Below are 72,089 nucleotides of genomic sequence, written 5' to 3' on the forward strand. Positions count from 1 at the left end.
GGCAGCTCGCAGCATCCTACCCTTCAGCGGCAGCCGACAGGGGCAGCACCAAAAAGTATCCAGCAGGTAGGGGCCAGACAAAAAAGGTTGGTGGGCTGTATCAAAGATAGGCGGGCTGCACCAAAACGGTTGGCGGGCTGTATCCGGCCCACGGGCCGCATGTTTGACACCCCTGCTCTAGTCGGCTGTCCCTGGGCTACTTCCTCCCACCAAATCCCTGGGTACCTGCATCCAATCGGCTCCCTCTGGTTCGTTGGGGTAGACGGCGAGCAGGCATCTGGCGAGTCCCTCACCGTTGACCGGTGGCAGGTCCAGAAACTCCTCTGGGTCTTCCGCGGAGGGCAGGTCCTCCACGTCACAGGGTCCCAGGGGGTCCTCTGGTATATGAGACTCAGTCTGCTCCTGTGGGTCCCCGTCATCAGGCAGCTCCTCCAAATCAGGGCTGGCCTCAGGGGGTTTCTCCCACTCAGTGGTCTCCGGTATCCTCTCCCAGCTACTGGGGCCCGGCAGCTCGGGCAGGTTTTGGAGGCCCCAGTAGGTGAGGCGGTTGTCCCAAACAGCTGCAGGGCTTGGATCAGGCTTAGACTGCAGCTTCTGGGAAGACACAGCAGCCTGACTAGGTTGGCCTTTTATACTTCCCTCCCCGGTCCTTGTTCTGCCCCTCTGCTTCCAGGTGGCTTGGCCTGCAGGGCCTGGTTCTGTCCAGTAGGGACGTTGTGACCCTTCCTCGGGCCCAGGCTCTGAGGAAGGCCACAGCACCTTGTTATAGGACCTTTATTTCCTTTAATCTGTAACACCTTCAACTCCAAGAGCTTCCTGTAAAAGGAGTATTTCTAACTGCATTCTACAAAACTAAGAAACTGAGCTTTTAGTTGCAAAACATTGGCTAATCCTCACTAATATAATTAAATACATGTGAAAATAGTATACTCCACAGAAGGAAATGTGGCATGAAACAATGTTTATTAAAAAGGACTGTACAGACATGCTGAACATTTAGCACATTACTCCAACTGGGCACAGGAGTATAATATTTAGAACACAGAAACCATTGGAAGTCAAGGCTTGCACTAATGAATATAACTAATGAGGGAAAGGCAGAAGGCTCTCAAATAAGGATGAACAGTTTCTTTTGTATTTTACATATTAAGGATGTTGGTTAGCCCTTACCTGAGCCCTGCTGGAGCAGTCTGATCTTAGAAGCAAAACAGCTGGGACTATACTTTAAAAAAATGGCCTCTAATTTTGTAATTTGCAGTTGAGGGCAGGTTCACTTAATTGCAAATATGCCTGATGGACATCTTAAGTTAACTCACTGAGTGCACATATTAAAATGTGGATTGCCAAAATTATTCATAGGTGCAAAATCAGAGGCCACCGTTGAGCCATAGAGGCTTTTACTTTACCAGACAATACAGAAACTATGTAATAAGAACTATGGTGCAGATAGCTTGCTCATATGCCTAAAAGAGCAAGAAGTCAATCGGGTCATTTCAGAAAAATTCTGGGCAAAGGGAGGAGGTGATAAAGTTGTGTCATCATACAGAAAATTATATGTGATTTTATTATAATCCTGAAAAGTCTGGGCGGGCTTCAAAAAATGGAAGACATAATGGAGCATTCAGACCCATGAAAAGTCTCGGGGGCGGGGAGGGGGGAGAGCTGCCCCTCTTGCCCCATAGCAAATAATGCCCCTGAAATCAATAATATTAATTTTTAGTCTTTTAACAAGAAAAACAATGAGTGGAAAAGAAAGGGCCCAGTGCTATCATGTCAGAAGTCATTCAATAATCTTCCTTCAATCTGCAATAGGGATAAAAGGGGAACACTGTTTTTCCTATGAAAGAACCCCTCTCCCTTAAATACATAAACAGCTTTTGACTCCTTGGCGTAATAGTTTGACTTACTACTAACAATGAACATTATTCATATGGCACACTTTGTAAAAAAATACAAATCCAACAAACCACGCTATTAATATGGCACAACTTTGTAAAGAATATGAGAACGGGCATGTAAATACTAATACATGATTGGTATAAACTAGGTATGTTACATGCACATATTATAAAAATGTGTTTTTCCTTTAAAAAAAAAAAAAAAGTTACCTTGTTGAACACGAAGGTGCAAGAGACTAGTTAAAAAAGAAAAAAAGTCCAAAGCACTGATTTAGAAAATGGTGCCTCTTCAAGCACTCTTCAGTTCAGTCAGAGCTCTGCTCTAGAAATCCACAAGGGAGGAAGTAACTCTGGAATGTAACAATGAGGTGAGAGTGGTCAGGACGAAGCCTGTCCTATCCCTTCAGCGAGCCGCAGGACAGGATGTCACAAGGACTTTACAAATCTACTTTTCTGAGCAAGCTACTTCACTGCAGAACCTTTTGCCCAGTGTCCATTGTCACGCCCTTTTGAAGTTATGTATATATGCTGTTAATGGGATGATGCTCCCTCTCATGTATTCAGGTTTAGGGACCGTATGCTGCCGTCTAACTATACACATTTTCCATTAATCCCAACAGGAGTTGCACTATAGAGGGAAGGTAGCATATGGTCTTTCAACTTTTAAAAGTAGAATACAGCATTTATTTTTATTTTTACTCAACAGGAGTCAGGACATAAAAGACTGTCAGTCAATGTCACCACTGCCATCTACTGAATGGAATGTCAGATCTGAGCAAATAAGAGTCTGATAAGATTACCTTTGAGTGCTTATATCTCACAGAGGCTCTTAGTTGTAATACTAAAACTAACAGAAAATTGCACATTTATACTGAGTGGTAGAGGCCTATTTTTTCAGAAGCAGAAGGTCCTGAGTGCTCTCTATGCTGCCAATAGATGTTTAAACGGCTTTGAAACTATTACAGCACTACAAAATGAACTAAACATACAATACATTCTCACTTCAATAAAACCCTGTTGGGACAACTGGGCATATAATTTTTTGCCTCCTTTGGAATTAACCATGAAAAGTAGGTTAAGTTATTTTTAATACAGAATGGTATAAATAAGTGCAAGAAAACCAGACAGAAAAACTGAATTAATCCAAACAAAAAGACCTACTGATATAACTCTAGGACAGTATTGAGAAATAAACAAGAAAATGTGGGTCTGGAAATTAATGAACTAAAACTGGTGCATCAGAAACTAGGCCTAACTGATGGACAAAATAATGAGGGGAAGAGCTATTCCACCCACCGTTCCCTTTTTGAGTCCTTAAAGAAAGAGACTTTGTGGGGAAAATACAGAAGAACAGAGAGAGACAACTGAAGCAAGCTTCACCATCATGGCTGCCAATCCCACCATCTCCTGGGACCCTAAGCCTTTGTTTTCCTAATCCTGAGAAATGTCCTGACCAGACTGGGCCAGAGAGAGGGGCCCAGGTGACATCACCACTTTACTTCTACTGGCTCCAGCTGAATCCCAAACATGACCTGGGATGAAATGGGATTGGACTTTAACAGGAGCAACAGCTCTAGCCCAGCTCAACTAACTTCTTCTCTTTTCCCCAATAAGATAATTATTACCATCTTTGATACCATCTGAGAGACTGTACAACAAGGGGCTTTTCCTTCTAAAATCCCTTTCCAGCTAAAGGAATCACGTTTGTTGTTAAAGCTTTGCTTGATACTGCACATTTCAAATGCTCTCACTGTTTTTCTTTCTTTTCTGTATCTTTAATAAAAGGTTAAAAGGATTTTAACAGTGTGTTTGCCATTCTGCTAAGCAGGCTGAGGTCTCTGTATACCAAACTCTGACCTTTGTTTACCACTGTTTAATGTTGGACAGAGAATGGGTTATGTTAACACCTTTGACACATTTATTCCACCTAAATTAATAGAACTACACTCTCACCCTGTGGCAAGCAGGAGGAGACTTGGGACAATTCATGTGCCTCGGCCAGCAAAAGTTTTTTATGTGGACTTGTATGGTCCCAAGCAACAGGTAAAGTCGCCTCACCAGAGGCTGGGGTGTGGCTAATTAATTCTATGTTTTTTTTAACTAACAAACAAAAATCCTTAATGCAACCACTCCAGCACAAATATTGATGAAGGATTGGGACAAGGGACAGGAGAAGATAAAAAATTTAGGGGAGAGGCTCCCTCCTTCATAATCCCAAGTGTTACCTAAAAGAATATTTAGTACTTTAGAAGTATTCTTAATATTCAAAGCTCTTTAATTTGTACAATCCCGCTGTGAGACAAGTCAGTACTATCAGCCCCACTGAAGAGAGTCCAAAGCAGTTAGTGATGTGCTCAAGGCAACAGGAGTAAGTAGTAGAACTGGGATTAGAAACCAGGAGATTCTGCGTTCCTGTTCTCAGGCCCCTTGCTCTTCCTCACCCATCCTTGGAGAAGCTACGGTTACTCTGGCTGACATAAGGAAAGGCGCTCACCCATATATCGGTGGATTCTGAAGGATACTCCAGCCAGAGCTGTGTTGGCACATGTGCAGAGCAAGAATTCAAAGTCAGCTCTGGAGTACAGCTGGTTGGTGGAAAATGGCTTTTTTTCTCTGTGGAAAATTTTGACTTTTTGTTGAAAATCAAGACATTTTGGTGGAAAGTGCACACGTCTGCTGAAAACTTCATTTTGTCAAAAACCCAGTTTCAACATAAAATTTTCAACCAATCCTACTGAAGAGTACACAAGTGTAAATCCTTATGACTTCAATAGGTGTTGTACCTGCCTGCTCTAAAGCTGATTTTGACCCATGGCGGAGAGGCGGTATAGAATGGCTATCATTGCAGTCAATGACCACTAAAGTTCAGGGATATTTTATGTTTTTTCCTGAAGAACTAGGATTAGCTCTTTGGCTACAGAGCACAGAAAGTCCACACATACTGTTGAGGCCTTACTTAGCTCTTAAATGAGTTGAAGTTAGTCTTACAATTGCTGAAAATGGCCAAATTAAGATGCTAAAACATAATGAATCTGTCTGCTACTCAGCGATTCATATGGATGCAATGGCTTGATCTCCTTCCCAAATTTTAAGACAGTTCTGTAGGGACCATACAATCAAACCCCATAAAAACTGAACCTTGGTATGCCAAAACTCACTCTCATCCTCCATGAATCCATGTATTGCATTGCATCCACTGATCTTCCATGTGTCCATATCCTTGTTTTTCCTGATCATTTCAGATATACCCCCAAACCCTTGGGTACACTGAGTTTTACTCTATATCTAGCCCATGTAATTTTGCTGGTTAGAACAACGCATGGGTCTTTAACATAGCAAATGGCTATTTGGCTACTTCTGTGCCTTAAGTGGGTTTCAGTTAGGAGAAAATTAGAGTAATCTTTTACCAACCTCTCTCTCTCAAAAATATCCCAACGTCCTGTAGTAACACTTGATCATTAAGAATATTCTGGTTTTACGAATAATGCCTATTTTTTTAGCAAAAGATACTATATGGCAAACAGCGTAGTTAGAGAAAAAGACAGACATTTTGGCATGTACAGTAGACGTACCTTAGGTCTATGGTAATTAACTATGAAAATGTATTCTCAAATGGATCTTCTTAGGAGGGATCATCTTTCCTTCTCTGCAGTCGGATCTATGAAGTGCCCATTTGCATTCAGACTACTAACATTAGAAGTTCCACTTGGTTTCTGAGTCAGAAAGATGGAATGACTAAAATGTTAAAGTGTAGCACCATCAACACTTCTCCTAAAACCAAAACGTGAGGATGGATGGAAATTAAGACAGAACAGAAACATTGTGCTTACGTCATATTAAACAGAAAACAATGGGTAAGTCATACTTAAGTCTGCACTTCAATAAACTGGTCACATTTACAGTTCTACTGGAAAGGGATTAAGATGGGTCATATGTTTTTTCCATGGATTTTCTAAGTTTCACTCATCCTGTTTCCTCTTGGGTTTTTTGGGATTCCGAGACCGGCTCTTTGCTTTGCAGAGTGGACATATCGGTGCATTCCGATGAATTTGCTGGTGACATGATAAACAGGCCTGAAATCCAATGTTACACCTTATTAATTTATTTGTATTGAAGTAGTACCTAGGAATCTCAGTCCCAGGATCCTGTTAGCAACATATTTCTCTGTGAGGTAATAAATCCATCAAGTGTTGTTGAGACACACTGCTTATTGAGCATCTTGCCTGCTCTAATAAGTTAACTTATTATAAAGGAAAAATAAGTAAGGCCCCACATACTCAATGGCAACCTGGAACTAAATTCTGCAACAAGGTCCCTGGATTCTACAGCAACTTCAGGTCACTTGAAAGCTAGAGGATTTATCTAATTAAATTTTGAAATGAATAAAACTGCCAGTGCAGCCCCCCTGTATAATTTATTTTGATATGAAATTCAAATTTATTTTATACTTTCCCCTCACATTTTCCAGATTTTTGTGCTGATAATGCCTGACTGCATCAGAGAAATGTTAGGAGACCAGCTGGGATTTCATAGATTTTTAAGTCAGAAGGGATCTCTAGATCTTCCAGTTTGACTCCCCACTCTCCCATTACAACAGGCTATAGAATTCTACTCATTTATCCATGTATTGAGCTTAAGAACTTGTGTTTGACTATCACTAGACCATATCTTTCAGGATATGCCTACAGTGGAACTGGAGGTGTAACTTCCAGTTTGGGCAGACATGCCCATGCTAGTTCCGATTGAGCTAGTGTCCTAAAAGGAAGCTATGTAGCCACGGCTACATGGGCAGTGGGACAGGCTGGTTACCCAAAATACATACATAGGGTTTCAGACAGGTTTGTACTTGGAGTGGCTAGCCCATCCCAGCACCCATATAGCTGTGGCCTCATGTCTAGTTTTAAACATGCTAGTTCAATCAGGTGCACCTCCACCTCCAGTGTAATCATACCCTCGGAAAGACATCCAGTCTTGAGAGGGAGACTTCACCACTTAGTAGTTACTTCTATTGGTTAATCATCCTCTCTGTTAAAAAGGTGTGATTTATGTCTAATATGAATTTAGCTTTAACTTCCAGTCATTGGTTCTTATCATGCTGTTCTTACTAGATTAAAGAACCCCTTAATACCTAATATTCTCCTTGTCACAATAATATTTCTCAAACTCAGGAAGTATCTGCCCTATGACTGACGAATCCCTACAGAAGGAGTCATACAAGATACAGAGCCTGATTCTGATCTCCCACTGACTGTTGCAGCTGTATTAACTTCAGTGGAATTGCCCTTCGTTTACACTAGTGCAGGCAAAATCAGAAATGGGCACATCATTATATTTAATGCTAATTCCTTTATGAACATGCTGTGTTCCAATCACCCAAGTCTGTGCATTTGACACCCAAGAGACAATAACACACCTTCATTGGGGGTGGCTGTTGTCTGAAAGTTGCTGTCTGTCTGGTGTCTTGTTTCCTAGCCACTTGCAGCTGTTGGGCAGCAGCTGCAGCTGCAGCCAGAGATTCTGGAATGGGAGGTTCCTGTGGTTCTGTCTGCCATTCAGCTTTCTGCTTTTCAAAGTAACTATATAAAAACAAACCAAAATTATAATCAACTGCTGGCCTGTCATTTATTTATTCAACAAGCATTGATTTGTAATGACTCTTCTGGGCTAAAACGTAATGGGCCAAATTTGACTCTGGTTTTGTTCCTCTAGAATCAAATGACTTGCACCAAGACTCATTTGGACCATTTTTTTAAAAATGGGATAGTGACAATAGTTAAAATATGACCACATGTGGCCATAACCACAAGCCCACTGACACTTAATCAATAACTTAGGATCATCAGAACAGAGATGCAGAAGACTTGTCAGGTCACGAATTCTATCCACTCTCAATAGCAGTATCTAGGTTTTGGTAGATTTTTTTTAAGTTAATGGGCCAGATTCAATCATGTAAATATCTGAAGTTAGTGGAATAATTTTAGGAAAGTTAATATACTATGTTTCAGGTTCTTGTTTTTGTTCAAGGTTTTATCTGCAACAAGAAGCCCTAAAAATGTTTTGTTTTTTCTAAATGTAAACTGAGATTCTGGAACACAATTCTGGAGCAAGGGATGAACTGCATAGTTATTAATTAAATATGTTCCAGGGGATAAGAGTTGATTTTATATATTTCAGGCCACAGGAGGATCATCTTATTTATAGTGGATCAAAAAGAAATCTTCACGTTCCTCACCCAATAAGCTTACATGAGCCAAAGCAGAGAATTTGTCCCCTTCTCCCAGAGGCGTAGCCAGAACTGATTTTTTGGCAGGACCTGTGGTTGACACGGGTGGGCACAAGCCTTGTGTCACAAGTGAAAGAGAGGCTGATAAAAACGTGGGATGAATTGCTTAATATCTGATTGAGAGGGCCTGCTTTCAAAATGGGTAGGCCATAGCCCACTCATAGCTATGCCACTGCTTCCCTCGAACCGTATGGGGTTGGCCTCTGTTGGATATAGGGATAAATGGGTCATTCTCTGTAGCAGCATCATTAATCTCCTCCTTGGTGTTCAAACAGAACAGCATGTACTTTATGTTTCTTCCATAGATGCAAACATCTGGATTCAGTCACAGCTTCCCAGATTCTGATTTTTTTTTAAAATAGCTGTTGCACAAATTAGAATTCTTACCAGGACTCACTCAAGGTACCCATGTAGTAGAAGATATAGTGTGGGTGATAGTTTTGGGTTCCTCTCCTACCTTGCCTTATACCCATACTTGCTATGCAAATGGAAGAAATATCCTTTGGAAAAAGTTATCATGTAATGTAAAATTAGAGATAGGGTTGAACCAAAACCTTAGATCCAAACACCCCTGAATTTTGCAGGTCAGAGCTGGAGTTTGCAGTTTTGGCTGATCTAATTGTAACTGCGATCTCTGCCTCATATTCAAAAGGAACCTTTTTGGAGGCTTGTAAAAGGCTGGCTAATTTCTGTCACACATACATGTATCTTCCACTTTCAATTAATTTTGTTTTTCATTATTGCCTCTGAGTTCCTACCTTCCAGCTGGGACCAGAAGCAAAAATGACAAAATGCCAACAGAATCACAACTGGTTACAAGGCCAAATAGTGTTTGATCTGGAGACATACTCAAGGGAGAGTTTCTCTTCCTCCTCACACAGATCTGGCAGCCTCTGCAAGCCCAGAGTCATCCGCAAGGCATCTACATGCTCCTTTAGGGGCTTGTACTCTTCATGCAGGCGTCGAGTGGACTCCAAGAGCTTGTTGAGGTCATTCTCAGACTGCTTGATGGTGTTCTCCATCTGAAACAGGAGCAGACATTTTTTGCTTAACAGACTGCTCCATTCACAGCTCTCTGATTCACCAGCCAGAGGTGGCAGAGTGCAAAGATGATGTTGTCCTTTAGAGAGTGGAGCTTTTCACATTCAGATTGGAAGAGAACAAGCAGACAATGAAATAGCTGAACAAGGAATTAACATTCTGGGGGATGAAATATGGGCAGGGAAGAAGCAGCTGGAAGCAATTAGGCAGGACAATGTTTTTATGTTAAAACATGCGGGAGAGGTAATGCCATGCAAGGATTCAGCCTGCACCTTCTTTTTGCTCTGCACAGCAGCCCAGGAAGAGCAGGAGGCAGGCAGGCTAAAGCTGGATCCCTGAATGGGGGCACTTTGGAAAGATTCTCAAGGAGGGTTTAAAAATAACTTTAAAAAAAACCTCCACTGGGTCAGGACCAACTTGTTTTGCATTTCAAGCCTTCCCAAACACCATACATTCAAAAGTTTTACTCTGATGTTGGGTTCATGTTCCATTTGGGAAAGAGAGTGAGAAAAGCAATAGAGAGAAAGATAATCTCATGGAAACATCAAGTGAAAGTGGGACAGTGTGAAAGAGAAGCGGGAAGTAGAGAGGGTGAGAAAATTCTAATGACAAATGAAGGTGATGTATGTGTCATATATTCAAGGCATACACTTTTGCCTACCCAGTTTGGGAGCTTTTCCATCCCTAATACAGAGCCCAGGTTTCCCCTTAGCTCAACAACATTTAAAAAATATTTACTCACTCTTAAGAGAAGGAAAAAGTGTGGGTTTAAAATTGCAGGTGAATGGAGTTCAAAGAGGGTTGCAAATTCAGAGTGGTTTTGCAAACCCAGCAGTTCACAAATCCTCAGCACTTCCCAGTGCATCCCTCTAGTAATTAATCTCCCTATTTTGTATTAATACCTTCACGCTGCTGCTTATTCTATTTATTATTTGTACTGCAGTAGTGCTTAGTGGCCTCAGTTAGAAATCAAGGCCTTCTGGTGCATGGCACTATACAAATGTAACAAAGCATTCCACTATTCCTGGTTCCCTAAAATCAAAAAACAACTCAAATCCCAGACAGCTGCCAAAGCCTCCTAGGATCTAGGTGTTAAATTAGGCAGCACTAAGAGAGTTAGTTGCTAGGAAGAGTCAGAATAATGTTACTATGGTTGCTGGTACCATTGCAGCAGCAATGGGCTTCGTTGTCCATTTCCTTTGACCTAAATCCATCCCCTGTCTATTATTGAAAACCATGTTGCCTGATACAAACAAGCACTAACAGTGACTAAAGTTAACTCATTTGATACCATCTGCATGGTCCTACTATGCTGTCAGGAAAGCCCCCAGTTACCTATCACTAATCCGCTAACTGTATGTCCTTGTAGGACAATTCATATGGGACTATGTATAAGGAACATCCTGCTCACAATCTTACTGATACATACCACATTTATGTCAGCATGGATCAGCCGCAGCTCCTCCACATGGGCCATCTTCTCCTGCAGCAGAAGGTCCATCTCCTGCTTGTATTCCTTCAGGTGCCTCTCCTCTGATTCCAGGGCTTCGAACTCTGCCTTTAAGCGTGCTTTGATTTTTTCCATCTGCAAAGTCTTATTCCTACAACCCAACGGAAATTGTAAAAATAATGGGACAACTGTTTGCTTAGAGGCATCACTATAAACACAAACAAATGTGTACACATCAATAGCACAAGGGGCTGGCAAAAGTTGATAAGGTCAGAACTAAAGTATATCTTTGAAAGACTGGGATGGTCTGTGCAGAATCCTGGGATCAGGGAACTTCTGAGTCCCTGGTCTTGCCTCCACTACAACTTTTTAATTGTACTGGACAATCGAGTTAGATTACATGAAACATACCATGATTTAGCTGTTAGCAGCATAGACCAGGAGAGTTGTGTTCAACGTTGTATCAATCATGATTAAACCTGGATCTCAAGAGAGGAAATTCTAGAGATGTTCATTCTCACTGGGCTTTAAAGCGGGTTCTGAGAAATGGAGGATGAGGTCTTGTCTCCACTAAAAAGGCATTTTGACGGTAGTTACATTGGTGATAAAAAAGCACTGTAATTACAGTGCTCGCGCCCGTCCATAGAGCACTCATTGTGCCGCCAAAGTACGTCCACACACTTGGTGCTCTGGTATCGACAGTGAGAGCAATGCATTGTGGGCAGCTATCCCGCTGTGCAACTCGCTACCTTCTGCCGCTAGGAATTGTGGGAAGGGGGAGAGGAGCATGGAGCAGCATGGGTGCTGGCTCAATGTCCCATGATGCATTGACTTTCTTCCCATCATTCATTGCATTCCCAGCTGTGTTTCATGCTACTTTTCAATGGCCCCCCCATTTCCTGCGTGCCTGCCATCTCTATCTGAAAGGATCATGGATCCTACACTGATCTCCACTGTTGCTGTCAGCGTTCTGAACACATTGCAGCTGGTCATGCAGTATATCATGAGTTCTGAATTGGAACAGGAATCCGAGGAGCCTGACCTGCTGAGTGACATGCAAACAAACAGCACCGCATTAGTGTTGTATTCATGGAGCATTTGCACATGGTGAACTGCTGCTTTTGGGCATGAGACAAGCACTGAGTGGTGGGATCGCATCATTATGCAGGTCTGGAATGACAAGCAGTGGATGCCAAACTTTCAAATGCACAAAGCCACCTTCGTGGATCTCTGCATGGAGCTCACTCCCACCCTGTGGTGCAAAGACACTAGAAAGAGAGTTGCCCTCTTGGTGGAGAAGCATGTGGCAGTCACCATGTGGAAACCGGCAACTCCAGACTGCTACCGGTCAGTTGCTAATCAGTTTGGAGTTGGCAAGTCCATAGTTGGATCTGTGTTATCGTTAAGTGTGGAGGTCCATTAATCACATTCTGTTGCGAAGGATTGTGACTCTGGGCAATGTGTGTGAAATAGTGGATGGCTTCATGGTGATGGGATTGCCTAACTGTGGCAGGGCAATAGATCACACGCATATTCCAATTTTGGCCCCAAACCATCTCATGACGGAGTACATCAATAGAAAGGGATATTTCTCTATGGTACTCCAGGCGCTTTTGGATCACCATAGGCATTTCGCTGACATCAACGTGGATTGGACAGGAAAGTTGCATGATGCTTGTATCTTTAGGAACACTGGCCTGTACAGGAAGCTACAAGTGGGGACTTTCTTTCCAGACCAAATGATTCAAATGGGAAATGTTGAGATGCCCATAGTGGTCCTGGGAGACCCAGCCTACCCACTAATGCCATGGCTCATGAAGCCTTACATAGGCAACGTGGATAGCAGCAAGGAGCATTTCAATCAAAGGCTGAGTAGGTGCCAAATGACTGTTAAATGTGCATTTGGTAGGTTAAAGGCACGCTGGAGGTGCCTTTATAGCAGGCTGGAGCTAAATGAGGACAATATTCCCGTGGTTATAGATGCCTGCTGTGTGTTCCATAATTCATGTGAAGCTAGGGGCAAAAAGTTTGCCCTGGGGGGACTGCAGAGACGGATCACCTTGCATCTGCATATTAGTAGCCAAATGCTAGGGGTATTAGAGGGGCACAATGGGGGGCCATACAGATCAGGGAGGCATTGAGGGCCCATTTTGAGAATGGCAGCCTATAAGGCATTTTTGTGAACAGCACTGTGCCATTCTATGCCTGCTATCCAGCTTCAGCTGTGTGGCAGTGGCAGGTGAAAGTACCATACACAGAAAGAGAGTGCTTATTGTTCTCAGAGCTTGCTTTTATTAAATGCACAACATTGTACAACACAAAAAACACACAGGCCTGAAGGGGAGAAAGTGGGGGGGACAGTGTGAGCTATGACAGCTGGGTGTAACTCCAGCTGTCATTCTCATAGCTGTCTGGGGGTGGAGTGTAAGGGGTGCCAAGATGGGCCAGGATTTTAGTAAGAATGTAGGGGGTGAGGGGGGGAGTTTGGGGAGTTCAAGGAAAGCAGTTCTGTTATTGCTGCTGGGAGGGGAGGGGGGGCGGGGAGCATACATGAACTGTGTCTGCAATGAAGCTATTGTCTTTAGCAGCTCTGTCTGTTCCTCCATGGCCTTGATCATGTGCTTATGGCTGGCCATGACCCGCTTCTGGTTCTCCTTCCTTTCCTGTCTCTTCATCTTCTGACTTTTGGACATTTATGATCTCCATGCCTTTTTCCTCTTTTGGCTGCTTCAGAGGACTGGAGGAGTTCCTGGAACATATCCTCCTTGCTTCTCCGGGGTTGCTTCCTTATCAGCCGGAAGCACTCCACAGACATAGGGGCTTTAGCTGCGAAGGTCACATCTCTGGAAGCACAAGAAACAATGAACAAAGGCATTATTGTGGGTGCCCTAAACACTATAGATGCATTACTGTTAAACACACCTCTTTCTCACTGTCCCTGGGGCAGAGCACAGCTCCTGAACAGACTGGGAATGGTGAGTTTGGCAGGACAGAGGTGGGGTGGATCATTCAACTGGGTCAAGATTCTCGGTGGGTTGGAGAATAATGCTGGTACACGGGGAAAATTTCAAATTGTGCCACCATTCTCCACAGTCGGGGCCATAAAAGCCGATATCTTGCTCCTGAGAGTTAACAAGGTGCTAGGGTGCATCTTCTCCATGCAAGCAGCTTCAAACCGGGTCCCCATGCTGCCTGCCTGTGTGCTGCTTTGGTCTTCGTACAAGTGATTGCCGATTGGTGCAGGAAAGTGTCTTACAGCGGGGGAAGGAACAGAGCTGCTTTGCCAAGGAACCTGAGGCAGAGAATTGGAGAGTACCTTCAGGAAAATGTTAGAGATCTCACCGGAAGATACCCGTGAAATCTGTGTGTGCATTATCGTGCTTCTCAGCCAGACTGCCTAGCTATTCAAGGGAATGGGAAAGCACATGGAAACACAGCTACTCTGGTGCATTTCTATCCCTTCAACTACCTCAGTTTTAGCCAAGCTAAGGACCTCCATGTTTCCTGTACACAAGTAGCATCAGCTTCCAAACACTTACCAGAGCTCCCCTCTCCTGCATCCTGAATGCCTGAGCTGTAGGGCAGGGGCTGGCTGCAACCTTCTGGGGCTGAGAAGAGACTCCCAAACCTCACCAAGTGAACTGATCCCCAGCTCCAGGTTGTCCTCCACCTCCACTTCCTCATCGATGACTTCTTTGTCAGGGTTGATTCCGGTGGCCCCGGGGCCGCGGAGGTGTCCTTGGGCATAAGCAGCAGCTCTTTGGCTCTGAACCAGAGTGATAGTTTGCCTCCCTGGCCTTTGGTAGCTCTGCCGCAGCAACTGGATTTTCGCTCGGCACTGCAGCATGTCCCACTCATAGCCCTTTTCTGCCATTGCACAAGAAATCTTGCCAAAGGTATCTAAGTTCCTTCAGCTATAGTAGAGCTGGGACTGCATGGCTGACTCTCCCCAAATGCTGATCAGGTCCAGCAGCTCTGGTGTGCTCCAAGTGGGAGAATGTTTGGTGTGTGGAGCCACCATGGTCAGCTGGGAAGATGAGCTCTTCATGCCAACCAAGCACAAAAGTGAAATTTTGAAACTTCCCAGGACTTTAAAGGGGGAGGAGCAGGTGGCTGCGGGACAGCAGAGTTCAAACTGATGGCCAGGGTGGTCAGGATGGGCATTGTGGGCCACTGCCTGGAGACGTTTTACTGCAACATAACCAAGCGCAGTGTCTACACTGATGCTTTCTCGCTAAATGTTTGGTGCAAAAAACTCTACACCTCTCCTCGAGGTGGTTTTATTTTGTTGAAAAAACAGGGTGGTTTTGTCAGCGGGGGGAAAGGGGAGGAAGGTGATTTCAGTGTGTGCTCCAGCACTGTTTTGTCAAAAAAAAAAAAAAAGCTTACTTTTTTTCGACAAAGCACTCTCGTGTAGATCAGGCCTAAGATGCAAATGCCAACTATATCAACAGTAGACTGATGTACAGAGCAAAAGTATGCATTTTAGTGTAAAGGATACTCCAGCATAGTAAAAGTTCTGATGGCATTTCAGAGCATCTAAAATACCACCTGCTGTCTACAGCCGTTTTCTGCTGACCTTCAGCCCTTTTAGCGCTATTTGTAACTACAGTTCCCATTGCTCTGCATTCCAGTTTTTATTTCTTCTTTTTACCACCCCATATTTCTACGCATAAAAGCTATGGAGAATGGATCAATGTCTTTACCTCCAAAGCTGGGAGAGAGGGACTGGCAATTTAAAAATGTAGCAGAGCTATGCTCACTGTGATTGAATCAGCATTGCTTCATGACCATTTCTGTTTTAAAACAGTTGCCCAGACAATCAAGAACCTGTTCTAATTCCCAACCCAGTTTACCCAGGCCATGATTCAGTTGTATTCCAATCTTTACTTTCCAAAGACTAGTCACTGAGTTTGCCCAAAGCTCCAGTGTCCCATGTTTCACTTTTTAACAGCTGCTAAATAAAGCAAGAATCTAGCACTCTTATTTAATGATATACTCTCCATTTCTCCTCTATCTCAGGTTTGGCATTAGTTACATTACATTAGATGTTAACATAGTGGATTCCCCACAGATGTGTAAGTGGGAAGAAGCAGGGTAAGAGTGTAGTTTATTGTATTTAAATAGCAGTTCCTGCTCCCATTCAAGTGAAAACTCCCATTAACATCAAGGGAGCAAGATCGACCCCAGAATGTACTTTCTAGATTGCAAGAAGCTATGTATTACATTAATAACAAAAGACTCAGTCCTGGAGGGTGATTTGTGCCCTTAACTCCCACTGGGCCCAAGCCCTCTCTTGCTGTAATGCCGCATCAGGCCCATTGCATTCAATGGGAGCTGAAGATCCTGAGCACTCTGCAGGGCTGGGCTGTAAACTTTTTTCTGGGGAGACATGACCTGCTATATTCTCAACCCCTGAGAGACACTTGCTTGCTTTACTATCTTGAGGTGTTTCCCTTCCCCACCCCCATGGGCTTTCCCTGTGGGAATGAGGGAGGGTGATCTGGACCAAAAATCTCTTTAGGATTCTTATTTGATAGAAGGAGCTCATCAACAGAGAATATGCTTTTTTAACTCCCTCCTCACACTGCCTATCAGCATAGTCTAGAGCACTGGTTCTCAAACTGAGGGTCACAACCCCTGAGGGGGTTGCAACGTGGGTATGTAGGGGTCATGAGCTGTCAGCCTCGAGCCCGGCCAAAAGCAGTGAGAAAAGGTCAATTCATTTTAAGCAATAGGGTTTAAATTTAGCATTTAACATAGTGTTAAATATAAAAATGTGTTTTTAACTTCTGGGGGGGGGTCGCACTCAGAGGCTTGCTGTGTGAAAGGGGTCACCATTACAAGATGTTTGAAAACCACTGGTCTAGAGAGTCTTCTGCTTCTCTACAGGACTGCAGCCAGGGTGAAAGTGACTTCCCTCCCTCTATTTTGTCTCAATCATAATAAGGCCCCACCCACCTTGATACTGATGATACAGCATCAACTGTTACCTTCCCTACCCAGGGAAGGGGAGGTTTAAACCTGCTTTAGGAAAATGATGCAAAGTCCCTGTCATCTTCTATTCTGTATGGCCAAGACTCCCAAGGGATTGACATGAAGCTGTACTATTCATAGCTGCCTTGCATCCAGAGCTGTACTGAGTACTCCTCTGAAAATTGTTTTAAGGATGATCTTAGAGATGCTGCTCCTGCATTCATCAGAAACTGTGCCCACCAGCTCTGCTATGGTGAAGACTTTGGAGTTGCTTCCATTTGCCCTCCTCTCACATTACTTGTGTCCAATTCCAAGATCAAATGCAATACATGCCTAAACCTCTGGTACTTCTGATCCTTCCCTTGTTGCATTTTCAAGGTAGCCTATAGCTTCAAACAGGGGGAAAATGAAAACCTGAGGAACTGCCATCACTCTGTTGAGAAATCAAAATCTGATCAAAGAACTTCAAATGAACCAGGATCAACCCCTTGGGTAACAAATTCCAGCTCCTATCATGAGTTTTTACAGGGGTATTTAGGTAATTACAGGAGACCCAAAAAACAGCACCACAGATTATGTTACAGACTAGAAAAATACCCATTGCAGGACTGCCCGCCACTGATAATATCAATAAAAGGAGATTTTTTTTAAAAATCCAGAATGAGATTTTACATGCTTCCTTGGAACAAAACACAACAAAATCCTTCATCACATGAGATATTTTTAAAACAGCATTAAAAATAAAAAAATCTCCCTCCAAGACGAATAAACCTTAACAGGTTTGAATTAATGTTCCTTCTGATCAGCACCATTACACTGAGGAGTGGATAAGCTGGAAGGAGAGGTGTGCACAGTACAAAGCCAGCTACAGAACTGGATCAACTATTCAAAGGTCATCCAGAGACATTTACAAAGATATTCACTTATATGAATATTTTACAGTTATAGGCATGTATATTTCATATGGTATATGCTATGTGTTTTTAAAGAGAATATTATATATTTTATATAGATTCAAACATATTTTTCTAAAAGGAAGCCAACTGTCCCAGTTTTGAAGAGTCAGGATCAGCCCATGAAAGTAAAAATGGCTGGCAAAAACCAGTCAGCAAGAAAGGCATTGTATCAATAAAAGTCATCCCCTAATAAACCTAGAGATCATTCAGTCAAAACAAATGGCTACCTGAATGCATTGATTTCTGCAACTGGAGGCAGTGCTTATCTTAACTTCAGTTCCAAGTCAAAATGTATTAGTTTCTATGAAGGATTTATGGTCACTTAAGAATTTTTTAAAACTATAACAGTGAACTCCGTGGAGTTATTTAGCAATAATAATAAAGTTGTCATATTTTTTACTTCTTCTTTGAGTGATTGCTCATGTCCATTCCACTATAGGTGAGTGCACGCCACCGTGCATGGTTCTCGGAACCTTTTTTCCCTTAGCAGATCCCGTAGGGCCGGCTATGGTGCTCCCTGGAGTCCCACGCGCATGCCGTGGTATACGAGGCAGTGCTGGCCCTATGCCCCCTCAGTTCCTTCTTTCCATCTGTGACGGTTGCTGGAATTAGCCTTGCTCTCTGCAGGTACTATTCCCCTTCTTTGAACTCTTTGTTATTTGAAGTACGTTAGTTAGTTTTAAGTAGTTGTTAAGTAGTGTTAAGTGTAGTTATATAAGAAGTCCCTGAGGGACATAGAGCGGCTGCGCCATGCCCCGGTCGCCTGGATTTAAGCCGTGTGCCTCCTGCGGGAAGGATTTCCCACTCAGCGACCCCCACGATCGGTGCCTTAAGTGCCTAGGGAAGAGCACAGGAAAGATAAATGTAAGATCCACAGGGCTTTTTAAACTGCAGACTCAGAAGGACAGAGATCCGGTTAAAAGTTCTGCTCATGGAGGCAGCGCTCCACCCAGCGTCCGAGCCGTCCCACTCCATCTCGGCACCAACTGTCACCTCGGTGCAGAGTGTGCCACTGGCACCAGGCTCGACTCGGCACTGAGCAACATCTCCGGTACCGAAGAAGAAGAGACAGCGCGCAGAGCGCGGACACTCCCCTGCGCCGTCGGTAAGGGCAGGGTCGAGTGCAGAAGATGCACGGGCCACGGCCCATCGAGTCTTCTCCGGTGCCTGCATCTCCAAGCACGGAGCCACCCGACTCCTGGAAGTGGGAGAGTGCCCCTGCCAACGCCATCGACACCGAAGGCTTTTCAGGCGGCAAGAGCCTTGTTGGCCTTGCCTACGCCACCTCCGCCCCCCCTCCGCCGAGGGAGAAAGGGCCGGTGTCCCGGGGTAAGACCGCATTGGGTTCCCCCCAAAGGGCAGTGGAGATCCCCGGTACGGGGAGGAAGATCTTCCGCCAGACGGCCACTGGGGGTATAGAGAGGACGCTCCCCCAGCAGTCGCTCCAGGTCGGCGTTGTCGAGCTCGCCTGCTTCGACTCTGGATGTGGAGTCTCCCTCTCGGCGCTGATATTGGTCCCCAGCACCAGAGGCAATGCAGGCCAAGAGGCGGCACTGGTCGAAGTCTGCCAGGCGGTGCTCAGATAGCTCCTGCTCCAGATCCCTGGCACCGAGGAGTTCGCCCACACCAAGGCAGCGCAGAACTCGGTCACGGTCAGAGGACTCGGCACCAAGGGATTCGCCTGCATCGAGGTGGCATGGAACCCGGTCGCCATATGAAGACCCTGCACTGCACAGTCCCCGACGCGAAACCCAGTCGCCGGAATCAGGCTCGGCACCGCGGAGTTCGGAGTGGCGCCAGTCTCGATCACCAAGGGGCAAGCGGCACCTCAAGTCCTCGGTACCGAGACTGCGCTCCAGTACCGAGAGCTCTTCGGAGCACTCCTCTATCCGTTGGCACCATTGCGGCAACAGAGGCAGTCCTCGTCATCCTCCACATCAGAGGCATCGAGAGGACGGTCCCCAGCATAGCACGCCACCCGGGACTGAGGATGGCCACAGCACCGCCGGTCTAGTGGCTCAGGGCCCCACAGGGGGGACAGTCGTCAGGACAGCCGGCGCCCCCACAAGGCGTCACAGCAGGTGACACAGTCAGCCCCGGTTTGGTCCCAGGAATAATGGCCGCAACAATAGCCTTATTGGGCCCCATGGGGCATCTAGATGGGACCGGGGCCCCAATCCACCCTGTCAGCGAGGATGCAGTCCGTGCCCCCGGCACAGGAGAAGGCCCACAGACACCGCTCCTCGGATGAGAAGTCAGACCCCATGGAGGGACCCTCTACAGGTGCATCCCTTCGTCAGGCGGGGGAGCACCCGCCAGACGTGCCTTGGCAGTCCACTTCCTCCTCCCTGGATGATGCAGTCTCCGGGGACCACATGGCGACACTAGAGGATTTCAGGGTGCACCAGGAGCTGCTCAAGAGGGCCTCTAACTTGGGGCTGGAGGTCAAGGAGTTAGTGGAGGCCGATGATACCCTCTTCAATGTGCTGGTGGCAGCTGCCTCAGCGAGAGTGGCCCTACCAGTCCACGATAGGGTCCTCAAAATTGTTAAGGCCCTGTGACAAACCCCTTCCTCGGTCGCCCCTACATCAAAGGTGGCTGAGAAAAAGTATTATGTCCCGGCCGAAGGGTTCAAGTATCTGTTCACTCATCCGGCCCTGGGAACCCTGGTGGTAGACGCAGCCAACCAGCAGGACAGGCAAGGTCAGCCTGGTTCCACTCCCAAGAACAAAGACAACAAAAAGTTGGATTTGTTTGGGAGAAAAATTTATTCCACGGTAGTCCTGCAGTTCAGAACCTCCTGGGGAGATATAATTTTAATTTGTGGGACTCCCTCAGAGCCGTGTTGAGGGCAGCTCACTGGTAACTCCTACCCACTTCCAAGGTATTGCTTGTTAGTCACCTATAGTGGAATGGACATGAGCAAGCGCTCGAAGAAGAAAACAAGGTTACTTACCAGTAACTGATGTTCTTCGAGATGTGTTGCTCATGTCCATTCCACAACCCACCCCCCGTCCCCGCTGCCGGAGTTGGCAGAAAGAAGGGACTGAGGGGGCGTAGGGCCGGCAGTGCCTCATATACCGTGGCATGTGCGCAGGGCTCCAGGGGGCACCGGAGCCAGGCCTACGGGGTCTGCTAAGGGGAAAAAAGTTCCGGGAACCGTGCACTGTGGCGTGCACTCACCTATAGTGGAATGGACATGAGCAACACATCTCGAAGAACAACAGTCACTGGTAAGTAACCCTGTTTTTCAGAATGAATAGTGCCATTTTCTCTGTATGAAGCAAACACTGGTAACTGGCAATCTGATAAAAATTAAGAAAAACAATCTGGAGATTATCATACAACTTTCTATAGCTCACAAATTTACAAGAGTTTAGAGAAAAATATTTTATCCACTGAGGGGACAGGATGTGCATGATGTCTTAGTAGTTTTAGCAAATGAATGTATTTTTATTTATTTTATGTTAGGATTTATTACTTTTGGGTAGGAAGATTAAGAGAATTAGAGCAACTGGTATTAATATTTGTTATTCTTACACTGTCAGGACCCAATTTTACAGAGATTTACAAAGGTGCTTAACTTTATGTACTATGAGTAACATGAAGTTTAAAGTGCACTATTATTAATGATGTGCTTTCCAGGAGTATCCAAAATATGCTAGGCATTCTCACTCACACAGAGAACAGTCCCTGCCCAGAAGAGTTTGCAATCTAACATCCCAGTCCTGCATCCAGATCTGTTAGCGCTGACATCTGAATCCATGTGCATTGCCATTGACCTTAATGGGGCTTTGCAAAGGTGCAGGTGTTTGCATTAGTACATTTGAGAGCAAGAGTAGGGTGGGAAAGAAGGATTCATTCAAAATATGTGCACTTTTTAACATACATTATATAATTTTTTGAAGTAAATATATTAATTATACACAACTATTCCTTATATTTGGTCAATTTCTTGTAGCCATCACAAAAGAAGCACATCTTGAGGGATCTGAAGGTGGAGAATATAATAGGCTTATCTGACAAATTTTGTCATCTGCGGTACAACAGTATATTATGTTTATACCAAGGAAATACACTCTCTTTTTTCCACTTTTAAATAGAATGACAGTGTCTGCCCTGGTTAGAAAAGGACAGGCTAAATTCATCCCCTGATTTACACCAGGGCTCTGTTAGGCTCCATTTAATTACAAAATGTATCTATTTCTATTAATAACATCTTTGATTAGTGAAAGGGAGATCATCTTTTCACAGACACTCCTTCCTATTTTTTCTGTTTGTTTATTGTGGAGAATGGAATTTAGTTTCTTTGCTGTTGCTAGACAGTTTCATTGTCTAGTACCAGTGTGCTATCAGAATGCAACAACATTGGAGTTTCAGGGGACTGTTCCAACCCAAGCAAGTAACTTTCAACATTAAAAAACAAAGTACACACAAATTATGAAGACATTTCCATTAATATCAGATGTAAAATATTTATTTTTGAAAACAAAAACCTAAATTTGGAACCTAGCCTACATGATAGAAATGAGGGCAGAATCAATTCTTTTCCATTCTATTTAAGTTAAGTTCTTATACTGCCCTCATCACCATACTGTCTGAGGCTATGTCTACACTACAGCCTATGTTGGCAAAACTTTTGTCACTCAGGGGTGTGAATACTCCACCCTCTGAGCGATGAAAGTTACACCAACATAAGCGTTCATGTGCATGAGGGCTTCTCCCGCCGACATAGCTTCGGAGGTGTTTTTTTTATGTTGGTGGGAGTGCTCTCTCCTGTTGGCATAGAACATCTTCACCACACACCCTGCAGCCGCGCAGCTGTACCAGGACACCTGCACCACTCCAGCGCTGTGCTTATAGTCATATCCTGAGGACATTAAGGTCATGTCTAACATCTATCATAGGTGGTTCATTCTCTCTTTCATTCATCCTCTCCCCAGGGGGAATGCAGGGGCCCAATCCGGCAAAGATTTACATATGTGCTTAGTGTGACCGCTGTAAGAAGTTCCACTAATGGCAGTGGAACTTCTCAGTGATAAAGTCAAGCACATGCATAAGTCTTTGCTGGATTGGGACCTTACATGTGTACTTAAATGTACTGACTGGAGAAATCCCATTGATTTCCAATTAAGTATGTACATAAGTGTTTTTAGGATCAGGCCCTGACATCCCTTGCAACCCCAATAAAGTCCCTTTAATAAATATAAAAGTTGGGCGTAATATAGGCCAGGGTCTCAACCTTCATCTCAAAAAGACACCACAAGTGCGAGAAAACAGGACAAGTTTGCTTTTTTCAGCTAGTGATTTTATTTATGAAGGCCCTTTTAACTCTGCAAGTGGAACAGGGCAGACAGAGAACAAATTAAAATAAACAACAGTTAGAGTATGGTGGAGCCTTTTAAACACATAACATTTGTTTGTTTACTTTAAAATAAATCAGGCATTAAAGTACAAATATCTAGAGCTTGTGATTTATGATTTGGCCTATTTTGGACCAAAATCAATGCGCCTTATTCACCTGACCTGTCCTATTCAGTTAAATGGGACTGGCTATGTAGGTCAATATCGCAATCAGGATTTAGCCCTTTGATGTAAAAGAAGTATTTTTAGATTTCACAGATCTTCATTTAACTTTCTTGGCTCCATAATTTACAACAAGGCCAATAACTACAACAACAAAGTGTGTCAAATAAATAATTACAGTTAAATTAACCTTTGAATCAGAAAAATGAATGTACTTGATGTTCCCAAATACAAATTATTGTAACAACCAAGCAGAAAAAATCGATCAGAGATTTAAATCCAATGTTAACAACAATCAGGTCTCAACAGACCTGTAACAGGATGCTGATCTGTTTTAAAAGATGACAGTCCTGGCAGTTGAGCACAGAAGTTTCAGAGCATCGGTATCACTCTGGAACACGTTCACTGTCCTGTCTCTCATTATACATATTTTGGGACACTTTATACAAAATAATTTTGGGCCTGGTCTTGCAACCATTATTCAGGTGAGCAGTCTTTGCATGAAGAAGGACTTGGCCTTTGTAGCATAATTTGTTTCTACATACTCAGACAGTATTCCAACTAGGAGATTTTTGTTAAAGATGTAATGACTATAAAAACTATAATTGAATCATTGCTTATTCGATAGTTTGATTTCAGTTTCTTTTCTCAATCCATTAATTGGGGTTTAAAATAGACCATGCTACAGTGACCATTTTTATTCTTTGTTTTATTGATTTCCCACTACCCCCCTCCCACCCTCCGCCCCCTGCAGATAACCTGTCTCTTACATTTTTCTGATACAAAAATATAAAATACAACTCATCACGCTGATGAGCATGGTATAAATACATCTATACCTATATATCCCAGTCATGGCTGTTTGTTTCTTCCTCTCAGCTACTTTCAAAATTATTGCACTTTTCTTATAACATGGTCCTTTACTATTAAATGCACAAATTCATGCTAAATGCACGCGGCTCAGGCAGTAACCAGAATATCCTGTTCATAAATGCAAAGGCTCAAACTGAGCATTTAAAGCCAAACAAAACAATCCACCTGGTGCCATGCATTGTTTATGACTGACTCTTCCTGCAACATGTTTGGCGATTCACTGTATGAAGGACACTATCTAAAAATCAATGGTATATTGGATTGCACAAAAGAGTGGAGAGTCCAGCTGCCTGCCTTGCTGGTAAACCTCATAAGGAGAAGGCAATAGTCACCCTAGTGCCATTGTGTCCCTGCTTCATCATCATCATTCTGCCCACAATAACTCCTTCAGAGAACCACAATAAACAACAGGGAGGGAATAGGGGAAAGAACATCCACCAGCCTGACCTCACACGACACCCCTAAGCCCTTCTCCAAATGGGAGAAAGAGAGAGGGAAGTAAACTGGCTAAACAGCTCTCCCTAGATGCGGTTTTCTTTTCTTTCAATCTCTAACCAGAAGAACCCCCCAAATTCCTCTGCAAGGCACAACACTGTTGCAATGCATATCACCCAAAGCATTTACTAAGCAGACACTTTTGCAGGATATGTCATTCCAGCCAATCAATAAATGTTATTTAAAAACGAAAACCAACACTTTCCAACCCCACCTCCCTGATTTCAAAGCAGCTCCTCTGCTCTGGATGTGTATTTGGGTCATGTACATACATGATATTCCATAATTTTCACACACACACACCCCTATCAAACATTTCTTAGATGCAGCCAGACAGAAGAATGATAGGAATGAATGGGACAAAAAAAATCCTACAGTTTATAACAATAAATAATAATAACCCCACAACTGCTTTTAAACAAATCTGCAGTTGTCCATTCATAGCTGCTACCTCACTCCCCCTCCCCATTTTATTACTTACGGCTAATTCTTTAGAAATACATGACAATCACCGCCCTATAATGCATGTTTCACGGGCACTTACCCTCATCAGAAGCTTCTTTCCCTACTTTAACAAAAATGGATTTCCAGCTTTCATCCTAGGGTTTTTGATTGTTGTGTGGTTTTTTATTTTATTTTATTTTAATTTATTTTAATTTAATTTAATTTTAGTAACATAATAGGTTTTTCAAATCGGTGTAACTCATTCACTCCTTCAAGGAGAGGGAAAATAGCTTAATGTAACTGCTGCACAAAAGAAAACATACCTGATCTCTTTGATGCTCTCCAGTTTGCACATGATTTCTTGCTCATCAGCCATGCTTTTCACTCCCAATTTAAACCTCCCGTGATGTGCAAAATGCCAGCCAAAAAAACCAAACCAAAACAAAAATCAACCCATACAATAGACACAATGTAGCCACCCACTCCAGGCATATGGACTCTGAGCCTGTGCGGTATAATCTAATGGGATGGGAACTATGGGAGTTAGAGTCCAATTCCTTATTGCAGCCCAGGCATGTGCAAGAAGAAAGACTACAACACCCACAAGGCAGAGCAGAGCTTTCTTACTCCTCTTCCTGCAGCCACACTTTAAATCAATTTGTCACAGCTAATTATGTCAAAGGTTGTTAGTGTAAGAGAGCCGAGTTCCTTCCCCCTGAGGTTTGTGGGTTGTTGTTCTTTTAACTAAAACGATACAATGTCGTACAAATGACTACTGAAAGTCGGTTGGAACATTTCATGATTTTGATGAAAAGCTACATTAAATCACACAAAAAATGCTCCAACTATTTTGAGAGTCATGCAGTTTCACACGAGGGTGTCCAAAGATATGCAGAGGCACTGGGGTTTCTTTGGGAGTTGGTTTTGGCTCTCAATCAATACAGCTGACAATATAAATGATACAAAACAAGAAATAAAGCACAAATGCAATCTTTGTTCTTAGAAATTAAGATTTAGAGTGATCCTCAGGCATCTTTCATCTGAGGATTTCTAAGAGTTTTACAGACATCAATTCATTAGATTCACAGTCCCATATGGGACTGGTAATTATTTTTGTCTCGCTTCCACACTGTTTTATCTGCTATATAGACAGGTATAAAGACAAGGAGTGAGATTTTCCAAACTGCCTAAATGATTTAGGTTCTTTGGCAAATCTCATCCTTTGTCCTGGAGAATTTATGAAGTAGAGCCCTGATCCTGAAATGACCTTTGCACTAGTGGTCCTTTATGTGAGCATGGAATCTTACTTTGGCTCCAATGGGATTTCCCATTGCTGCAGGGGGTCATTCCATGCAGAGCTCATTATAGGTCCAGGGCCTAGATAGGCAACAGAGGGCCTGATCCTGCAAACACCTAGATGTGAGTGTAACTTCACTCACATGGGTCCTATCAGTGAGACTACTCACACGAGTAAAGTTACTCAGGTGTGTGTTTGCATTATAAACCCAAAGAATGAGGAGGAAAAGTTCAAAGGCCTCCGTTTAAACATAGAGAAACTGAGTCACGGAGAGGTGAAGGGATTTGCCCAAAGTCCCATAGCAATCCAGTGGCACAGGTTAGGATAGAACCAAGAGCTCCTTTCTGCCAGGCCATTCCCCGAATGACAAGCCCAGACTTCCTCTACTCTTTCGTTGTATGATACCTCAGCATTAAAATTGCTTCTCATCACTGACTCCCCATCCAAACATAATTGAGTACAAGCAGGGCTGTCCACAATGCATCCTGTGTAGAATACTGGTTTCAGTGTATGATGCACTATTGAGCATCTTGAAAATCAGTCCTGGTGGATTATGTTTGCGTGTTTTTTGCTTGTTTTTATGGGATGAGTGAGTGCTTATGGCTTGATCTCGTAGACAGAGGGGAAAAGACATAACTATTACCTTTGTTTAATAATTAGTAAGGAAAATAATTTTCTTGGCATCTTCACAAATATTAATTAGAGTCTCACAATATCCTGTGAGGCAGGTGATGTTGTAAGTATTTTCCTCATTTTTAGAAATGAAACTGAACTTCAGACCTAACCCCCCTGGAATGTTGGAGATGTTCAGACTGTATCCAAGCTTTTGCCTGAGTTGCTGTCTTCCTCATACCAGCTAAGCTATTTACATGGCAAGGCAAATTCACCCTTATAGAAGAGATGGTGACATCTACCTCAGCTCTCTTGTGGGTCCCTCACCAGGAAGTGGGTGGTACATTTGACTCACTCTGGGGTTTCCTATGAGCTCTGCCAATAGAAGAGTCTCCAAAGAGCCTATGAATATATGCTCATTGCCCTGGACACACACCTTTTTTGCCTTATTTTGATGCTGAACAGACCGCTAGAGCCCCTTTGTAATTGGGGTTGCAAATATTTGGACTATTATCACCTAGAATTTTTTTACCTTCTACCCAAATTAAATATAGGATGACATGGGACATAGGACAAATCTTTCAAAACCTGTACCCCAAATAAGGCATGAATTTTGAATGGTGAGAATAATTAACCATGGGAACAATTTACCGAGAGTCGTGGTAGAGTCTCCATTGCTGAACTTTTTAAATCAAGCTTGGATGTTTTTTCTAAGAGATCTGCTCTAGGAATTATTTGGGGGATGTTCTCTGGCCTGTGCTATGCAGGCGCTCAGACTAGATGATCACAATGGTCCCTTCTGGCTTTGGAATCGATGACTCCCATGGACACGTTGGACAGGTGGCAACTCTTGTCCCCAACACTCCAGCTTGTCACCTCCTTCAGCCTGAGCGCTACTAATCCCAGAGGCAAGACAAATCAAGTCAGTCATGAAATTTCTCAAGCACACAAGGCTGATATCAAGCCCCCCAAGTTGCAGCTTTTTATTAACATCTTTCTTAAAGGAAGTAACTTGGGGCTTAATCCTGAATTCTTTGTGTATTCTCAACTCCCAGTGAAGTCAGTAGGAGTTTCAGATGAGCAAGGAATGCAAAACAGACCCCCTGATAGTTTTAGAGGTGGATTTTTTAATGGCAAAAACTATTAGTCTTCATCATGCACAAATGGGCTGAATGGTTTTTCCCTTTATTTTGCTTGCTGTCTTCACCTATTACCTCTCGATTGCTCTCTGCAGAAAATTGCTCTTTGCCAAGAGTGATTCACCCACTTCTATTTGCCACTGTTTTCCCCACATGTAGGTTGGCCTTGGCTCTTTGGTTCAGGGACCCATTTTTATATTTGCCATTGAAGGGCCATGCATTCCTACAGTGCCATAGAGCAAACATAAATCTTAGAAATTAAACAGTTATGTGATATTTTAATGATCTAAAAATGGTTGTCAGGTTAAAGACCTTGGATCTGATCTTGCAAACTCTCCACACATGGCAACGCCTGCTGATTTCAAGGGGAGATCCATGTAGTGAACAGAGGGCTTGAAGATCAGGCCCCTTTTATGCCAGTTTTCTACCCAGACTACCCTGACTTTGTAGGCAAGTTATAAACTGAAGCTCTGAATGGGAGTAGATAGAATGGGGCCCTCCAGCTGGAGGGAATAAAAAGCCTGACTTCAGAACTGAACTGCCCTGACATGGGGCCTGGGTCTGCAGAAGAATGGTCCTGGGGAGTGGACTGAACAGCCCTGAGCTAGAAACTCTAAGAAAAACTAAGCCTGGGGAAAAAGCTTGGATTGAACTTCACACGGTCTTATTTTTCATTTGTTGTTAATAAAGTCAAGCCTCAGCAAGGGGGTGAGTTTTGATGCTATATGGGGCAGGCAAAGTGGTTTAGAATAGATAGGAAAACCACCTGCTCTCAGGATATAATGGTGGAAACGTTGACACACTCGTTACACCTAATCTCTGAAGGCTTTGATTTTATTATAATAACAATAAATAATAATAATAGCTAACTCTTATATAGTGCTTTTCATCTTTAGATCTCAAAGTCTTTACAATGGAGGTCAGTATCAGTATCCCCATTTTATAGATGTGAAAATTGAGGCACAGAGCGCTGAAATGGACTTGCCCAAAATCAACTAGCAGGCCAGTGCCAGAGCTGGGAATTGAATTTTTATTAGTAGGCCTGTTTTTTAGAATGCTCAGTGCTCACAACAACTGCAACAAATTAAATGGGAGTAGCGGTACTTCTGAAAATTCAGGCCTAAATTATTATTTATTATTTGTATTGCATTAGCACCTAACAGCCCCAGTCATAAACCAGAACCCCATTGTTCTATGCACTGTAGAAACACAGAACAAAGAGATGGCCCTTGCCTCCAAAGAGTTCGCAGTTGGAGTTCAAGACAGGTGGATACAGGAGACAGACAGGAGAGCACAAGGAAACTATGAGACAGTATTGGTCAGCATGATAAGCAGTGGTCTCAGCATACCCACCAGCTGCCTAACTAAAAGGCAGTCATTTTCAGTTTTTGCCTTCTCACAAAGACAAAAGATGGTTATTGTTAATAATCTAACTGTTATTCATTATCATTAATAATCTACATTTATAGAAAAGAAATGTTAAAAATTCATGTTGCACTTGGAGCTAATGGCTGCCTTCTCCTTCTATCAGCTCAGCCTGACAGTCAATTAAGATATTAATATGGGAAGTTACAATTATTAGCAAATATGATTTTATTTCCGAGTCTGCTATGAATCTTCAAGGTAAAAATTTTGAGGCTTTATCTGTAATATGCAAAGGTAATTTCTGTAAATTCACTCCTTGTGGGCATTGCAGAAGAAGAATTTCTCAAATAAAAAATGAATAGATAGCATTTGTGAATGGTGGAGATGCTCTGGTGATTTTGAGCGCTATTTAAGGACTTTGCCCTATGAAGCTGCCATGACATTTTCTTCCACAATTAGAAAAAAAGGGAGAAGAGGGGAAGAAATTGAATGGTGACAGGCACAACCATCTTCTTTATCACTAGATCTCTTTTAATGTGCTGGAATAGTCAAGGTCTGATCCTGCTTCTACTGAAGTCAATTGGCAAACTCCCATTGGTTTAAATGGTGTAAGATTGGGCTCTTAGTGAGCTGTGTGTTCAAAAAAAGCAGGCTTCTTTGATGCGTGATTTAAATAGATGAACTAATTGATTTGAGAGGGTAGGAGGAAAGTTAGCTGCGGTGGGCCAGCAAGTCGCTTGTTGCTAAGACACTGAGGGAGGGAGAGCAGTTGGGGTGAAGAGATGACAGGAGAAGGGATGATTCCATATAAAATATAAGACATGAGTGATGAGAACCCCACTCTCCCAGCATGAAGGATAATTATCCTGATTTTTATTTTTTATTTTCAATGATGAGCTAAAATTTGGAGGTTGGAAAATTAAAACGCTGACTTGCTAGCTTCATAGTTCACCAGTAATTTCAAAGAGATTTTAAAAGACATTCATAAATTGTGACAAAATATTCCCAGGTTCTAGGAAGAGCAGAGAATCTCCTCATTAGCTACAGCAACAGTCTCCATCTCCATGTTAAAAAAAGACAGGAAAATCTACCTATTTCAAGTGGCGTTCAGGAGCTAATGGACTCTGAATTGACTGTACTGTTTGCCTTCATTGGACACTGCACCTACTGATTCTTTGATGCTGACCCTTCCCTGGACAACATCAGGTATACCTCTAGTGCTCTATAAATAATAACAAAAGGATAAATCCTTAGCTTATGTTCAGGCAAAGCTCCCGCTGAACTTATGTCTTTTAAAACCCACTGATGTTAAAATTAATGCATCCCTTTTATTCTATTCAGATTAATATACTGCACCCATCACCATGATATTGCAACTTCTTCCGAAAATGCAGTAAGTGTCATGACTAGCATATGTCACGTGTGATTCTTTCTTTTTCCCTTCTTCTCCCCAGGGGGAACACCATGTGAGAATTTAAAATTTTGTATTGTATTTTATGTATACCTTTTTATCATATATGTGCTGTGCTCTGTGTTTATATTGGCAAAAGCAAAGTCAAAGAAGTGTGGCTTGCATTTGGAATAGAAAGTGGTGAGGTTTCAGAGTTCTTGGATCCTGCAGGAGTTCATTATCCTATGGATGTCCATTCTACCATCTTGGACAAACCCTTGATAAAGTTCTGTCTTCTGCACAGACAAGTTTTATCCTCAGCTCTATAGAGGCTGAGAGTCTTGTCCTTATTAGGGAGGAATTTAAAGATAACACAGCTGCTTCTCCGAAGGAGTAATTATCAGAAATTGTCAGACGTGACAGGGTCCATATAAAGTTTGTCAACACATCATCTGAAACCACCAAAATCCTCAGCTAAAGAAACAGATTAATTGATTTCACCCACACAATCATTAAAGTTAGAAATAAAAGGACCAACTTGGGCCATCCAGTACATCACCTTGCAGGATTGTTTCCTAGCACACGTTATTTATTTCTGTATCCAGTCCAAGTTGTTGCAAGCGATAAAAGTTACACATTTCTTTAAACGTCACTAAAATCCAATCCATCAGTTTGTTCCAGTTCCCCAAATTCTTGTTCTGCTCCTTCCTTATCTTTGTTTTGGTTACAAGCATTCCAGGTATTGATCCATGAAGGCACTTACCTAACTTGTACTAAGAAACAGAATGAATGTATCTTGATTTTAACAAATGTTTCCTCTCTGCTTATGCAAAATGCTTACTTCAGCAAATTCAGGGAGTTATGGGATACTTAACATAAGTGAACAGAATGATGGTATAGGCTAGTTTAGGCTATATCATTGTTACAGTATTTGTGCTTAATGTTATTGGTGCTTAATGCATACTAATATATGTATATGGTGCAGATAATCAATATTATTAATATGATATATATTTTACACAAGTCAGCAAATATTAGTCAACATTAATTTAATAATAATTTGTACAAGAATTTTCATAATTAATTACATAGCATAAGAAAAGGAGAAACAGAATACGCAAAAGTATTAAATATTAGGGCCTGATCTAAATCACATTGAAGTCAGTAGTTAGACTCCCATTGACTTCAATGGGCTTTGGATCAGGCACTAAATGAATACTAATCCTCTGAAATGTGTACCTAGCTCAGGCCCAGCTTGAGTTCACCAGTCACCACAGGCAATGTCTGTTGTTTTAACCAATTTTCTGCTCACTAGAGTGAAGAGATCTGGAATCAAGTTATGGGTAGAAGTGCCATCTCGCTATGTCCTTTACCTTTACTGCCTCAGGTGTACTGTAATCTTCATTGCTGAAATCCTTTGAACTTTCTCCAAGTTTGATAGCCCAGAGGAATTTTTTTCCAACCATAAAAGAGTCCATTTATTTTTGTACTGCTGCTGCTAAACTTCTGAATTAATATTTTTTCCAACAAACACAGAAACCGATAAAGAAGTGGGATGTAACTAGGTTCTCCATTGCAATCATATGAAGCTAATTGTGTGGGGAAGGCAAAGATGATTCTCGAGGCCAATATCCCCAGTATTCTAATGAAGGTGAAACATCTCAAGATATATGGCAATCTGCACAGGGAAAATCCCTTTCCAAATCTAAATCTATTTATCAGTATAATCATGAGGGAGCATTGTCTAATGAGTAGAACAGGAGCCCAGTAGCTCAGGCACCTGCTTTTATTCACAGCTCCGATACTGGTGTTTGTGTTCCAAACCTATTCACACTCAACGTGAATGGTAGCTTTTTCCACCCTGGCTTAGGGACCTTGGCCAAGTCACTTAACTTCTCTGTGCCTCAGTTTCCTTGCATGTACCTATTTCACAGCAGTGTTATGAGAGGTGTTTGTAAAGCACTTTGCAATTGCTGGTTGAGAGGCAAAGTCTTCAATGGAATGTCTACACTGCAATATAAGCCTGGGCTCAGGCTCAAGACCATGCAGCACTTCTGTCTACACGCAGTTCTGTCTGACTTGAGCCAGTAAGCCCTCTCTGGGCCCAGTCCTAGAACCCACAAGGGAGTGGATTCAAGCCCAAGTCCTACTGGGACTCAGGTCCAAACTCCATGGTTTTGCTTTGTAGATGCAGCTTGGGCCTAGGTTCCCCAGACTTGTATCCTGAGAGTACACCAATGCTATCCCACAATCCCATCGATCGTTGTTCCCTGTCCTTTCTATCCCAAGACTAGCCAATCAACTCCCAGGAAATAGAAGCGACCCCCTTGGTTCATGTACAGCTGCTCAGGGTTTAACCCTGCCATTTTATTCTGACTGCTAAGCTGCAAACAGAGTGAACATTCTTGTGTGCTTGCAATGGCTACCAACAAGTCCTTTGCCACAGGATCACAGCCAGATTTTAGTAAATCTCTAATGTGAGGTAAGCAAAATGTTCAGCTTCAGGAATGACCATGCATATTAGGAAATAGCAAAGAAGCTGGCAGCACTGGGGATTCATTGGATTGGTGACCAGTGCAGGGAATTGATTAAACCGCTCAACAGTGACTATCGTAAAGCCAGGGGTGAGAACCGCACCTCTGTGAACTCCCTGTCATACTGCCTCTTCTACAAGGAGTTTGACCAGGTGCTGGATCCTGTGCCGAGCACTGAACCAACAGCATTTCAAGATGGCCTGATCAGCTGGGATGGCGACCTTCTGACCCCAGAAACAAATATAGGACTAGAGGGGAGCCAGCAGGTGCCAGATCAGGCTAATAAAGTGATTCTGGTGCTCAAACCCATCCCCAAAGAGACTGCCACTGAAGCAGCTGCAGCATATTCTGGGTCCATACTCAGTGGAGTTGTTTGATGACCTCCAGGAGGAGCAGCCTGCCATGGAGTCAGCAGCAGAGGCAGAAATAGTCTTGGAGCTTGGTGAGTTTCTGGCTCCTTATTTATTTATTATTAACATAAGAATGGGAGGGATTTCTGGTTTATGACCCAATGCAAAATTTAATACAAGCCATGGATTGCAATGTGTATCTGCTAATGGCGGAATGCATGCCAGCACCTTGGTGTCACCCCACCACGTGGAATTCAGAATGGATCCCAGGAAGTGCACACAACAGTTAAATAAGCATTTACATTTAAATGTTTACATGATTCTCATGTGTGCCAGGGTGTTAAAAGTAAGGTCTTTATATTGCCTTCCTTTTTAGTATGCCACTCCATACGAATCAGCCACACCAATGAGTAATATAGTATTACTGTATATAGTAAGCTGTTCTGGGTGGAGGAGGGGAAAATGCAGGCCAGGGATGACAAAAATCAAAGTCTGAAATATGGCTAAGGGTTTGTATTCAGTCCATCCAGAAACGTGCCAGGGGTTGGAGGGAGCATGGATGTGTAGTTCTCTGAGAATCTGTATTATCATATGTGTTTACATGTAGTCTATAGGTAGATGTAGTCAGAGCAGTTTGTATTGGAAGGCATAGGATCAGCACTCTTAAGTACAGCATCTAGTCTAGTCCTGTTTACACTATTCACACTAATCCAACTAATCCAATTGTCAATTTTCTCTCCTGAATCTTACCATAGGACACAGGTTGAGATTTTCAAACCTAACTAGGGGATTAAACCACACAATTCTCAGTGAAATTAATGGAAGTTGTGTGGCTGTGGGCTTGTCTTCACTTACCTTGGAGATTCAGCGGCAGTCGACCGGAGTTACGCAAGCTACGCAAAAAACTTGCGTAACTCCCGTCTACTCTGCTTCTATTCTGCGCACTGTCTTCACTGCAGTGCGCCGATGGGAACCATGTTCCCATCAACGCAGCACTACGCCACTTGAGAAGGTGGTCTTAATACGTTGATTTCTGGATCGATTGAGCGGGTCTTCACTGACCGCTCAGTTGATCCAGAGAAGTTGATCTGACAGCAGCGACTTTGCCTCCGTCAGTGAAGACATAGCCTAAATCTTTTAGTTGACTCTGAAAATCTCAATTCTATTATAATATTTAATCCAGTTTTAAACCAAAATTGACAGACAAATTTCAAAAGAAGTTTCAGCATTAAGCAGATTGCAGTGATAAACCCCCATTTATTTAAGTGAGTGCAGATTCTGTTCTATTACAGTTGAGCTAAGAAATGTGTTGTTTCCATTTAATTTTATATGCTCTGACAAATTTTATAGTGAAAATTGCCCAGTTATTTTAAACATTTGTCATCTGGTATATTTTGCTGCTCCTTTTGTCAGAGCATCTCAAAGAGTTTTACTAATAAATAATCAATAAATTAAGCCTCACAACCTCCACTGAGATAGCAGAGGCAGTACTAGCCCATTGGGGTTCCTAAGCAAGAATATTTTGGGTCCACCCTAGCCACTTACCTATCTCCTAAAAATACTAATTGCATTATTTCCACAAACCAAAAAAACATACCAACACAATACATGCTAATACACTTGTTAAAAATTCCAAGTTAAATAAGATGAATGGTATTTTGGGAGTAATACTAAATTGGGACTCCCTTGAGCTGCTAGGCGCACTAAGTAGTTGTTTAGCCTGCTTATGCCTAGAGCCAGAACTGGAGGCAGGTTGAGGTGAATGGTTCAGTGATTTGCCCAAGTGACATGGCAAGTTTGTCATAGCCAGGAATAGACCTTGGATCTCCTGACTCAGACTCATCTGCTGTACTCAGAGGACTTATTGAACCAAATTTATTCATGGTGTACCTCTAATGGAAGAGTGAATCAGGGCCATAAGGCTTTGGTCTCTACTTTGACTTTAAAAGTTGGTGTGCAACACATTTTATTAATATATTAAAATAATTTAGACATTTTAGTTACATTTTCCATATAGGCCCGGGGGCCACAACATAGCTACCTTGCTTTCCTCTTCAGTGGAACAAAGTTGTAAAGTAGCCTTAACAAAGGGAAGATCAATACATGATAGGAGAAGTACAACATGACACACCATAGAATTTCTCTAGTAAATTATTGAAATGTGCTCTTTAGCCACATCAATAAAGTTGAACTCATCTCACTTCACACACTGTTGTAAATACACTTTCATTTCTGATGCTGTTTTGCACATCTGATGGTTCAGTTCCACAAAAAATGACTGTTAGAAGAGCCACAGCAATTCCTATTTTCCTACAGATGGAAAAGGGATTCCTGATGCTGAAAATTGGAAGTAGCATGGTCCAGCAGATAGGGTATTGGATTAGGAGTCAGACCTGGATTCTGTTCCTGACTTTGCCATGTGACCTGCCTTATGAGACATTGGGTGAGTGACTTTACCTCTTTGTAGTGCCATTTACCAATCTGTAAACCTGGGATAATTACTACCTTCCTTTGTAAACCACATTGAGATCTATGAATGTGATTCAATAAATAATAATATCAATATTATCTCACTAGTATGGAGATTACAATAAGTGATGAAATCAAGAGGAAATGAACCCCAGTATTTAGAGCTCTGAAGACCTCTGTCCTATATGAACCCTCCACAAGGAGTAGTAATTCAAAACAAATAAACAAAGTCTTCTGTTTGGATTTCAACCTTCCTCTGCAGTGCTGGAAAGTTTGGGAAGTCAGAAACAGCCTCATGCTGGTGCAGAAGAACCTGAAAGTGAAACTGACCAGTCTGGTGGTGGCCCTGAAGCAGAATGAAAGGCAAAAAATAAACATACAAAAAACAAAAATAGCACCAGTGATGACAAATAAAGTTTTATTTTTTAAAAGAACTGTGTTGAGATGTCTCTAAATCTCTATCTGGCCTCTGGCCTAGGTATATGGATACTTCTCTTGCTTATGTCCTAAGAATTCCTGGGAGTCCTCCTCTTGCTTCTCCCAGTGTGATGAATCCACTGGGTCATAAGTCAGCAGAGGACCACATGAGTCTGTTAAGGAGTGAATCTGTTACTCTTTTCTCTGTGTTGGTCAGCAGGAGGGGGAATGTTTTGGGGAGTTGCAAGGGGTTTGGAGCAGCCTCTTGGCAGAGTGCCAGGAGTTGCAGGATCTCTTCTATGTCTGCATGGAAGAACAATGCAGAAAGGCTCCCAATGAGACATACTGCAGGACTGAACTCCTACAGGGGACAGCAGGAAACGTAGATCCTCAAGTGGAAGAATGAGTATTGCCAAGCCTAAGGTTCAAAAATCCTGGCAGGCCCCGCACAAAAATGAATGTAAAAAAAAAAAGGGTTATTTTTATGTCTTCTGGTGTTTGAACCTTTATGGTACACTTGGATCATATTTTCAATCTCTTCTTCATGACCCCTGGTCTAGAGACTTACTTTTTTAAAGGAAATCTGAGGCCCTCATGAAATAACATAACCACTGGAGCTGTGGCTTTAAGAAAGACACCCAATATCATAAGGCTCATGATAAAATCATAAGAGTTGGCAACACTAAATTGGTCCTGAGCAACCCTAACTGTCTTTTGGATATTTAATTGTAACTATTAATTTTGTGAACCTGAGGTATTTGCAACCTTTTCTGCCAAGCCTAGTAAATCATCCTTTTGTGTAATCTGTGTGTAGGAGTGATTATTGGAACCCATCTGATACTTGAATACAGGGTCTAGCAATTGAAGTGCCTTGAATGCTGCTCTCTGTGAGTCATGGTACTCTTGGCACACTATAATGTACTGTATCAGGAAAAAAATTGGTGCATTACAATGATCCCAAGGGTGACCTCCAGTGTTCCTGACCTTAGCATTTCAGGTCAGCATTAATTCTGCCCTCAATAGCTGCCTTCCAATGTCCTGTATAGGTTGTTGGTAGTTCCAAGGAAACCTATATAGATAATGCAGATGAGAGAGATGTGTCTGATTTGATAGCTCCCATACTGTTGGCCTAAGGCAGGCTAATGGAAATGTGAAAAGTGCAGCAGAAAAAACAAGGACAGCATCCAGTTCTCATGTATGCTGCACAGTGTATGTATGCTTCATGATCATGCATAGCTCGTGCTGCTTGGCACAAGCTGATGCCTGCACTCTAGGGACAGGCTTTAGGGGCACGTACAGCATAATGTGCCATTTGCAGCATGAGCTCCTCTACCTTCAAGACAGAAATTATGTACACCTAATTTTGTGAGGTGCTCATCTAGCAAGGTGATGAGCATAGCAGAGACGCCTAAAAATAAAATAAAAGTGGGACTGGATGTAGCACGCTGCACAAATGTGTGCGCTGCATACCTATGGTGCACATTTTGCACACAAATGATAAATGGATACGGCAACGAACACATTGCTATCACAGAGCGGGCACATGCGTTAAATGCAGCGTTCACGCATGCTGCGTGCACCCTGGACACAGGGACGGGTGCACTGCCGCTGTACGCGTGCAGCCGTCCAGCCTCCAGACCCCAAAGCTCGGCCGCCGGCTCGCAGCGGGCGATAAGCTACGAGCAGCAGCAGCAGCAGCAACAACAACAACCTGCAGCAGCACTAAGAAGTGGCTAGCTAGTGCGGAGGCTTCGGTGAGTGGCGGGAGCGCGCGGGCCTCGCTCGGAGACTCGCGCCGGCAGCAGTGGGCAGAGTGGGCGCGAGCTTAGCGGGGCCGGGCGCGGTTGCTAGGAGACGGCGCTCGGGCAGGCCGGTTGAGGCAAAGGCAGGATGAGGCGGAAGCAGCGGCCCCCGGGTCCACCCCGGCGCTGAGTCCGCGGGCCGAGCGAGCCCGTCTCCCGCAGCCCCCCCCAGCCCCCCGAGCTCCCCAGTCCCCGATGCGGTGGAAGCTGGCGGGAAGCGGCCGCAGTGGGGGCCCGAAGCGGCGTCGTCAGCCCCCGCCATCCATCTGTCGCCTGTTCGGGGCGCGGCTCTGCCACCAGCCCCTGGAGGGAGCCGTGGGCAGCGTGTGCGTCGCGGAGAGCGGGTGAGGCAGCGGCCGGGCCCGGGCCGGGGAGGGCAGGGAGCCGGACGCAGGGGGTCCCCGCGCCTGCCGCAGGCACGGAGCGGGAGAGGCCCCGCCCAAGCAGCCTCGCTGCCTCCTCCCCCGGCTTAGGGAGTCGGTGCGGGGCCCCCCCCTCCGGTAGAGCGGCCTCCAGTAGGCCTAGCAGGTGAGGGCGCCTGCCCTGCGGCTCCCCCCTCAGCAGCACAGGTGGCCTCGTCGGCCTCTTGGCCCGATCCCAGGGCCCCCCCTATCGCACATAGGCCGCCCACGCTTCGGGCGTTGTCATTCCCCCGGCCAGGATGTGCCGTAACCCCGGCTTGTGCTGTTTCTGGGCCCGCAGCTCTGAGTGCGAATGCCAGTTGGGTGAAAGAGGCTGCTGTGTCAGGGCCAGGTCATTGCCGTGGCCAGGTGAATTGGGCACAGGACTGGGAGTCAGGTTCTTCTCTCCCACTCTCCTTGTATGACAGGTGGAAACGGGGGGGTTGCATTTGAATCCGCTAAAGAGCTGTTCTGTGTGCTCAATTTAGAGAGGGGACTCCAGGAAAATGAAAGCTCACATTAATCACCTCCTTTTGTCTAAGCATGTGACACTGAAGGGTACCTGCTGACGGCCATTTATGCTCCCATTAGTTCCTTTTATAAAGTAAAAATGTAGTTAATGAAGTCACTTATTACAATAAAAACTCAAAAAAGGTTTGAGGAGCTAATTTTTTATTTTCATCTTATGGTTTAAAACTGAGTTCTCAATAAAAAAAGTTATGTTGCACATTTGTCCATTTTGCCAGCTGTCAGCTACTTTTGTTGGTTACTGTACTTCACAAAGGCTGTGACGGCTGTGAGTTTCTTTCACAAGTTAGTCAATATACAATTAAGTGCAACCGAAAGGTCATATTGTGTCTTGATTTGGTAAACTGCAATAATTCTAGAGCCAAGTGAATATTTGCTCGTATCTATGACTGATGTATTGATTTGGTCCCAGTATCTTGGAATTGTCTTCAGTGACACGTATGTCCTATTGTTAACAGGAAGCTTTAAGTAGAGGAAAAACGATGAAATACTGCAGTTTTAAAAATTGGTGTGGTTGATGTCAGGGACCATGCAATATTTCTGATCCATGTTCTTACAGTCAACACATTTAGTCTTTAATTTGATTTTATACAGCAAATATCCTGTATTAAGATGGTATATTGTTCCATTGGAAAGGAATTATGAACAGACTATAGGATATGGTACTGGAAAGGTATATTTTGCAGGTGTGATCAGTGCATCCAGTTTATAAAATTAGCCTTGTTTCTAGCTGGAAAATGGGATAATGGATAGGCTGGAATTATTCCCAAATATGGGACTGGTTAGGTGGTCTTTTTCAGAATACTCTTCAAATGAACAGCAAGTGTCAGCACCAGTGAGATCCAGGTCCAAATGACTAGTAAGAAAGTCAGCTCTTACTCCCAACTACTGGGAATGGGGAGAAAGCTTGAATTCCATTAGAGAGCTATGCCTAGTTGCTTCTCAGGGTGTCTACATTTTGAGCTTGGGTTGTGATTTCCAGCTCAAGGAGATGTACTTGTACTAGCTCTGATGGAACAAGCATGCTAAAAATAGTATAGCTTTCATAGTGTGCGTGGTGAGAGTGTTAGCTGCCCAAAGTACCTGCTCAGAGATGCTAGGTTCATTGCACATACTTGAAGTGACTATCCTCTGCCACTGCTTTCACTGTTGTGGCTGTGTTCTATTTTTAGCGCACTGGCTCTTGAGAGCTAGTGTGAGTATGTCTCCTGGAACTGGAAGTCGGACCCTCAGCTCAAAGTGTAGACGTACTCTCAGAGGCTCAGTATTTTGTACCAGCCTCTGGCTAGTATGTGACTGATATTTGAAGCTCGCCTTCCACTCTGCTCTGATTGCAGGAAAGGAGAAACTCTTGAAGCACAGAAATCTATGTCTGCTATTTTGCCCCTTCTCAGCATCTTTTTTCTTTTTGTTTCCTTGAGGGATGTCTTTCCTCTCCTGTGAATTGCTCCATTGCCTGCCTTTGCTGCTGTTCAGCTTTCCCAACTAGCAGCAGAAGGAAATTGATATAATACTCAATAGTAGTAGCAACAAAATTAATTAGTATTCTGCCTTTTACTCTGCTACTGCTTAGAAAAGCCCTGAGCCACAGCAGAGCCACTGATGCTGTCAGGACTCAGAAAGATAGTGCTACATAAGTTTATATTTGGAAGCAGGACTTGAAAAATCTACTCACTTATAGCAAGTAGGAATCTTTCTTGGGCAAGTGCTGCCAATGTCTACAGAATTTAAGCTTTCATTTGGGAGGGGAATTCCAACCTTTGTGATTGTCAAGAAAACTTCCAGAATGTCAGGAGTGTAAATTGTTGTAGTGTCTTTTTGAGCCTAGATGGATAGTGCCATCACTGTTACTCACTTTCCAAGATGATCAGAGAAAAAACTAAGGAGTCTTGACTATGAAAGCTCCTGAGAATGCAGCACTTTTGTAAATGTATTTATGCAGGTGCCCTAGTGTATATTTATTTTTAGGAACCTGTCTGTTTGTTTGTTTTTGTTTGTTTTAGAAACTAACCCTAAATCTAGTAGGGATAGAATATATTTTTCAAGTCCCATTTAGAAGATTTTCTTCTTCAGGACATTGACTCCACAGAGCTTGCCTGGCTAATAAATGCAAATATGACATGACATTTTGTATTTGTGCCTCTTTTTTCCCCAGACCATCCAGACTGCTGTTGTAAACTATGATATATGCTGGCTATATCTTAGACCAGTGGTTCTCAACCAGGGGTATGTGTACTCCTGGGGGTATGCAGAGGTCTTCCAGGGGTACCTCAACTCATCTAGATATTCGCCTAGTTTTACAACAGGCTACATAAAAAGCACTAGTGAAGTCAGTACAAACTAAAATTTCATACAGATGACTTTTTTATACTGCTCTATACTGAAATATAAGTACAATATTATATTCCAATTGATTTATTTTATAATTATATGGTAAAAATGAGAAAGTAATAAATTTTTCAGTAATAGTGTGCTGTGGCACTTTTGTATTTTTATGTCTGATTTAGTAAGCAAGTAGTTTTTAAGTGAGGTGAAGCTTGGGGTACTCAAGACAGATCAGATTGCTGAAAGGGGTATAGTAGTCTGGAAAGGTTGAGAGCTGCTGTCTTAGACGAGGCAGCTGGAAGGGTGAGCGTCCTTCAAACACCTGCAAAAACCAAACCATTCCAATACCATGTCCTATAATTAACAAAGCAAACATAATGCTACATGGAAAATATATATTTTTACATATAAGAGATTTATATAAAAATGCAAAGCCAGATGGTACACAGTCTTCTAAAGATGCAGCTGTTCTGTTCTGAAGGCAAATGGAACACTCAACCAGCCATAGTAATACGGACAGGCAACTTCATTAGCTGCCAGTCTTAGTTAAAACAGAGATTACAGATAGCAAATATATAATAAATACTTTAGCCAATACACTGTCTTTCAGCCTTAAAAATAGTCAACATGGCATTTTGTTTTCTTACATATGCTGGTTTTGACTTGGTTTATGTTGAGCTGTCAGGTGACTATGATCTTTAGGCTTGCACAGCTTGTTATGGATCTGTTCTGGACTCACACTGAGCTCTGTGGTGAGGTACAAAACTGAACCATAGTCTGTATACTGGCTCTCTTTACCGAGTGTCTTGGATATTATTCCCTTAATCTAGCTATGCACATACCGTATTAACTTTAATAGGCGGTAATCCCACATCAACAAGGAAATATTTCCCTTTTATACAGTTGTTTTCTTAATTATGTTCACAATTTGTGTTAGAAGTGTCAGATCTCATTTTGGTATGTGTCAATAAAAAAGGAGCCTCAAATGTGGAATATTAATTTTGAAATGTTTATAGCAGTTTCATGATATTGTGTATAAATTTAGAATATAATTCTTGTGTAGCTGGATCTCAGTTGATCTTGCTGTTTCCCTTCTCAGTTTTCATTTATTTATTTATTTATTTTGGCTAATGCTTTTAAAATAGGTTAAATGATTGAGCTGACCAAAAAACAAACCATAAAGACATTTGAGTATGACTAGTTTTATCAGTGGCTGCTCTGGTTCTTTGGCTGTGTCTATACCACCTGTCCTGGACTATAGCGGCATAGCTTTGGCACTATAGCTATGCTGGCATAATCCCATAGTGGAGACTCATTTTACAGCAAAGTTCTGTAGGAACACCACCTCCCTGTGCGAAGGTAGTGAGATTGACGGAAGCATTCTTCGGTTGATCTAGTTGTGTCTACACTGGGCTTTAGGTCAGCATAGGTTCAGTGCTCAGGGGTGTAGATTTTTCACACTCCATGAGTGCTGTAGCTATGTTGACCTAAGTTTTAAGTGTAGACCAGGCCTTTAACAATAAAAAAATCATAACATCTGACAGAAAAGAAAACAGGAGATGGCAAAGGGTGGATTAATGAAAAGCAAGGGGAGAGTGAAGGATTAATTGTGGGCAGTCTGCTGGAAAGAACCACAAATAGAAAATCTGCAATTTTTTTTCACCTGGATAGATTTAAAGCCAACACAAATATAAAATATTTTGATATTTCTCCTCTTGCTTCCTCATCCAATAAAACAACATACAAGAAATAGGAAGATATTACTTTTCCTACTGTCCAAAAATGATTTTTCCCCTTTTCCAACATAACAAAATACTTTAAGAAAAAAATCTCATTCTATGATTTGTTCGAGTTACAATGCTATATTTCATGATAATGTTCAAAGTACAGGTTTTCCATGGTAACCAGTTGCTGATCAAAGAGATGTTGTCGAGGCTGACAGCCCAAAAGATGAGTGTTTTCAAGCTCAGTGCTCTATAAAACTTAGGAAGATGTAGCTCTATGGAGCTCAATTTCTGATTCTCTCTAGAACTTGGTATCATTACATAACTTTTATAAGTGCATCCCTAATATAGAAAGGATTCCAACCTCCAAATTGAGAGATGTAATGTTAGTATTAGAATTTTCTGGGAAATTACTTTATAGAAAATTCAATCTTACATGAACCAGGCAGAGAGAGAATCTAAATTTTGAGTATACATGACAGTCCTGCTTAGTAGTACTTTTACAAAAAGAATAAAAATGAGTTAAGTCCAATGGAAAATTTAATCTGTCCAAATAGCTGTTTTTTTTACCTATGTGCTAAAATAAATCAATTTACTTATAAATAATTTGACATTATGTCATAACTTCCGACTGAAATATTGTGTTACACACAATTTTCACAATATGCTGAGGTAGGAAAGTACTATATTCCTTTTACAAATGAGGCACAGATAAGGGGAAATGTGTGACCTTGGGCAAATAATTTAGTAAGTTGCAGAGTTGCGAATAGAATTCACATGTCCCTTTCACATTTTTTTTTATAAGTGGTTTATTTTTTTTAAATTTTACCTGTATTTTTTGTTGTTGGAACTTTGGCTAATTACCCAAACTACGTGTGTAAACAAGAACATTCTCCACTTATCTCTTCCTAGCTTTGTGCAGTGATGTCACAATGCTGTATTTATGACCTTGCAAATACTTCCAATGCATCAACAGACTTCTCTGTGCATGCAATGTAGTCACTTCAATATACAGGGCTATATAAAAACTTTGAAGGACCATGTTTCTCTGTTGTTATATCCAAACCCTCACAGCACTTATTGTTAGGAGACCAGACCCACAAGTTCCTCTTTTTCTCTCCCCCCGCCCCCCCCCCTTTGATGCAGTCTTGTCTGTGTCTGGACTTTTTAAAGTTTTGTTTAAAGGACAGATAAAAATAGGAAAAAGCTGTTTGGAAAATGAATTCTCATTATTTCTTCCTGCATTTGAAATAATTAGATATCTTTTTACATTTATTAAATATCTGATTGTTGCTTGACACTTTAATTCTCTGGATGCTGTGGATATATAGTTTTCTTAAGTGAAAAGGTAGTGGACTGACAGCCTTTTGGACTGAAGTTTTCTATCCTCTGAATAGGAAAGCTACAAGGTGTAAGAGTGAAGCTCCTTAAACCTCACTCCGCCAGTGTGTGGTCATGACCTGGAGGTGGGCTGAAGGATGTCTCATTTTCCAGAATGATTTAGATCTCTGCCTCTCTTCTGAGACTGCCAGCAAGAGTAGACAAGTGCTTACCCTGGAAGGACATGTATAACTCTTGTTACAGCCAATAGGATAATTAATGCCAGTTGCAATGGTGGTTTTTGTGATGTAAACATCTGGTTATTAGAAACTGGACTGAGACCAATTCTGGCCAACTGCTAAAGCAATAAATGTTCCATAAGTCAATCAGGTCATTTGTGCATAGATCTCTAAACAGCCATTAGAAGATGATGACTTTCAGAAACTATTCACTGTACTAGATCCTGAAGAGTCTTATTGGGGGAAATAATGAGGCCCTTGAGCAGAGCCATTCGAACACCTGCAACGCAGGCACGGTGCACCAAATTCATTCCTAATGTATCATAATTGAAATGAATTAAATTATACTAGAGGTGAATTTGACCTAATATGAATTTTTATTTTCATGGTATATAATGTTTTAAAGCCAGGTTTTTCCACACTTTTGGAAGCTGAGTCTCTTTTCAGGAAAATGAAATTATTACTACTTATGATTCGTGTTATTGTAGCGCCTAGGAGCTTTGGTCATGGACCAGTACCCCACTGCGCTACACACTATACAAACACAGAATAAAAAGATAGTCTTTGCATCAAAGACTTTTCAATCTCAGTATAAACAAGAGATAATAGATGGAATCCAGATAGAAAGATTGACTGGGAGTACAAGGCAACGAGACAATATGGTCCTATGAGGAAAGATTGCAAAAAAACCTGGGTTTGTTTAGTGTGGAGAAGAGAAGACTGAGGGGGAATATGATAAGTCTTCAAGTATGTAAAAGGTTGTTATAAAGAGGAATGTGATAAATAGTCCTGAGGACGGGACAAGAAGTAATGTGCTAAATTGCAGCAAGGGAAATTTAGGTTAAACATTAGGAAAAACTTCCTAACTGTAAGGGTAGTTAAGCACTGGAACAAATTACCTTGGGAGGTTGTGGAAACTCCCATCACTCCAGGTTTTTAAGAACAGGTTAGGCAAACACCTGTCTGGAATGGTCTAGATAATACTTAGTCCTGCCTCAGTGCAGGGGACTGGACTAGATGACCTATCAAGGTACCTTCCAGTCCTACAGTTCTATGATTCATTTCTATGAGCATGGCAGACTGTGGTCACTGCAAACAAGCAGTCTAGCTGCTCTCAGTCAATCATGCTATTCCTGCAGCCCCACCATATGGTAGTAAAGGTCTTCTGATCTTAAAAACCTAAGAACAGCCATGCTGAGTCAGACCAATGGTCCATCTAGCCCAGTATTCTGTCCTCTGACAGTAGCCAATACGAGGTGCTTCAGAGGGAATTAACAGAACTGGCAATCATTAAGGATAAGATTTTGTCATGGAAGTCACAAATTATCCTTTTCAGCTTCTGGGGACTGCGTGGACCAGAGCTCTCAGTCGCCACAGGCAGCAAGGGTCCTGGAGCTCAGAGGGAGGAGAAAGGGGACAGCAGCTCTCAGCTTCGGTGGGGACCCTCCAGCTCCGAACCACCGTGGGCCGCAGGGGCCCTGCTGCTGTCTGCCAGAGCAAGTGGCATGGATCCCCGGTAGCGTGGGCAGCAGAGTCCCTATGGCTCCACGCTGCCGCAGACAGCAGGGATCCTTGCTGCTCTCTGCCAGGGTGGGTGCTGGGACCTCTGGCTTTGAGCCACCTGTGGCGGCAGAGACCCTAAAGCTCTGAGCTGCAGGCAGTGGGGGAACCTTGGAGTTCTGGGGTCCCTCCACCACCCATGGCAGCTCTGAGTTTCGGGGTTCCCACCACCCCCGTTGGCTGACTGCAGGGATCCTAGCTGCTGTGGGTGGCCCTGCTGCCCCCAGCCATGGCAGGCGGCCGGGGGAACCCCGTTGCTCTTAGCCACCATGGGGAGACCCGACAGCCCTGAGCTGGTGCAGGTGGCAGGCCACGCAGTTCTGAGCCGTGGGCAGCAGGGGGATATCAGAGCTCCAGGTTCCCTCCACCATTCATGGTGGCTCTGAGCTCCAGAGTCCCTCTGCTGCCCGCGTTGGCTCTGAGCTCCAGGATCCCCACCGCCCACGTCAGCTAATGTTGGGGGACCCCGGAGCTCTCAGCTGCTGCATGAGGACCCCATAGCCATCAGCCACTGCGGGTGGCGGGGGAACCCCACTGCCCCATGAGTGGGGGGGGGATCCCGCAGCCCCAAACCACTATGTGGGGACTCCGGAGCCTAGAGCCCCAAGGCAGTGTGGGTGGTGGGCTCCACAGCTCCGAGCCATGGGCAGCAGGGGATGTCACAGCCCCAGGGTCCCTCCACTGCCTATGGCAGCTATGAATTCTGGTGTCCCTGTGCTGCCCTCGATAGCTTTTAGCTCTGGGGTCCCCACCACCCACAGCAGCTGGCTGCTTACTTTGTTTAAGAGCCTTTGGTGAGGGACCTTGTCAAACACTTTCTGAAAATCTAAGTACGCAATATTAATTGGATCAGCCTTGTCCACATGTTTGTTGACCTTAATTTATATATCTCCAATGTCCTTTTGGCTGCTTTGTAGTCCACTGGTTCCCCCTGGGGAGTGGGGAGAGTGAGAGTGGGAGAGGTCATCACATACTTTGGGAAAACTGTCCTAAGTATTTATCTGTCTGGCAGTTTGGAAATGCCAGCACTCTAGAGGTTAAGAGCTATTACCTTAGGACAAAATTCAGTTTTAGTTCCTTTGTGGAGGCAAAGGAGTAGTCAAAGGGACATGGAAGATGTATAAATTAAGATCAGAAGGCCTTTAACATCACGTGGTGAGGCTGCAGGGATAGCATGATTGATTGAGAGCAAGTAGGCAGATTGTTCTGCAGAGACCATAGCTAGCCATGCTGGCCATAGAATCATAGAAATGATTGCAAGGGACCTTGATAAGGCATCTACAAAAGACTGACAATTTCTAAATCTGGCTTTTAGGAATTGGAATACTTTTTGGATTTTTTTGTCCCACAGTGTTTAATGTAACTAACTGAAGTTGAAAATATATTTTTCATTCACCTGGAATTATCAGGCAGTTTTCCAGTTGCATTTTATTACTAAGAAATGTAAAATTTTCCCTATTAAAGGTTTGGTGTGATCTAACAATTTTGACTGTTTTAAAATTGTAAAAAATGAACTTTAGATAAGCTACTTCAGTTCTAAACAAAAGTGTTTTTCAAATGTATTAATCACTCAAGGACTTATCTCTCTATTATAGAAATTACAGCCTAAACACTTGTGATTGTACCAGTTATTTGTACACACTATATTAATTACCATACTTATGCATAGAATCATAGCATGCACCAATACGTAATAATGCTGCTCCATATGCAGTACAAGCCTTACTCTTATTGCCTTGATGAAGCTGCACAAATCTTGAATCATCAATTTTTATACCTATCCATATATAATAATTCCACACCAACACCTACATATATAGAGCCAGCATATAACATTGCTGTAAATAATATATATCTACCTACTACTTCTGTACAAACAGATATTTCAGAACTTTGCCTCTAGCTACTTGCTTTTAACATCTAGGTAGTTAAATTTGACCATCTTCTTGGTGCTCTGCCCGGACCTATCTGAGGAGCTCACTAAACCATCCAATCAGTAGCAATGAAGGGTGTACAAATGGCAGGGACTTAATCAGCACAAGCTTGTGACCTGCACTTGCTGGGAATTCTTTGTTCATGGGGAATAATGGGGTAGACATAGGCATAGGATGGTAGACACATGCTGAGCCAGACTGTGTAGTGCACTTGCAGCTCTAGACATTTGAGGGCATCACAGAACTGTTATTGCTCAGCCTTGGGTAGCCGAATGCTACTTGTCCCTCGGAGTAATTGAATTTTGACAACTCAGGGGTTTCATTTACCTGTATGGTTATAAGTATACTTGTTCATGTATTTTTGTACTTAACTGCTTATTTAACTGTATCTGCCTATAAATTTCTCTTTGAAAAAAGTGTTTAAATCTATTTGTTTTTCATTTAGTCTATTTAATTATTTATGAGGCATGGCACAGATAATTTTAATCACTTTAATCTACGTTTTTTCAGAATTACAGTATCACATCCTCTATGCAAACACATGTGGAGGGACAGTGAGAGACTATATTTAGGATATGCTCAACTAATAGAGTAAATGATTGGTTTTCATACAGAAAACCCCCCACTACAGATGATCTATTTGACACCCTTATATTAATGGCTATTGCTGTCACATTTTATAATAAGAAATGCCATTTTTTAAAAATGGCTAAGATATGCAGGAATAATTGTGGATCCCATTCATTGTGTAGTTTAAAGTCTTAAATGTTATTTTTCATGTTCTTAGGGATATATAAATAAAGGTCTTTTGAGTCTATGTGTGCTGCAAGAATTGAAATCAGTTATAATTAGTGCTTCTCTTTGTGCTGGGAAAAATATTCTCTAGAATTATGGAATGGAACTCCTCTTTGAAATTGATGGTAGATATGCTTGCTAGATTCACTGTGGAAATTGTCCTAATGCAAACTGGCTTATTTCTTTTTGAGGGGGAAGAAAAAGGTTAAGCACTAATTTTTATAAAACGTACTTAGAAAATGATACAGTCCTGATTAATTTTATGAACAAAATTAAGAGAAACTTTGTGGTAGGACGTATCAGAAATTGTGAATTTCAAGGGAAATTTCGGGGGAAAAATTGGGCTTGTGCCTTTTGGCCTGAAATGGTGTTTGTTTGTTTTTTGTTTGGTTGGTTTTTTAAAACATTTTAGTGCTTGTTTTTGACATTAGCAAATTGGGTCCTGTGTATCCTGAATGACTGTATGGCTATAGCTATACTACTTTGTTGATGAAAATTTCCCACTGTTGCTACCAATAATTCAGCCCTGCTATGGTAGACTACAGTTGTAGACTAGGTGCTGATGGTCTCTGATGTTTTACCACTATGCTGTCAGAGCAGGTTTAGATGACAGAGTGGTTAAAAATGCTGAAGGCCTAAGGCACTTTGTCAACACAGGTACCTCTTTTGTTGCCATTGGTAACAGGATGGTGTGCTCTTTTAAGGACCAGAGCCCAACCCAAGTTACTAAGGAGGCACATCTGAGCATGGATCACCACCGGGGGGGGGGAAACCAGGCCACCCCACCCCAAGCCATTCCACTTTCAGGGCCCTGGGCTAGGACTCAGTGGAGCAGGACAGCACAGGTTACTTTACCCCACCCCAGAACTCTGACTCCTGGCCCCAAGAAAGGGCAGGCCAAAGGGTTACCGTCAAAGAAGCTGGTCCAACAGAGACCTCATCCAGAGGGCTCGGGACATACTGAACTGAAAGACTGAGGTCAGAGGCCCAGGCCACTAGGCCTGCTGACTGACCAAAACACCCTGCTACACAGCCATGCAGTTAAACAGTGGACAACAACTTCTTAAGGAGAAAGGTTGAACATGTCACATGAGGAAATCTGTAAATCAGCATCTTGGTCTACATCACACATATTGTGAAGACACTATAAAGTTAACTTAAAGCAGGTGGAGATTGCCCTGGAGAATTGCTCTTGGGAAGGGGGTATTTCTGCTGCTCCAAAGCTGGGAGAGGTGGCTTTGCTTCCTCATGCATCAACTCCACCACCTCCTTCAGTAGAACTTCACTGCCTGGTATAAAGGAAGCAGAAGAGGGGAAAGAAGGGGAATGGGGGTGGTCATGACAGAGCTCTGGTACACCCAATTCTTAACTGGTGGCAGGTCCTTGACAAACCTCAACCTGAGTGGTGGGTAATTAACTCTGTCCTTCTGTGACTCCCTGATTTTCAAACATTCAGCCCCAGTATAAACTAAGGCTACAGTCATCTCCCTTTCAATCCCCTACCAGCCTCTACTGTGCCTGAGATTGAGCCCCCAGTCTTTTACAGATGTAGGAGAGTTCTACAGCAAGTGATGTTTTTTAGTAACTTTCCATGTATCTTGAGGCTTTAAAAAATAAAAATATATGTAATAACACGCACACATTATTTAGTTAATCCTGTATCTCAGGAATGACACTTCTATGAACATTCACTCTGTATGGACTTTTGAACATGCAAAGGGTCTAGAGGAGAAAATGTTTATTCTCATCTGTGAATTTCCCTTTAAGAAGAGAGTTTTAGACTCTTTGTGTCCAGCATTCTGATTCATCCAGGGAGGATTATGTTAGAGGAATTAGATTGGTCAGGTAAGTCTCTATGATTTGATCAAAGACTCCGTTTGAAGGGAATAAATAGCATTGCAAACAAAATTTAATGTATTGAAACTTCGGAAGCTTTTGATTATTAGTTCCATCTTGCAAACCCTACCCAAATTCCAGCGCAGGGTCAGAAGTCTGATCTGCTCTTAAGTTTCCTGGAGAAAAGAAGTACAGATTGCTGGACATAAAGCATCTAAACAAAACTTTGGAATTCCAATTCAGCAAAAAATTTCAAAATTTAACTTTCTGTTCCATTTCAGTTTTTTCTAATTTTGAAATTTCCCATAGATTATGAATTCCAGTTTCCAGGCAGCTCTAGTATTTTTCCTTAGTCTTCAAAGGTCTGAAACATGAATGCCTGAGAAGAGCCAAATCCTTGCCCTGGCACATTGCCTGAACATCTGGGTTCTGCACTGGAAAGTCATTATTAAATATACATATTAGGAGAGTGCCCAAATATTTCAGCCAGGATTAGGGGTTCCATTGTATTGGGCACTGTACAAACATAGGAAAGAGACAATTCCTGTCCTAAAGGGCTTACAGTCAAAAGACTGATTGATGAAAGTAGGGAATGGGGATATAACATACAAGCAAATGATATGGTAAAGAAGTGGCTCAGCTTTGTTGGTTATATAGATTGTAGGATTTTTCTTTTTAGTAATGAGAATTGTAGGATAGTAAGAAAGGGAAAGACGAGAAAGAGGAATAGTCAGTTTCTTGCTTGTCTAGCTATGATCAGCACTCTTGGTTTTGTAGTCATCATAGAAGTGGTGAGTCTTAAGGAGGAGAAGATAGTGACTTTATCAGGTTTTTTTCCTCGTGTGTGAAGGGTAGTGTGTGAGAAAGCATGGAGTGTTTCAGGGAGAAGTTGATTGGTGAGCAGAAAAGGCTGGAAGGAAATACTGGTAGAATGAAGGTAGGGGTCAAGGTCATGACAGGTTACTAGATTAGCTAGTTACAGTGAGGCTAAATTATGAAGGACCTTAAAGATAAAAACAAATTTGTGTTTGATGTGGAGGTGAAGAGGAGAGCCAGTGACGAGACTTAAAGAATGGTTGGCTGTGGTTAAAGTGATGAGCAAGAATTATTTAGCAACAGCATTCTAAATAGGTCTAGGTAGAGCAAGGTTGCTGTAGTCAAAGCTAGAAAAGAGATGGTTGCAACAAGATATGAAATGCTGAGGGCTCAGATGAGAGTTTTGGCTATGCTGGAAAGCTGAATTTTAGAGATATCGTGTAAGAAAAAGTGTCAGAACTTAGAAATAGCCTGAATGTGTGGTCTAGTGATAGCTCAAATGATACCCAGGCTATGAGCCTGACTGGGAGGATGGTGGTGTCCATGGTGATAGAGAATGGAGGAAGAGAGAAGGGCTTGGTTCAAGGGGAAACTCAAGAGCTCGGTTTTAGCCAACTTGTGTTTAAGATGACAACTGGAAACCCATAAAGAAATATCAGAAATACAAGCTGAGATATTAGATTGTATAGGCTTGAGTCAAACGTGGAAAAGAGACTGTTGGGGTTTTGAGTTTAGGATTAGATAAGGGAGAAGTAGAGCTGTTTGACTAAGAGTTCCCGCAGTGCTTGGGGCAAAGAAGGAATCCACCTCACCCCTACAGGCTGCTCTGTGAAAACAGAGAGCCCCTTTAACGTGATCCTTTGGTAATCTCTTCACTGTTGCATGCATATTTCTCTTCATCCTCTCCTGCCTCCCATGATGAGAGAAAGTGGGGAATTCCCACTGAATCTGCATAATGACCGTTAACTGGCCACCATGCTCTGTAATCGCAGAAATGTTCAGTGTTCTGTAGAGCTGGAGTGTGCTACAGCACGGGTTGTGCATCCAGCTGTGTGGGTTCCACAAATTCTGCCCTCAGCACATAGCTGCACTTCTGTGTTTTGACTGCAAGAGTGCCCTGTGCAAGCTTTGCCCCTAAAATGTGTAGTGTTTCATTCCATGTCCCTGGTCTATTAACAAGAGAGAGAAAGAGAGAGAGTGTGTGTGTTAATATTACCCTCAAAATAATTATATGTCAACCACCTCCAAATTCTGTGTAAACTTACAGCATTGGTAGTGAGTAGGATAAATCTTTTGACTGGAGATGAACTGGTTGATTTTTCGAGGACTGAAAATTTATTTTTAGCATATAATTCTGGCTAGATATTTTTCCCAGTAGTGTGTCTCAAGCAATGCCTTCAAAATTGGATTTCTAAAGAAAGTATTTTTTAGCTTGCAGCTCATAAATCCCTAACATTTAAAGAGTATTTTTAAGTGTGTATAGTTTGTGCTTCGTTGTCATTGGTATGCTTCTGTTTCTAATACAACCAGTTTAAGGATGCATGATCATAAAAATAACCCGTTTGAGGAAAATTGTTCTGTTAAATGTTGATATAATACATTTTCAGTAATTCCTTTAAGAGCAACTGACTCACTGTCACGCTCACTGCCTCTATAAAACAATTGTGCTACGTCACATTCTTATTGTTCTGCTGTGGAGGTGGTTGAGAGAGAAGATGAGGCAGAGAGAGAAAAATGGCAAATTCTGTTTTTTCTTCTTTTTTTAAAATACTACATCAAGCTGATTCCCAAAGGAGAAAGATTTTTAATTTCTTTAAATAAAAATTATTACAAACCGCAGGCAGCTTTTTACTATGAAACAGCAATAGACAAGTATTGTGAAGAGCAGTGTGCTTAATGAACATTTTGCCTATGGAGAGAGAAATCCAAGTTCCTCCTTCCCATTATTGTTCCATAGTTTACCTATGCATTAAATGTAGACATTTATAATAGAATTCAGACTCATTCTTTTTATTTAAAATAAATGGGCAGTGATAGAAGCAGGGCACATTAGTAGTCCCTTTGCAAGTTGAATTTGGTGCATGCGTCAGGAATTCACCTTAGAAAAAGGGGAAATTGCAATTTCTTTAAAGACTGCTATAATCTGCCCCATTTTACACAAATTTTATAAGACTTTGGGTTCCTGGCAAATAGCCAGTGTATTTCTCATTTGGACAAAGGTTGAATTTTGACAGCATTCTAAAGGAGACATCTGCGATTGACGGTAGGGAGAGCTGTAGTATTCTGCAAAAGGGTTAATCGGTATCCAAATTACTTGTGCTGTGGTGGTTTTTCTTTATTTACCCTTTTTCTTTTTTTAAAATAAACACTTCTTCTTCGAGTGATTGCTCATGTCCATTCCACTATAGATGAGTGCACGCCACCGTGCACGGTTCCTGGAACTTTATTCCCCTTAGCAGACCCCGTAGGGCCGGATCTGGTGCCCCTTGGAGTCCCATGCACATGCCGTGGTATATGAGGCACTGCCGGCCCTATGCCCCCTCAGTTCCTTCTTCTGCCTGTGACGGTTGCTGGAATTAGCCTTGCTCTCTGCAAGTACAATTCCCCTTCTTTGAACTCTTTGTTATTCAAAGTACTTTAGTTAGTTTTAAGTAGTTGTTAAGTGTAGTTAGATAAGAATTCTCTGAGGGACTTAGAGTGGCCGGGTCATGCCCCAGTCGCCTGGATTTAAGCCATGTGCCTCCTGCGGGAAAGCTTTCCCACTCAGCGACCTTCACGATCAGTGCCTTAAGTGCCTGGGGAAGAGCACAGTAAAGATAAATGTAAGATTTGCAGGGCTTTTAAACCGCGGACTCAGAAGGACCGAGAGATCCGGTTAAAAGTTCTGCTCATGGAGGTAGCGCTCCTCCCAGTGTCCGAGCCATCCCGCTCCACCTCGGCACCAAGCGTCACCTCGGTGCAGAGTGCACCACCAGCACTGAGCAACGTTCCCGGTGCCAAAGAAGAAGAGACAGCGCGTGGAGCGCAGACACTCCCCTGCACCATCTGTACTGGCAGGGTCGAATGCGAAGATGCACCGGCCACGGCGTGTCGAGTCTTCTCCGGTGCCTGCATCTCCGAGCAGGGAGCCTCCCTTCAACTCCTGGAAGTGGGAGAGTGCCCCTGCCGATGCCATCGACACTGGAGGATTTTCAAGCGGCAAGAGCCTTGTTGGCCTTGCCTATGCCACTTCCACCCTCCCCCCCTCCACCAAGGGAGAAGGGGCCGGTGTCCCGGGACAAGCCCGTGTTGGGTCCCCCCGAAGGGCAGTGGAGTTCCCCGGTATGGGGAGGAAGATCTTCCGCCAGATGGCCACCGGAGGTAGAGCGAGGACGCTTCCCCAGCAGTCGCTCTAGGTCGTCGTCGTCAAGCCGGCTTGCTTCGACTCAGGATGCGGAGTCTCCCTCTCGGTGCCAACGTCGGTCCCCGGCACTGAAGACAGTGCAGGCCAAGAGGCGGCACCAGTCGAGGTCCGCTAGGCGGTGCTCAGATAGCTCCTGCTCCAGATCCCCAGCACTGAGGAGTTCGCCTGCACTGAGGTGGCGCAGAACCCGGTTACAGTCGGAGGACTCGGCACCGAAGGGTTCGTTTGCACTGAGGCAGTGCGGAACCCGGTTGTCATACGAGTACCCACACCACGCAGTCCCCGGGGTTCGGCTCAGCGCCACGGAGTCGGAGTGGCGCCAGTCTCGATCACCAAGGGGGAAGCGACGCCGCAAGTCCTCTGTACCGAGATGACGCTCCAGTACCGAGAGCTCTTTGGAGCGCTCCTCTGTCCGTCGGCACCACTCGCGGCGACGTAGGTGGTCCTCATCGTCCTCCACGTTGGAGGCATCGAGAGGACGGTCCCCAGCACGGCATGGCACCCGGGACTGAGGACAGGCACGGCACTGCCGGCCTAGTGGCTCATGGTCCCACAGAGGGGACAGTTATCAGGACAGCCGGCGCCCCCCCCCACAGTGTCACAACAGGTGGCGCAGTCAGCCCCAGTTTGCTCCCAGGGACAATGGCCGCAACAATGGCCTTATCGGGCCCCATTGGGCATCCAGATGGGACCGGAGCCCCAATCCACCCTGTCAGCGGGGGTTCAGTCCGTGCCCTCGGCACAGGAGAAGGCCCATAGACACCGCTCCTCAGACGAGGAGTCAGACCCCATGGAGGGACCCTCTACGGGTGCATCCTTTCGTCAGGCAGGGGAGCACTCGCAGGACGTGCCTCGGCAGTCCTCTTCCTCCTCCCCGGACAAGACAGTCTCCCGGGACCACGTGGCACCACTGGAGGATTTCAGGGTGCACCAGGAGCTGCTCAAGAGGGTGGCCTCTAACTTAGGGCTGGAGGTCAAGAAGCTAGTGGAGGCCGATGATACCCTCTTCAATGTGCTGGCGGCGGCTGCTCCAGCGAGAGTGGCCCTACCAGTCCACAATAGGGTCCTCAAAATTGTTAAGGCCCTGTGGCAAACCCCTTCCTGGGTCGCCCCTACGTCGAAGGTGGCTGAGAAGAAGTATTATGTCCTGGCCGAAGGGTTTGAGTATCTGTTCACTCATCCGGCCCCGGGAACCTTGGTGGTGGACGCAGCCAACCAGTGGGACAGGCAAGGTCAGCCTGGTTCCACTCCCAAGAACAAAGACAACAAAAAGTTGGATTTGTTTGGGAGAAAAATTTATTCCACGGCAGCCCTGCAGTTCAGGATTGCCAACCATCAGGCCCTCCTGGGGAGATGTAATTTTAATTTGTGGGAATCCCTCAGGCGGTTTGCTGAGGCCCTGCCACAGGATCAGGACGCAGACTTCACCATGATACTGGATGAAGGAATCACGGTGGCTAGGGCAGCGCTCCAAACGTCCAGTGATGCTGCTGACTTGGTGGGTAGGGCTATAGCCTCCGCCATTTCCATGAGGAGGTGCTCATGGCTGCAATCCTCAGACCTGTCCCAGGAGGTGCAGCAATCGATCCAGGACCTCCCCTTTTATGGGTCGACCCTGTTCTCCAATCAGACCGATGCGAAGCTGCACGGTCTGAAGGACTCCAGGGCCACGCTTCACTCCCTGGACCTGTACACGCCCCAGGCTTTCGGACGGCAGTCACAGCCCCAGGCGCAGCAGCGACCAGGCCTCCGCCTAGACCCTTTCAACTTTACAGAAATAGTGACAGAAATAGGGGGTTTAGAAGACAAAATCAGCCCCCCAGCTCGTCCTCCGCACCCCAGCCGGGACACCCTAGGGGGTCGGGCAATCGGAGGAGGCAATTTTGATGGTGCGCTCGAGGGTGGTGCCGCTACTGCTCTCCTGGATTCGCCCTGCTCCTTCCTAAACAGATTAAGGCCCTTCTATCCTGAATGGGAAAAGATTACGTCGGACTGCTGGGTCCTTGGGATAGTCTCTGAGGGCTACGCCATACAGTTTACTTCTACCGTCCCCCAATAACCTCCCCCTCCGTCCTTCTTCAGGGACCCCTCTCATGAGCAACTCCTCTTGCAGGAGGTGGACACCCTCCTCAACACAGGAGTGGTGGTTACGGATTCTCAAGGCAGAAAGGGGAAGGGGTTCTATTCGAGGTACTTCCTCATCCCCAAGGCAAAGGGGGGTCTGAGACCCATATTAGACCTGCGTCGTCTAAACAAATATGTCAAATGACTCAGGTTTTGCATGGTTTCCCTAGCCTTCATAATCCCTTTCCTGAATCCAGGAGACTGGTATGCCGCCCTCGACCTCAAGGATGCATACTTTCATGTGTCCATCCTTCCCAGCCACAGGCACTTCCTTCGCTTCATGGTGGCTGGCCCCCACTACCAATTTACAGCCCTGCCCTTTGGCCTATCTTTGGCTCCAGGGGTGTTCACAAAATGCATGGCGGTAGTGGCGGCCCACCTGAGACGAAAGGATATGCAAATCTTCCCTTACCTAGACGATTGGCTGATCAGAGGCAAGTCCAATTCCCAAGTGCAGGAGAGCATGACCCTCACTTGCTCCACATACAGCAGGCTGGGACTGCTCATAAACAAGCAGAAGTCCACACTAACCCCAGTACAGCGTATAGAATTCATTGGGCCACCCTGGACATCTCCCATGCCAGAGCCTTCCTGCCTCAGCCATGTTTCGAGGCGATGGTCTCTATCATCTCCCAGCTGTACCGATGCCCCACAGCAACAGCCAGGCACTGCCTACAGCTGTTAGGTCACATGGCAGCCTGCACGTACGTAGTGAAACTAGCTCGCCTGAGGCTCAGACCGCTTTAGGCGTGGTTGGCCTTGGTATATGTGTCGAGCAGACACCCATTGGATCGGGTGGCCACAGTTCCCCCACCCATTGTAGCCTCTCTAGATTAGTGGAGGTCTCCCAGCGCAGTGTTAAAGGGCGTTCCATTGAGGTCTGATGCCTCGTATGTGGGATGGGGAGTCCACATCAGCGCCAACCTGAGCACTCAGGGGCTCTGGTTGGGGGAGGAGAGGCGCCTGCACATTAACGTGAAGGAGCTGAGGGCTATTCTCCTAGCGTGCAGAGTGTTCCTCTGATTCCTGACAGGCAGAGCGGTGCAGGTACTGACGGACAACACTGCAGCTATGTTTTATATAAACAGGCAGGGAGGGACGCGGTCCTCGGCTCTCTGGGAGGAAGCTACCCATCTATGGGACTTTGCAGTGAGGCACGACTTCCACTTGACTGCCTCTCGCCTCCTGGGAGTGAGGAACGACGAGGTGGATTGCTTCAGCAGGTTATTTCTACCCCATCACGACTGGTTGCTGCACCCGGAGGAAGTGACTACGATCTTCCAAAAGTGGGGTGTTCCCCAACTGGACCCATTCACGTCGACCTGGAACACGAAGTGCCCGAGGTTCTGCTTGCTCCAGGATCGCGAGACCGGGTCGATTTCCAACACATTCCTCATCGACTGGACGGGGACCCTCATGTATGCGTTCCTGCCCATTCCGCTCCTGCCCAAGGTCCTGCTGAAAATAAAGAGGGACAGGGCAGGCATTATACTCATCGCTTCGGTCTGGCCGAGACAGCACTGGTTCAGCATGCTGCTGGACCTCTCGATCGCCCCACCCCTGGAGCTCCCGGAGTGACACGACCTTCTCTCCGAGGACCATGGTTGCCTGTTGCACCCGGACCTGGACTCCCTGCACCTCACGGCCTGGAGGCTCTGTGGCTGACGGAGGGAGAGAGAGCCTGCTTGGTGCAGGTCCAACAAGTCCTGCCTGGCAGCAGGAAACCCTCCACACAGGTCGTGTATTGGGCTAAGTGGAAACGGTTTACCTCTTGGGCGGAATTCTGGGGCATTCCACCCTGCTTCTCACCTGTACAGGCGATCCTGGAGTACCTGCTCCAGCTAAAGCTCTAGAGTCTGGCGTTGGCCTCGTTGAAGGTTTACATGGCAGCCATTTCAGACTTCCATCAGTCACTAGAGGGGAGATCCCTGTTCTTCCATCCCATGTCGGTCAGGTTCCTCAAGGGGGTGGAGAGGCTTTATCTGCAGGTCTATGACCTGGTGCCTCCCTGGGATCTCAGTCTGGTCCTCTTGAGACTCATGGGCCCCACTTTGAACACATGGCTTCATGCCCTCTGCTCATGCTTTCATGGAAGGTAGCCTACCTGGTGACCATCACCTCAGCTAGGAGGGTCTCCGAGATTAGGGCCTTGACCTCGGAGCCCCCTTATACAGTATTCTATATGGAAAAGGTGCAGTTGAGGCTGCATCCAGCCTTCTTGCCCAAGGTGGTTTCCCAATTTCATTGTAACCAAAATATTTTTCTCCCTGCGTTTTTTCCGAAACCACACGGTTCGGAGGAGGAGAGGAGATGGCATTCACTGGATGGGAGATGAGCCCTGGTCTTCTACATTTGAGCATACAAAGCCATTCCGGAAATGATGCAGCTCTTCGTTGCAGTAGAAGACCGGATGAAAGGCTCACCTGTCTCCACCCAGCACATCTCCTGGTGGATTACATCTTGCATCAAGTTCTGCTACGAGCAGGCAAGGGTGCCGCTTCTGGGAACCATCACAGCGCACTCAACCAGAGCTCAAGCCTCGTCTACAGCCTTCCTGGAGATAGTGCCCCTGCAGGACATCTGCAAAGCTGCCACCTGGTCGTCGGTGAATACCTTCACGTCCCACTACGCCATTGTCCAGCAGGCGAGAGAGGACGCAGGATTCGACAGAGCCGTGTTGAGGGCAGCTCACTGATAACTCCTACCCACCTCCAAGGTATTGCTTGTTAGTCACCTATAGTGGAATGGACTTGAGCAATCATTCAAAGAAGAAAACAAGGTTACTTACCAGTAACTGATGTTCTTCGAGATGTGTTGCTCATGTCCATTGCACAACCCACCCCCCGTCCCTGCTGCCGGAGTTGGCAGAAAGAAGGGACTGAGGGGGCGTAGGGCCGGCAGTGTCTCATATATCGCGGCATGTGTGCGGGACTCCAGGGGGCACCAGAGCCAACCCTGTGGGGTCTGCTAAGGGAAAAAAAGTTCCAGAAACGGTGCACAGTAGTGTGCACTCACCTATAGCGGAATGGACATGAGCAACACATCTCGAAGAACATCAGTTACTGGTAAGTAACCTTGTTTTTCTACTTAGTATGTTTGTTTGCATCCATATTTTGTTTTTTTTTAAAGAAAACCTGTATAATCTTTGGTACTCTCTGCTGGAGAAAGGATGGATTGGTGAAAAGTTACAGGAAAAAGATTATTTTTGTATCTGCCAGGATTTTATTTTACAGTGAGATGGTGTAGTGTTTTTGGTTTTTATTTCAGTGATGCAGTGAAAAAAAGGTGGGCACATTTCTTGACATTTTGGTAGTTTTGCTTGGTTAAGGACTGAAAGAATAGGGCTCTGATTTTTATAAAGATAAAGTTTCTGCATTCATCAAAATGACAGTGTTGAAACTTCAGGTTAATGTGTTGAGACTGACATCACATTACTGTTTAAAAAAATCCATTAAACTGAATCAAAATGCTGTCATTATAAGGCTGTAATTATCAAGGGACTAGAATTTTTGATCTGCCTTTTTAACACTTCTGTTACACATACCATTTGACTTAGTGCATTTCTAGGGAATACTGTTGATGTGTGTATGTATATGGATAAATGAAGCAGAGATGCCCTTTCTTGGACACCTGTTTAAAACATCTTCTTTTCTAGAATGGGGAATCAGGAGCTGGTATGATTTTTTTAATTAGCTAGATCAACAGCAGGCAAATGTATTCAGAGTAATTTTTTTCCCCCTCCAGAGAGCTTTTAATAGGATTGGTCAAGTATAATACACTTATTGGGAAAGGTGTTATAAGTAAAATTGCTATCAAATGATTTTTACTTGAAACATAATAAGTCTTTAATTTCTATCGTTGATTTTATTTTGATGATAGCGTTCCATTTGCACATCCTTCTATTCTTTGAATTTTCCATATATGCAGGATTTGTCATATATGGAAGTTAGTTTAATGGGGATATACAAATGTAATTGAAATACTCCGTGAGCAGACACTTTTAAAGTAGCATCCTAAAAGTATTTTAACAACTTGGTGTTTAAATAACTTTTTTCTTACTAACAATTGGTAATTACAAAAGTTCATAGGATGATATTTTCAAAACAGAATATTCTGCAACTGTTCACTAGGAATAACTATGGGGCAGATTCCTTGGATGCTGACCTGAAAGATAGACCCAGGACACAGCCAGTCTTGAGGACTCTCTAGCATTTTTAGGAATTGCACTTGAGCAACTTTGACTATAAGTTAACAAACTGTTTGTTTGAGGAAATACATCATGGCTTGGGGTCACCTAATCCGTAACCCTTAAAAAGCAACCAGCTCACAGGTGTAGACAAATAATATATATTTTATGGTGTAGACATATGTAAACAATAATATGTTCCTGTTGTTATTGTTTAAAATATTAGTATAAAAATTGAAGTGCGATGTGACAAAGTTGATGGAAGCATGCAAGCAAAATCCTACAAATACATGAAAACCTTTCCCAAGATGTGGGATCGGATAATTCTAAGGGCCAAGAAATGTTGCATATCATATGATCTTAGCATCTCATCCACTGTATTCTACATGTTCTTGAATATCCAAATTTTTAGTTTAAAATATTTTTTTCTCTCTTCCTGTGTGAGGATACTTTTCAATGTAAATGGATATACTGCTGCCCATTTAACCCAGTTACCCAGAAAACTGTCTCCAGCCAGCAACTTTTTAGGTGAGAATTCATCACCTCCTCCATGTATTGTAAATTTCAGTGCCTCATGAGGACAAATCAACTCCTAAAAATTAATTATAGTTAATATTTTTGTTAAAAACAAACTGTCTTCTACCTGCTAATGAAATTAAATATAACCTTCTTTCTACCTACTTCTAAAAAAGCCAAACAAAAAAAAAAGTTAATATTGCATTAAAGTAGCACAAAATCACAAACATTCAGAAAACGCAAACGTTAAGGTTCCAACAACAGTAGTAACTTGGCTGAGCTGCACATATGAAATATTTTATATTCTTGTATTTATGATTAAATGACTAGCATTAATATATTACTGTTTTTTATTGTAAATGTATATCCTAAAAAATACAGGCTGTGCTGTGTGATCAAGTTGATGTTGTTGGAACATTAACTCTTGCATTCCCTGACTTGTGATTTTTTTTTTATTTTTAAATGTGCAAAATTAACATTGCATTCACCAAGTGTGGGATTTTTTGTTGTTTTTTTTGTTGTTGTTTTTTGCATGAATGGTAGACAGCTCAGTCTTCTCTGTGCAGGTGCCACTTCTAAGTAAGTATAAGTTATACTTAAAGTATAACTAGATTCTGATCCTGGGCATGGACAATCTCTGCTTACACTTTCAAATATATTCAGTTCATGTATTCTTGATATTGCATGGTATTTATTTTATTTTTGAGGGAGTTTATTACGTGATGAGTGAAATGTTATGATAAGAAAACATTCCAGTACAAACGTTAAAGAAATAATAAAAGTATAACTACTTAAGTGTACTTAAAAATATAACTGGCTTCAAAAAGGAATTAGGGCTTGTCTACACTCGTGATTATGCTGGCAAAACTTTGTTGCTCAGCGGTGTGAAAAGAAACACACACCCTGAGCAATATAAGTTTTGCTGGCATAACTGTGAGTGTAGACAAGCCCTCAGACTGGTTCATGGAGGATAGATCTGTCAAGATGGTCAGGGATGCAACCCTAATTGCCCCGTTCTGTTCATTTCCTCTGAGCATCTGGCACCAGCCATTGTCAGAAGACAAGGGCAAGATGGACCTTTGGTCTGACCCAGTATGGCTATTCTTATGTTCTTTACTTGCAGCCAAAAAGGACAGGCTCTTTTTGGAGTCTTTGAATGCTGGGAAGAGAGGCTGCTATACAATAGGAAGTCCGTTACTGATCATGATGCATCTGGAAAATAGTCTTTTTTTGAAACAGGAAGTGATTTGTTTATTGCTTTATTATAGAGGCCAGATCTCCTGATTCTTGGTCCACTGCCTGAATCAGAAGAACACCTTTTCTGTCCAAAAGGCTGACAAAGATATTGTGGGTAGGAAAAGGCAGCTGGAGAGAGAAGATGAGCTTATTTTTATTCTCGTATAGGAGATAAGGAAATTTTACACACTGACTTAAATGGGAGAAGGACTGGATCCTAGATCCTGGGCATGGACAAATCCCTGCTTACACCTTCAAATATATTCAGTTCATGTATTCTTGATATTGCATGGTATTTATTTTATTTTTTGAGGAAGTTTATTACGTGATGAGTGAAATGTTGTGATAAGAAAACATTCCAGTACAAACTTTAAAGAAATAATTGCCATTTATGTTAAAGTTATGCATAATTTTTTATGTAAGATGTTGCTGGTCAAAAATATATATATGAGATAAATGTTTAATTAACAAGTAATAGACACTTTTAAAGATTATAGAAACACCTAATACATTTTCATTTGAAATAAAGGAAAGGAAAGTCTCAATTTAAAAAAAAGCATAGTTCCCTTTTTAATTTTACCTGTAAAAGCTATTTAAATTTTTTAAAATACAAATTGCACGTATTTATATAAGATGTTATTAACTTCAGATAGGCTGCCTGTTGTGACATTTAACCCAAATAAAAACATTCTCCTGGCATGAATCATACTACTTATTTTCTCTTTGGTAAAGTCGTGTGGATATATTTTACAAAAGCCTTAGACCTATCTTTTAGATTAAGGCGCCAAAAGGTAAATTTTAAAAGGCATGTGCCTATTTGTGGTTAAAAGGAGTGATATCATGTTATGTTTCCTGCTAAATACACAACTGTTTCCTAAGGTGCAGCAGTAGGTTTCCTTTCTGTCTCTTTTACAAAACTGTTTTGTTTTTCAGACAAAAAAGATTCCTAATTTTGTTTAGATAATTTTTTCTTAAATTAGTTTGTACATAGAACCAAAAAGTAATTTCTCACACATTCTTTCCTGCTGAGGGTTGTGAATATTACTGAGTTTAGTATCAATATATTTTTTATAATTAAGATGTTGTAATTTATAACTACTAATGACTGGCTTTAAACTCCAGCATGCTTTAATATTGGGGAACATAGATTAACAAAGATATAAGACTGTTGAACATTGAGTTGTCAAAAAAATTTTTAAAAATGTTTTATTTGGTAAAATAATCTGGATAATGATTAATGTTATTTACTGTTTATTTACCTGCCTGAAATGGGAAATGCCAGCTCCTTGAATTTTTTGATCCATTTATTTAATTTCATTTTTAGCCATGGCTTAAATGCTTCTATATCCCCACCTGAAATTATACAGTATTCCACAAAATAGTAAGAGAAATGAGCTTCAGTGAATCACAGGAAATTTGTACATCTCCTGCAGTAAGAGTACTTTAGGGAGGTTGTGTCTTCAGTGTCATAAGCACATTGCTGTTGCAATTGCAGTCCTCTTTTCATTAACACTAATTGTTTTTACAGTTAAGGTCTGATTCTGAGGCAATTGGGGTCAATGGTGTCTTTCCATTGACTCGTTGAAGTTTGCATCAGACCCTTGAAGTGCAGTTATATAATGTCATGAGACTGAAAACAGAGGCTGTGTGTGCAGAGATTTGGTAACTTTATTGAAATAATTTAACATGAAAACTGGTGGCAATATATAGGTGTCCTGAATTTAGTTCCACAGGCCTCAAGACAGCAGGAGCTGGGATTCTGTGGAGAGGGTGGAGACTATGTATTATGCTCAAGCAACTGCTTTTGTCTGACCTATCCACCCAGCGCATCTCCTCGTGGATTACATCTTGCATCAAGTTCTGCTACGAGCAGGCGAAGGTGCTGCTTCTGGGAACCATCACAGCGCACTCAACCAGAGCTCAAGCCTCGTCTACAGCCTTCCTGGAGATAGTGCCCCTGCAGGACATCTGCAAAGCTGCCACCAGGTCGTCGGTGAATACCTTCACGTCCCACTACGCCATCGTCCAGCAGGCGAGAGAGGACGCAGGATTCGACAGAGCCGTGTTGAGGGCAGCTCACTGGTAACTCCTACCCACCTCCAAGGTATTGCTTGTTAGTCACCTATAGTGGAATGGACATGAGCAATCACTCAAAGAAGAAAACAAGGTTACTTACCAGTAACTGATGTTCTTCGAGATGTGTTGCTCATGTCCATTGCACAACCTACCCCCGTCCTCGCTGCCGGAGTTGGCAGAAAGAAGGGACTGAGGGGGCGTAGGGCCGGCAGTGTCTCATATATCGCGGCATGTGCACGGGACTCCAGGGGGCACCAGAGCCAACCCTACGGGGTCTGCTAAGGGAAAAAAAAGTTCCAGAAACGGTGCACAGTGGTGTGCACTCACCTATAGCGGAATGGACATGAGCAACACATCTCGAAGAACATCAGTTACTGGTAAGTAACCTTGTTTTATGTACAATTTAAGGGACAACTTAATGAAATGGATACATTTCAGCCTTCCAATTCCTGGACAATGATTTTACCAATGCAACTAACTTTGGCCAGGGTACTTATGTCCAAGATTTGTTGGGTAATAGCCTCTAGAATGAATCAGAGGTGAAGTTCTACATAAAAGTACTGGAGTTGGTGCCACTCATTGAATCCTTCGATCACTACCTTGATCTCTGTTACACCTAATGGATCAAATGCTAAGAGACAAAACAGCTATTCTCTACAGGAGGCACATACTCTCAGCCTGTCTGGAGTCCATGACACTGTGGGTAGTGCTAATTGGATCTTCACTTACAGTGGTTCTGCATGTAGCAAGGAAGACAAACATCTCAGCACATTTCAGCAAGATCAACATGAGTGGTCACTGAAGCAGTCAGTTATAAACCTGTGTTTCAGCAGAATAGGTATTCCAGCAATGGATCTTTTTGCCACAAGTGTCAATGCAGAATGCCCTCAGTTTTGTTCTAAGGAAGAAGCGAGAGATCCATCTTGAACACATTTCTGCTTTTTTATGCCTTCTCAGCAATTCCACTTATCCCCATAGTGGTCAAAAAGATCAAGCAAGATGATGCTCAGTGATCTTCATGGCAAGACAACACTGCTTTTCAAATCTGCTGGAACTACCAACCTACACATATCTTCTAATGCCTCTAGACACAACAAAACTGACTAAAGCATGTCTTCACTTCCCTGCAGCTTGGACAAGAGGGTTGTGAATAGCAGTGTGCACCAAAGTACTGTGTTGTAACTTCCTGTGTGGATACTGTGGGCATCAACTAAAAGGTTCCTATTTCACATTAATATACTGCTGTTTAAAGAGGACTATGTTAATGCAAACTAGGAACCTTTAAGTTCATCCCTTCCTGCCCACAGGGGGAGTTGCAGTGCAGCACTTTGATGTGCACTGCTATTTACACCCCTGTAATCCAAACTGTGGGACATTGTAGACAAGCCCTAATTCTCTGTCCCAGTCCACAGTCTGTGCACTTGACAGATTGTACTGTGGGATTCTAACATCAACTTTTCCTGTTTTCTAAGGGTGTATGATATTTTTTTGCAATCCAGAGAACTTGCCACAAAAATAGAAGAGATTTTCTATATGAGCAAATGAGAACAATCTATAGTCTCACTCAGCCTCAATCCTACAGATCCAGGACTAGGTTCTGGGGGCTCTCAGATTAACGTTCGTTGATGTGTGTGTAGCTTTCTCTGTTGTGGATTTCAAGGTAGAATCAGATTATGACGTTACCTTGCTGTCTTGAAGTTCATGGAGAGTCTCCTTGATGTCTGCTCACCAGTTAGAGAGCCTACTTCAACATGGGGTCTGAATGTAGTCCAGACTAGATTTATGCAATCTTCTCCCTTTAGCCCCTAAAGGAGGAGTCATTTAAACCAAGCTGGCTGTGCACTAAATGTCTGTGTCCTTCTGCTGCACACTAAAAGTTCCCTAGTGTGTTTTGATATACCCTGCTTGAAACCGAACAGCAGAGTCCACTTAGTGTGGGATACTTAGTGTTTGGCAGGCTAGCACAAGGTAAATTTATCCTGGTTTGCTGCAAACTAAGGGCGTGTTTATATGATCATTTAATTCATGGCAAGATGGAGTGTATCTGTTTCGCAGTAGTCTGCCATGGACTAATTGTCCATGTGCACCCTGCTGCCATGCATTAACAATTCATTAGTTTGCTTTGCTATAGTCCCATTTCAACAAGATGGATAGCTTACACCCCAGCTTGCTGGGAACCAAATGTATGTATAGACAAGCAGTGTTTGTTTAGATGAGCAGATTGTTGGGGAGCCACACTCCCTTTTATAACTTTGAGCATTGAAAGTTTGCCACCACAAGGGGGCACTTGTGCACTCCCAGTTGTTAGTTTGCTATGAGGTGCAGGCTCCAGGCACCAGGCATGCTTTCCACACTATTATGACTATACAGAAGCACCCCTTAGAGAATTACAAGAGCCTGTATTTTCCAAAGGTTGTTTTTTACTATCTGTTGTTTGCTTCTCACTGAATTTTTGGTTATGTAGGGTTTTCCAAAATCTATATTGGTATTTCTGTTGTACTCTGCTTTTATTTAATTGTTGTATAGCACCTGGAATATACTTGACTGGTAGGGGAGCTCTATAAATATATATTTTATTGTTGTTTGTTCGCCTCATCATCATCATCATTATAATCATCAGTTTCATAGATAAATAGAATATTTCAGTTTCCAGGGATGTTGGTCTGTCACCATTCATGTATACTAAATTGGCACACATATTGAGAGGCAGAAAAATTATAGCATTTAAAATAAATGTCATTTGGGGTTGGCTAAGGAGACAAAATTTAACTTTCTGCTAAATTAAACATGAAAATATCTTCTATATACAGTACTTTGATGTTAGTTGTGAATGTATTTTAGAAATTTATTGTTCCAGTTTAATTGGGATGCACCGGTATTTGACAGTTTTTGACATTTTTGTCATATACCACCTAACTGTGAGTTTTTTTCAGTGCTTCTGGATTGTAAAAGGCAAATGTCAACATCAGGCACTCGGCTTTGTTATGGTCCTGAAGGCAAGACCAGGTCCTAACCAAAACTGATGGAAAGCTCTGACCACTGTAGATGAACGGAGCTAATCTTCAGATTCAAGGCATTTATTATCATTTACCTTTTGTTCTCTAGAATTCTGTGCCCTATAGAAGGGAGCAAAGGAATAGCGTTGAGAATGTTAATATGGAACACATTTGGCAACAATGTATATATAATATGGAAATTCTGTCTCAGAAAATATAACACAATTTACATATTTAGTTTTCATCAAGTAATGAATAAATGATTCCTGGTGAATGAAACATAATCATGAAAAATTGTATCATATTTCTTGGTAAATGCTGGGTTTCTTCTAATTATTTTAAAGGCATTGGTTTAAAAAAAGCAAAAAACTTGTGATAAGACCTTTACCTGGTATTTGATAATTTATGCAGTTCTTAGAATATAAAGACTACATTCACACTGGCAGAAGTTGAATTATTTAAAAGTTTCCTAGCTAGTAAGCTTTAGTGCATAATGAAAATCTGCAACTGAGAGTAATTTATATGAAGGATTGCACAGAATGCTGAATTGTTTTTCTAACTATTCATGTATGTGCTTGGTGTCTGAAGTATAAAAGATTTGTGTGTGTCAAATCATAAGCAAAGTTTTTGAAGAAGTGGCTTCACTCTAGTCAGTGCAGGGCAGACAAAGATGATTCAGTGAGCAAGAATTTTGAATATGTACATCAATTTAAATATGTATATTTCAAACTGTATGCTGCAGCATGCAAACTCATTTCAATCCAGTATTCCTAAAAATGTGATAGGATATCTTTTATTTGGTGATGAACAATCCCTGCCATACTGTTTTATGGGTATGTGTTCATTTTCCATCTGATTTAAACAAAAATGAAAATATACTATGGAACAAAGGGAAAACATACATCCATTACACAACTTGCTAGCTTGAATGGTCATATATTGATACAGATCAGATGCCTGATCCAGAGCCCATTAAAGGCAATGAAAAGACTCTTACTGACTTAATGGACTTTGTGTCGGATCTTTTGCAAGGTACTAAAGGAACAGAAGAATCCAGGTCACTGCTTTTCATATGTTTTGATACTGCACATTTGATTATTGGGTTTGGTGGTGGCCTGTAATATACAAGAAGTTAGACTGCCCTTAAATTCTATGATTCTGTGATTATCCTTGGAGCAGCCTTTACCTTTTCAGCATTTTTCTTCTACTCCCTCAATTCCTTCTTTAAAACCCACTTTTGTCACAAAGATTTCCACCATTCATCAAGCTATGTCTTGCATTTTCTCAAGTCTGAACTGCTGTCCAGTGCATTAAACTGTTTTACACTGGATTTTAAGCTGTTTGTCTCTTCAGGCATTCTGTAAAGTATTGTGTACAGTGTGTTACCCTATTACAGGTGAGGCTGATATTCTTGCCTGCTGTTAAAACTGATGGACACATCCCACTATAAGACTTATGCCAAACTTCAGCCATTGGGTTGAAATTTTCCATGTCAGGTGTCTGCCTCAGGATGGTTTTTGTTTTTAAATTTCAGCCAGAATGGTTCAGCTATTTCTTAGAATAAAGCTGGGGAATATACGTTGTCTTGCCCGTGATTAAAATAATTTCTGGTGACTTTTACTATGAAAACCTTTACTGGCCCCATGTTTTGGAGCAAGTACATGAAGTTGGGCTGGACTTTGTGTCAAGGATGTTCCTTTTGCTGTCACTGTGAAAATTTGGCAAGTTATAAGCCATTGAAAAATGGCGCTTTGCACATGTTTAGTAGAATCATCTTAGATTTTAGCAGCTAAATTATTTAAAGATTCTGTCTGCACTGGACATACTCCAGACTGGGGATGAGCAAGACTGTCCTTGCAATTTCAGTTCTTGGCTTCTATGGACTGTGCCAGGTCTGGTCACCTGAACTCAGAGCAGTGAGTTGAGGGAGGGGGAGGGGAGTCTGGGACTGAGAACCAGCAGTATGGGTGGAGGAGAGAGATATTTTACAAGGAGACAAGGTACTGTGGGAGAACTGGAACTTGCTGGACAAGGAGACAGGACAAAGAGCTGGGAGGAAGCGGGCACAGCATTAAGATTGCATGAGGAGCCTGGGGAAGGGGTTGGGACTGGAAGCCAGTGGATGTGGAGAACATGGGTGGGTTGGAGTTGGAATGACTGGAGGCCATGGTGGGGGAAGGAGACATATTGGATGGAGGGGGACTGGGAATGGCTGGGGAAGGAGACTGGGGATGTGTGTACACAGGGGGAGACTGGGACAGAATCTGGAGGGATGAGACTAGGACTTGCTGTGCAGAGATTGGGGTTGGGGTGAGAACCTGGAGGAGTTAAGCCTACGATTGGGACATGGAACTGGGGTGGGGAAAGACTGAAATGGCAACAAGGCCACACTTGAGAATGGGCAAAAGAATCTGTGCCTACTAGAGCCCACTCCCTTCCAGGCCCAAATCTCACCATTCTTCTGCTGTCAGCGTATATCTGTGAAACCCACTGACAAAGTGTTAATCTGTTGTTTGGCCACATAGAGGATGACAACCTGCTGCTGCTGTCGCTTACTCTGTTAGCTCAAAAGGCAGACGTCTGTATGGTGGATCTAAAGATTCCACCCTGTTTCTGTCAGTTTGCTTTTTTAAACCTAGGAAATTATACACAAACAGACTATTTTGAAATAATATTATTAAGATAGCAAAGTCAAGCACTCAAAAGATAGGAAATGTCAAAATTAAGTTGTTTGTGCAGTCTTTAATTACATGATCACATGCTATTTTTTTCCACATGACCATTGCCTCATTCATAGCACGGGATGCCCTTGCTTTGGGCTTGAATCAGGATTGTATAGTTAAGGAGTCTGTTGTCATAAGAGCCCTGCATCATTTGTTGCAGAAGTTGTAAGGTGTGTAATGAATGAAGCAGGGGACATCTAGAAGTGAAAAGATGGGTGCTTCACTTCAGGTGTGCATGCCACCTGTGCCTTTGATTGAAGATATTTGACAACTACGCAATCAGTCTGCACAAGCACCCTACGTATCCTCATGCCTCACACAGGCTATATGGACATGTGCAGGTGAACTGCCCTCAGTTCCTTCTCTACCATGAAGTCCCACAGACGAAACTCCAAAAAAAAAAAAAAAAAAAAAAAAAAAAAAAAAAAAAGCAGGTAGTAGGGCACTCACAGGGACACACATCTCAAAGAACTCTCAATTACTGCACAAGGTGAATAACTTCCCCTTCCACTTCAGTCCCTCTGATCAGAAAGACCCACAACTCCCTTTTCAGGGAGTGAGTTGCTTTTAAGCTGTTTATAGCCTTTTGATCTGTTAATCACCAGCATGGGCATCAGAGATATGTAACTTTAGGCTGGTGCCTAGAAGTACGCCACTGTCCTGTAATTGTCCCCCTTGTTCTCCCTCCTCCCCCAAGTGTGTGTAGTGAGGTTGCTTATCTAGATCCATTTTGTTGTCTTCCTGCTTGTTTTTCCAATAGCCTTGTATTAAGCTATTTCAATATATTCATATAGGAAAGTGTGATAATCCAGTATACAGTAAATTCACATCACTGACTAAGTCACATTTAGTATTCATAAAATTACTACATATCAATATACTTAGATTATTACATAACAGCACCATATACGCCACTTTTTTCATTATTTCAACTGAATTTTATTTGACTCATTTCATGATTTTGTGTTGAAGGGTCAAAATTGTCAGTTGTCTCAAAACAGCAATTAAATATTTAAAAGTGTATTTCAGTCATT

General features: G+C 43.1%; 1 protein-coding gene and 1 long non-coding RNA gene across 3 annotated transcripts; one reads left to right on the forward strand and one right to left on the reverse strand.

Annotated features, from left to right (window-relative positions):
- Positions 1-944: 944 nt before the first annotated feature.
- Positions 945-25,415, reverse strand: ZC4H2 (zinc finger C4H2-type containing). Of its 2 annotated transcripts, XM_067548298.1 has the most exons (5): positions 25,266-25,415; positions 10,652-10,823; positions 9,031-9,203; positions 7,312-7,474; positions 945-5,971 (listed from the first exon to the last, which is right to left on the reverse strand). In XM_067548298.1, exons 1-5 carry the CDS (start codon positions 25,316-25,318, stop codon positions 5,858-5,860), a joined length of 675 nt encoding a protein of 224 aa, XP_067404399.1. In that variant the 5' UTR covers positions 25,319-25,415; the 3' UTR covers positions 945-5,857. The 2 variants fall into 2 exon arrangements, with proteins under 2 accessions (XP_067404399.1, XP_067404401.1); XM_067548300.1 differs by lacking the exon at positions 7,312-7,474.
- An 8,163-nt stretch (positions 25,416-33,578) lies between these two features.
- Positions 33,579-36,532, forward strand: LOC137153935 (uncharacterized). Its single transcript, XR_010919958.1, has 3 exons — positions 33,579-33,721; positions 35,946-36,072; positions 36,361-36,532. It is a non-coding gene; the product is annotated as an uncharacterized lncRNA (long non-coding RNA).
- The last annotated feature ends 35,557 nt before the right edge of the window (positions 36,533-72,089 follow it).

The sequence above is a fragment of the Emydura macquarii genome, unplaced genomic scaffold (assembly GCF_026122565.2).
Source record: "Emydura macquarii macquarii isolate MOO-44397 ecotype Brisbane River unplaced genomic scaffold, CSIRO-AGI_Emac_v2 contig_1253, whole genome shotgun sequence".
Lineage (NCBI taxonomy): Eukaryota > Metazoa > Chordata > Testudines > Chelidae > Emydura > Emydura macquarii.

Excerpts from the sequence above, each read along its gene's own strand:
- ZC4H2 (XM_067548298.1), bottom strand. The coding sequence starts at position 25,318 with ATGGCTGATGAGCAAGAAATCATGTGCAAACTGGAGAGCATCAAAGAG. Across the intron at positions 10,824-25,265 it reads GAGAGCATCAAAGAGATCAG|GAATAAGACTTTGCAGATGG; the intron begins GTATGTTTTCTT and ends GTTGGGTTGTAG. Across the intron at positions 9,204-10,651 it reads TCCATGCTGACATAAATGTG|ATGGAGAACACCATCAAGCA; the intron begins GTATGTATCAGT and ends CTCCTGTTTCAG.